The 63,095-nt window shown below is 40.4% G+C and overlaps 2 protein-coding genes across 3 annotated transcripts in view; one reads left to right on the forward strand and one right to left on the reverse strand.

Moving 5' to 3' along the window:
* DLL1 (delta like canonical Notch ligand 1) overlaps nt 1-3,910 on the reverse strand; it is a 9,015-nt gene extending 5,105 nt beyond the window's left edge. The window contains exons 1-4 of the mRNA XM_039707745.1: nt 2,934-3,910; nt 2,415-2,726; nt 2,149-2,209; nt 1,654-1,911 (exon numbers count right to left, since the gene is read on the reverse strand). Of these exons, the coding sequence (XP_039563679.1) occupies nt 1,654-1,911; nt 2,149-2,209; nt 2,415-2,726; nt 2,934-2,993 (691 nt within the window). The 5' untranslated portion in view covers nt 2,994-3,910. The remainder of the gene's footprint in view (nt 1-1,653; nt 1,912-2,148; nt 2,210-2,414; nt 2,727-2,933) is intronic.
* A 6,420-nt stretch (nt 3,911-10,330) lies between these two features.
* On the forward strand, nt 10,331-58,708 carry FAM120B (family with sequence similarity 120B). 2 transcript variants are annotated; one of them, XM_039707537.1, is made up of 10 exons: nt 10,331-10,371; nt 11,009-12,054; nt 16,429-16,609; nt 22,761-22,856; nt 28,952-29,124; nt 32,915-33,007; nt 48,112-48,318; nt 52,043-52,151; nt 53,417-53,530; nt 56,889-58,706. In XM_039707537.1, exons 2-10 carry the CDS (start codon nt 11,035-11,037, stop codon nt 56,939-56,941), a joined length of 2,046 nt encoding a protein of 681 aa, XP_039563471.1. In that variant the 5' UTR covers nt 10,331-10,371; nt 11,009-11,034; the 3' UTR covers nt 56,942-58,706. The 2 variants fall into 2 exon arrangements, with proteins under 2 accessions (XP_039563471.1, XP_039563472.1); XM_039707538.1 differs by lacking the exon at nt 53,417-53,530 and having other exon boundaries at nt 56,889-58,708.
* The last annotated feature ends 4,387 nt before the right edge of the window (nt 58,709-63,095 follow it).

The raw sequence follows: 63,095 nt of genomic DNA on the forward strand, positions 1-63,095 counted from the left end.
CAGGCGGAGACAATGGCATGCGAGGGGAAGGAGGGGGGAAGAAAAAGAAAGAAAGAATCAGTGCTGATAATCAGATCGCCTCCAAGTTGGAAAGAATGGAGCTGGGGGCAAGGCAACGGGAATCAATCTGCAACTGGCAGCTCCACTCACTAACGGCAAAACATTCTTTTTGCATGCACACATAAACACATCTCCCCTGCCTAGTAGGTTTGTGTCAGTGCTATAAGCTGGTTTTTTTCTGAGAGGGAAAACACAGCAAAGAATGTACATAATGAGTCAAGAAAGATGGACAGCCTTCTGCTTCGCTCTGGGAATAGCGGAGATGTACAGGCATTCAAAAGTGCTGACAGCCCCAAAAGAGCTCATTATCAAAATGCTTCCTTTTTCTCCACCCCTTGACACAACTGGGCTAGGCACTTTTAATCATAGGAAAGGTTGTAGCTCTCATTTAAAACACTATCAAAGAATATGTGAGCCCCTTTGCCTGCTGTTTATTGTGCAACATCTTACCATGAACTGCTAAAAGCATCCTAGCAGTCACTAACAGTGTGAATAATCAATCAGGAATGGTTTGATAGCAGCTCAGCTGACACCACAGTGTAGGTGGGTTTAAAGAGAAACAAAAACACAAGAAGAGAGCTGAGAGGCTGCTTTACAGCCAGGAACTGTTTTCTTCCTGCCTGCTCGGCCCTCTGATGACTGCAGAGGAGCACTGGCCCAGTACGTCATCTGCCAGCATATTTCAGATCCGTGTATACACACAAACAGAGAATGCCATCACAGGCTGCAGCAGGGGCTCTGTGTGCACGTTTGGGTGTACACTGCTATGGATCTACAAAGAGTGCAATCTCATACAACCGGAAAGTATCTGACATCCTGCACTATCCTGTCTGTGATCTGCTTACTGTCCCAGTTTTTCCTGCTGTATCAACACACCACATTCCTCAAAAACTTCAAGCTCTGGGGTATGTTTCATGTTGCTCACTACTTTATTGGTATTAATTATGATGGCAATGGGACAGAAGAGAACTGGGGAATAAGTTGAATGTTCTCGTGGCCCCATGTGCAGAAATTTCTGTTAGTGGCAGTATATGAGTACCCCAAATGAGAAATGTACAGTCTAGAAGCCATAGAGAATGTCACGGACTTCCTGGTATTTTTCTTAATACAAGGCCACAGAGGATCAGACCATAACAAGCCTACCCATAAGGCTATCACACGGGGATGTTGCCAAAGCCTAGCTCCCTCCCCTGAAGCTATGTGCTCTGTAGGTGATGGTATCAAAGTTGCGTGGTTGGAGGGTGTAGGTATAAAAAATAGTCCTGATATATTTTAATAAATTCTCAAGCAACTGCTGAACATTTTGCTACCAGACTAAATGGTCTAAAGCAAATGAGCAAGAGTGTAGTGTTGGCACTGACATTTTGCTGTCTTGAGAAGGGACTGTCTGCATTAACTTTCTGTGGCAATGCTGAGATCTCTCATCCCTCACACTGGTAAGGCTTGGGCATGGAACCAGAGATCCATCCACCATTGCTTGGTTCTCCCTCCCCATGGGGCCTGATGTCAGAGAAAAACCCCTCCGCCAACCCCAAGAGCTCAGGAGAGACTGCTGCAAGGGGCACCCAAGGAGACAAGGAGGTGGATACTTACGCTCAGTGCAGTACTGGCCTTTCCAGCCCGGGTTGCAGACTTTCTCGCCACGCTCCCCACAGGTGAAGTGACCAAAGGCATCGTCCCTGGGGCGGCAGAAGACAGAGCAGCCTTCTCCATAGTAGTGCTCATCACACACAAAGCGATAGGAGTACTTGAGGTCAGTGCGGCCACTGCTGTGCAGGTCCTGGGACCACTCTTCACCCACTGCCAAGTGTCTCTGGGTGGCCAGGCGGCTGATGAGGCGCTCAGGGTTTTCTGTGTGAAAGTGGAGAGGAGAGTGGTTAGAGAGTGCAAAGCAGGCAGGGCATAGGGGGGTCTCTGCTGGGAGGGGAACTGCAGAGGCAGGATGACATGGCTGCATGCCAACAGGTTGGCCTCTGTTGCCACAGGTCTACTGTAGAGGAGAATGTGCTACATACTGCAGAGAAAGGGGCCAAATAGGGCTGTGGGACTGGGATTATTACAGGGAAAAGTGTGTTTCAGGACACTTACCAGTGGTGAGGTCATCAGGTGAATCTGTATGCAGAGCCTCAATGATGAGCGAGAAGGTGCCCTGTGGAAAGAAGGAGCAGAGACAACCCACCAGGAGTTCATGAGAGCAGGTAGGCCCAAGGGACAGTGCCACCAGTCCCCAGAAGTTATAAGTCATTGTCCCCCTCCCACCTTGACACTTCAAGGGGATTGGTGGCCTCTTGGAATGGCACGGGTCGGGACGGGATGGATATGCGCCGCCCCCTCCAGCATCGCCCCCCACTTACGGGCCAGGTGAAGCCGAAGGGAAAGCGGATGGGATTGCTGAAGGCGGGGTCGGCACCGCCCGCGCCGTCGGGGACGCTGAAGGAGTTGGCGCCGAGGACGGGGGTGATGGCGCTGCCGTAGGTGCAGGGCGGCTCGGGGGACACGCTGGCTTGGTAGTGCTTGAGGCAGACGCGGAAGAAGGTCTTGCAGTCGCACTGCTGGAGCCCGCCGGCGCCGGGGCCGCCCCCGCGGCAGCAATTGCGGTTGCTGAGCAGACCCTTCTTATTGACAAACTCCTGCAGCTTCAGCTCGAAGACCCCGGAGGAGCCGACCTGCGGGGCGGGGACAGCGGCCGTCAGCCACCGAGCAGCCCGCTCCCCAGCCCGGCCCCGGCCCCGGCCCCGGCCCCGGCGGGCACCCCCTCCCCGCTCCTCACGGCTGCGACCGGCAGCGACAGTCCCCGGCATCCCCCGCGGGACTCCCCGGTGCAGGGACCCCCCGGTGCAGGCATTCCTGTCCCCCACCCCGCGGGCACTTACCTGGCAGCGGCTCAGCAGCACCGAGAGGACGGCGAGCGTCAGCAGGAACCGACCTCCCATTTTGGAGGTGCAGCTCTGGTGCCCTCGCTTTCCTCCCGCTTATCTTCTCGTCAGAGGGAAAGGGGGAAAGTGTCTTTCGGGGTAAGGGAAAAAACACAGCGGCCAAAGCCGCTCGTCCCAGCAGAGCTGGAAGAGTTAGTGTCACGGTCTCCTTCTTTCAGGAGTGTCTCTGACTTTTTTTTCCCTTTTGCCGACACGTCTAGATGTAGCCTGTCGGCAACTGACAGCTCTTTCGGATGGCAAAAGAAAAAGAGATGAAAAGAGGACGAGGGGGAAAAAATAATATTTATCTGTTAAACTCTTTTTCTTTCGCAATCCACGATGCTCCTCCTTTTCTCCAGGAAGAAAAAAATAAAAATAATAAAATAAAAGCAACTTAATTCCCAACAGAGGCAGAGAAAAGGCTTCCCAAGGAAGATTAAAAATTGGCGATCTGGAAATCCCTGCAGAGGCAGCGGCGGAGGCAGCGGCGATAATTCCCGGGGCGGTGCGTTTCGGGAGCGGCTCTGCGCGGCTGCGCTCGCCCTGCGCACGTCGGGGCTGGTGGGTGTCAAACAGCAGCGGTGGCGGGCAGGTCACGTCGGAGCCTTGATCCCCTTTTTTTTCTCTTTTCCTTTTTTTTTTTTTTTTCAAAGGAAGCGAAGCTCTCTTTCCTTGTTGTGGGTTTACTTTTGTTTTTAGAGGAATCCCAGCCAACAAAAATAAGCTCGTGTCTCAACAGCAGCGAACAGAGCGTGTCCGGGTGTGCTCCTACGGGGGAGGGGGTGCCTGCTCTGCGCTGCTCCGCTCCGCTCCGTGCCGCGGCTCGGCTCGGCTCGGCTCGGCTCGGCGGCTCTCTCCGAGGGTGAAGCGCTAAGGATCTGCCTCTCCTTGGGCGCCTGCCGCCCTTATATCCCGCCGGCCGACTGCATGCCTAATGAGATGCAAATGAGCAGCCCCCCAATCTGGCTAGAGCTGTCACAAAGGAGCCACTTTTCCAAACCCTCCTCTCAATGGATCGCCAAATGGTCAGTGAGCTGTAAAATGTGCAACCCTCCTCCCCCTCCCCTTCACACTCACAAAACGTGTTCATTTACATTCCTGCAAATTTGGTAACCGCAAGAATCCCCCTTCTGCTCCGGCGAGAGGGTAACACCCCCTCTGCACCGGGGAGAGACAGTGCAACACGCTCCGGCCGGAGAGCAGCCCCGGGGACGGCGGGCTGTAATTGCTTCTTGGAACGTGCAGAGCAGCCGCCGTGACCCCAAAAAGTGACTCGGTGATCGTGACTACTCCAAGGGGCTTCTCCGGCGTTAAAGGGACGAGGGAGGTGGGAGCCATCGAGCCACATCGAGGGGAGTCCCATCCCGTGAAATTCACACTGCATTTACCCTGGCATAACCGGGGTAACTGGGGAGGGGGACAACGAACGTGGACGAAGTGACCCGGGGTTCACTCTTCCCGTGGCTCCGCTCATGGCGCGCATCCCGCCGGCAGAGGCACCCGGGATGCCGGAGGGTCCGGCGGCGAGAGAGGACGCGGGCGGGCTCGCGGCGGGCACTCGTGGCGGGACCGGTTTGCGGGGCTCCGCGGGTCCCGTCCCCGCCACCACCGCTGCCGGAGAGAGCCACTCGCTGCGCCCGGGTCCCGCACCCCTCTTTGATTATTATCATCATCACCAGCAATCTCTCCCTCGCTCTCTGTCTCTCTCTCTCTCCCTCCCTCTTTTTTCGTCCTTCAGCTTAGTAAAAAGTGAGTTTGGTGTGTGTCGTTCGCGTGGCTGTCATTAAGGCCGTTTGTTATTGTGTGAGGGCTGAATCAGTTAGCTCTTTGTGCTCTCAGCTGTATGGTAATGTAGACAGCACCTGCTCCCTGCACAATGCGAGGGAGAGAAAGAGCTCCCCTCGGCGCACGCTACTGCCTCTACAACAATGTCCGCACATTTTTTAAAGAAATCCCTTCCAGCACTTCCCCCCTCCGCAACACACATTCACACACACTCACATACACACACATACAAGCACAAAATAAACTAGCCCAAATTTACACCAGTCGTCACCTTTACAAAAAATTTTACGTACCCATTAGACAGTACAACTTTTGTTTTGATCTTTAAAATGCAGAAAGGAGTTTACTGGTGCAGTGAAAAAGGGATAGAGACTATTACCATTTGAGCAGTTTCTTAATGATGTATGGAAGCAGGGGATAAAAGTTGGAGGGCGACTCTGGCATGTCACTCGAAGCAGGGTTTTCCACTTTGTTTAGGCCCCCTGTTTAAACACCTTTGGTAGGCGCAGGCGGATTCATTAGGATGCAAGGTGTAACTGTCTCTGTAAATGTCATTTTAATTGTAACAGATCATTTCAGCACAGATTAAGCTTGTGTGCGAAAGGAGAGGATTTGGCTACAATAACCTCACTGTAGGTATGCCGTGCTAAAAGCCTTATTATGGCGACTTTATTGGGTTGAAACGTGCATTTGCATGGCAAAATGTGGCTTCCATTGAAGCAGATGTCTTAATCACAAATTATCTTACAATGTGCTAGGAAAAAAAAAATCTTAAAGACTTCTTAAAGTAAAAGCATTGAGTAATACCAATTAAAAGAAAATCACTAATGAGTTCATTCAGCCCAGCTCTTCTTGACTGTTCCAGGACTGTAGCTGCCCACATTCATTTACGAGGGGTTTGTGGCACCTGCCCCAAACCCAGGCCACCTACTCCAACCCTTGGTACAAGCATCTTGGTGCAAGTCCAGATCTTTGCAACGTTTTGCCACTCAACGTGCGTCCTTTACATCTAATTGTAGTCGAACGAGCCATCTACATCCAGGCGCTCTTCCTCTCTCCTCTTCCTGCCCCTCGACGCATTAGCAAAAGTTTAAAATGTACAGGAATGTTTGTGTTTGGTTTTTTGTTGTTGTTGTTTTTAGGTTTTGGTTTTTGTGGGGTTTTTTTTGTTTGTTTGTTTGTTTGTTTTTTACCCGGGAGCTGTGTCTGGGCAGAGAAGGGACCAGCAATCCCGCAGGCATAGTGCGAGGACGTAGGGAAGGCGGCCCAGGAGGGAGCGAGCGGCGGATCCCCGGAGGCCCGGCCGCCCGCCCCCGCCGTGCCCAGCCTCAGCACGGGGAGCGGGGGCGCGCATCCCGCACCAGCGCCGGTTTTCACTGCACATTACTTTTGCCACCTAGCGTCAACATCTTTTCAAGTGGCTTGTCGCTGCTTCGCAAACTTTGCTGCGGCGTTATCCCCGGGAAAAAGAGAGAGAGGGGGAAAACATCACTTCGTATGAGGTTTACTAAGCGAGTGGGGCGGGGGGGGGGGCGGGGGGGAGCGGCAATATCTTTCTTGAAATTGGGGTGGTGGCCCGTCGGTGGAGGCGAGAAGTGATATATCAACGCGGATCTTTTAATCTACGAGAGATAGAAAGTTGGTCCATTAGCATCTCCTTGCTTAAAAAACTGGAAATAAAAAGTTACACGCGCGAGGGCTTTAACCTAGCGATAGAAAAAAAAAAAAAAAAAAAAAAAAAAAACCGAAAAAACTTGCCCCCAGATCCTTAACAACCCCCCTTCGGTACCGGGTATTTGTTAAATTGACGTGGCACAGATTTCTCGATTACCGCTGCTGAGCGTGACTGAAAGGCGCCGTGAGAGCCGGCAGGATCCTGCCCACGGCGCTCATTCTTCTCTGGCTTAATTTATGCCACGCGATTCTGTATTGGGGAAATCAAGCAGAAAGCTCCTTTTTCTGCTTTTTTCCCCCCGCTCCCTCTCTCTTTCAGATGCTGGACTAACGGGGAGACTGTTTAACTTAAGTGTTTCTATAGGAGGCTGTTGTAGTTTAACTCCTGCCCACCAGTAGCTGAGGCGAACAAAGGAGGGACTCGAGGTCTAACTATTCATCCATTCTCTGCACTTTAATTTTCATTGATTTCGAAGACAAGGGGAGCCCTTAGGGATTCTCGCTGAAGGGGGATGACACGCCTTTAGACGCGATCAGCCCCCCAGCCAGCCATCTGCTCCCAACCAAATGGCGCTTTTTCGCTCCCAACCGCGTGTCTCCGCACCGCGCTCGCCCGCCGCCCCCCGCCGCCCCCGCGCTGTTCGCCGTGCCCGCGCACCGCTGCGGGCCCCCGCTGCCGGGCACGGCCGCCCGCCCGGTCCCTTCCCGTCTCGTCCCGTCCCGCCCGACGTCCTGCGTGGCCGCACCCGCCCCGCCGAGTGAGCTGGCGGCGGGACCCCCGGGGGCGGGCGCGGGAAGCGGGGCCCCGCCAGGGCGCGGTGACCCCGCACGGCCGGGACGCGGCGGGCCCGGCCCCGCCTGCCAGCGGCTCGCTGGGGCCGGTGGGGTATTGTGCTCTCCCTCCCTGCCCCTAATTGATACCCTTCCCGCAACGCCGACCCCCCTCTTCTGCTCCGGCCAGTATTTACGGTCGCGCCGCGGACGAGCGCGGCCAAGAACTCCCCACATCAGCCGCAGCTTTTATTTCTAAGCGAGCCAGATTATGGGAAAAGTCACTTAAAAAGGGGGGTGGGTGGGATATGTGCGTGTATTAATTAGGGCGACGCGCTGCCATCGCTGGCGTGCAACACTGATTTTTCCCGGGACGGAGGGCTCCGGGCATATGGCGAACGGTGCGTCGGCGGAGGGACGTGAACGTGTGGAGCTATGTGTAGCCGACTGTGCATAATATTTTAATTAGATCTATAGTCCCTACGGAGGTATGTGTGCACGGCTGCCCCACCGCCGCACGCCCCCTTCACCTGTTCCTCCGGGCCGGGCCGGGCCGGGCCGGGCCAGGAGGGGCGGGAGGGGATGGGCAGCGGGGGGAGGGCAGGCAGGGTGTCGCTGGGCCGGGGCTCTGGCTCCCCCGCTTGCCCCAGGCTCGGCGACGTGACCGGGGGTGCTGGCGCTGCCCCGGGCCCCGCCGCCGTGCGCCCCGACCCGAGGCGGGTGCGTGACGAGCGCCGAGGGCCCGCGGTGCCGCAGGGGCGCTCCGCCGCCCTTGCCGTGTGCGGGGAGGAGCATTAAGAAGTTTAGCGTGTAGGTTAGCCCAAAGTTGCAAAGGCATGTGCTGATTAGAATAAGAAAGGGCAGTCGCGTGGCTCAGCTGGCACACAGCGAGGCCAGATGATAGATAAGCAGCTCCGGGTCCTCCCTTCCCCCCAGCCCCCTTTTTGAAATCGCAAATCATCTGCTCCGGCCCTATCCTAGCCCCTCATTTTCATTACAATGGTTGTGTGTTTACCTGTGATCCTGGGACGGGGCATTCCTTTGTCTCCCGAGGAGATTACCGCAGCCAGCTGCTCTCCAACCCTTCCCTGGGCAAATCCCGAAGTGGCCCCTATATGTGTTTTACTGATTGCACACGAGGAGAAAGCCAGATACCCCCTCCCCCCGCCCCGGCCCCGTTTCTCTGCGCTACTTGTTTGTTTGGGTTTGCTCCCTGGCTTGCTTCCGACGGGATTTAGCTTGTGGGAAACTAAGAGGGATAAAATTAATCACTCGTGTGCGTGAGCTGTCATTGCTCCCAAAGTCGGAAGGATGAAGGGCTGCTTACCTCCGCCCAGAGGGCCAGAACCACGGGACCCCCCAGGAAACAACAGGAGAAAAGGGGTTCGGGGAAATAAGGTTTCCCCCCACCTTGCCCTCCCTTAGCCCTCGGGTTCCCCCCACCCCGGTCTGGATCATAACTTTTCCAGAAACCTCCTGTGGGTGCCCTGAGCTGGGCAGGTCCCATTCCTTCCCCTGCCCCTGCTCTGGAACACGCAGTTTCAAATGCTCTTCCTGCCCGTACCCCCTTGGGAGCACCTCGGTCTTGCATTTGGAGTCCTGGCATCTTTGCCAGTAGGATATTCGAGGTCTTCACCACACCAGAAGCTACAGAACACATTTGAACTAGAAAACCTTAAGTGCCTTACCACATTAAATATCCCTTGATCCTGATATTTATCCTGCGCCCCAGCACCCCATTTGTCCTGTCAAGCAAGGCCATGCAGCGCTGAGGCCTGGCTTGTCTTGGCAGCAGTGTCACAAAGGGAGGGTGAGCACTAGGACTCAGATCATGTACAGGTGATAAAAAATGTGATGGCACACCCCAAAAAACATTCTGCATTGCAGCTGCAAGATTCTGCTGGATGGCTGGAAAGATGCTGTTCTGCTACTAACTTCAGTAGCAATATTCACCGTCTCTGCCAGTTCTTGCAGGAAAACTCCCTCTTTTGTCCAGCATTATTAATCATCATCTCAAGCCATAACTATAAATAGTAGCTGCAAACCACCACTCCAGCACATGTCACTCTCTAGAGCCCTGTGACAGCACAGAGTGCTGCTGTACTATGTTGCATTTCATGCTTGAAGGGTTTTTGCGTTCCCCCCCTCTGCACAGTGTGTGCATCTTGTGCACTGTATGCTGGCTGCAGCACAAAACTTGTTGCTACTAAACTCTGGGGGAGGAGAGGGGGCAGCAGTTTGATTACATGCTTCCAGAGCTTTCCAAGCCACTTCCAATTTGTGCAGGTTTTATTTCTTTCTTCATTTCTCTGCGTTCAGGGTAGGCAGGGGGTAAGAGAAGGTGCAGGCAAAAACTACTCTGCAGAAGGTGATTAGAGAAAGAGGATGGGTATGGATGGGGCGGGCCTGAGCTTTTGGAAATGCTCCCCCCTTTTCTGAGAGCATCTGCCTGGAGACGAACAGATGTGGGCACCTGCGGTGACAGGCCACATATGCTCCATCCTATTCACAGGCATTCAGACACAGCCACAATGGTGAGGCTTTGTGCACTCGGAGTCACCAAATATATTAATCTGCACTCCCCAGAGCACCGCTCTCTTTAATTTTTCACCGGCAATAACATCTGATCTAATCTTCCCATGGGCTCTCCCGTGTCCCTCTTCCCCCTCCGGGAAAGGGAGTGAAGTTATTCAGGTCCCACCTGTTGCCGGCGGGCTGCGAGCGGGTCTCGCTCCCGGCCCGCACCCAGGGCGTTATCCCAGGATGTGCGGCCCGGGGACAACGGGGGTTCTCCTCCGCTGGCAAGCGTCGGGCACGACAAAGCGAACCCGCCCCCTGCCAAAGGTCGCGCTGCCCGGGGGAACATAAATCTCTCAAGGGCGACTCGGGGGGGTTTGAAGCGATTTCGGTGCGCGACGCTTTCGTGTCCCCCGAAACCCCGTCCCTCCGTGCCGGCCGGGTTTGTTCGGGGGCACAATGGCCCCTCCGGCCCCGTTGCGGCCGTACAAAGCCGAGCGAGCGCAGCCCGCGGGCGGAGACAGCCGCCGCTGCCAGCGGCCCCAGCGCTCCCTCACGGGCCCGGCCCGGGCTCGGGAGCCGCACGGATCCCGGGGCTCGGGGCTCGGCCCTGCCGGGGCTGCGCGCAGCGCCCGCCGCATCCTGAGAGGTCCTAAAGACCCCTTCGGAACCAAACTGTGGTTAAAGAGGGTGGTATTCAGAACTGTCTTTAACTGATAGATTTCGGGAATGCTTTTAAAATTCACAATACTCTGTAAACTCACCGTCCTTTCTTTACCTTTTGAATACCATCAGCATGTATATTTCTTAATAAAAAAACAAAATCTATCCTTTATTTTCTAGTATTGTGTATTTCAATACATGCTATTAACCTGAAATCTCCCTCACTGGAGATACTCAAGAGCTGTCTAAACTCAATCATGTGCTGTGTGCTCTAGGATGGTCCTGCTGGAGCAGAGAGGTTGGACTTGTGGCTCCTTCCAGCCTTACTCATTAATGATTTCTGTGAATTTTGTTCCGTCATACTTACGAGAATCTCTTGATACTTTTATTTTTCACTGATACGAAAACCAGAGGTAGAAGGGAAAATGAATGAGTACTTATGTTCGGTTTGCAGAGGGGAAGCAAACTGTTTCAAATTGTTAAAAGTGGGATACGGCAATGAACTATCAGCAAAAGCAGAAAAATAAGTTTGTTTCCAAGCAGCTTTAAAAAATGTCATTGTAGAATTTCACTGTTTTCCAGTATTGCATCTTAGAACGTTGTTTTTATTTTTCTTCTTTCAGACTGCTGTGAGTTTTGGACATCAGCCATGGGTGTTAGAGGCTTGCAGGGATTTGTGGCAAGAGTTTGCCCTGAGGCATGCCAAACAGTAGATCTGAGAGAAATGGCAGAAAAGCATCGCATTGATCATCCTGGTTGCCCACCTGTTATCGTGGTAGATGCCATGAGTTGCGTTAGACGCTGGTACACACCAGAATCCTGGGTGTGCGGTGGCCAGTGGCGGGAGTACCTTGCCATTTTAGAGGATTTTATCAGTGCTTTTATGGCAGCTGGTATCAAGTTGGTGTTTTACTTCGACGGGGTGGTAGAAGAGAAAAAGAGAGATGAGTGGATCAAACGGAGGATGAAGAATACTGAGGAAATAGCCAGATTATTTCAGTTTATCAAGACTCACAGGAAACAGCCAGGGAGAGAAATGTTTGTTCTTCCTTCAGCTCTGCCTACTTTTACACGTTATGCCCTGAAATCACTCGGACAAAAAACAGTTTGCACATTACAAGAGGCAGACTTTGAGGTGGCTGCATATGGTTTGCAGCACAACTGTATAGGAATTCTGGGGCAAGATAGTGACTATCTCATCTATAACACATGTCCCTACTTTTCCATTGAGAACCTCTGTTTGGACAGACTGGTCACTGTTATGTACTCTCGAGAAGTTCTTTGCCATGTGCTGGGTATTAGTTTGGCACACCTTCCTCTCTTTGCGTGCTTGCTTGGAAATGATGTTGTTCCAGAAAGCATGTTGGAAGGCTTTTGGCACAAATGTTTAACCACCAGTCCCCACAGGAATAATAGCTACAACAGAAGAACAAACATACTGCTGTCTGTAGCAAATTACATCTCAAAAATTCCATGCTCGTACAGCAGCCTGAAACACTTGGAAGAGATTCTACCTCTGGGATCAGACAAGACATTGCTTTGCAGAGGAGTGAACTCCTATCTTTTGCCTGGGCAGCAGTCTCCATGGGTTCCTCCCAATGAAACAAATTGTCAAATGTTGTCCCTTCAACAACAATCAGCTCTCTGTCAAGATAAAGAAGTCTTTCAGGTAACTTGTTTTTTAAAGCTTAATGATCACTTTATGGTCATGACTAGTTAGTGGAAGTTACATCAATCCTATTGATTTAAATTTGCTTGTGCAAAAATCTTTTGTCTGTTAAGTAGAGCCCCAGTTACGACTATTGCATGCATTAATATGAACACAGATGCAGCATATTTAATGAAAAGAGGTTTCTCTCTTTTTGTAATGTCAGGTAGATCATATAATAGGGAGCAGCTCCTGTATAGGCCAGCAGCTGGGCACAGAATTGTACTTCCCATGTACTATATGATTTCCCATGTTAATATGATTTGTGTATTGACTTGGTTTTTACTTTGAGAACCCACAGGTCAACCATAAGCTGGTCAGTGATCTGCTTGACTGTGGTTTGCAATGGAGGTATCAAAGGTAGCTGTGCTAAGAATGCAGAAGTTGAAATTGCTTGTGGTGGAGACGTGGAAACTCCTACAGAATCATGTCATAGAGTCATAGAATAGTTGGGCTTGGGACTAAAGATAACCTAGTTCCAAACTCCTGCCCTGAGCAGGGAGACTTCCACTAGACCAGGTTACTTAGAGCCCTATCCAACCTGGCCTTGAATACTTCCAGGGATGATCCAACTTCTCTCTTGTCAACCTAAGCCAGTGCCTCACCACCTTCACTGCAAAGGGCTTCTTCCTATACCTAATCTAAACCTACTTTGTGTTGGTTTAAATCCATTTCCCCTCATCCTGTCACTGCACACCCTTTTGAAAAGTCCCTCTCCAGCTCTTTTGCAGCCCCCTTTAGGTGTTTGAAGGCTGCTCTAAGGTGTCTCCAGAGCCTTCTCTTCTCCAGTTACACAATCCCAGCTCTCTCAGCCTGTCTTCATAGCAGAGGTGATCATAGCCCTCTGATCATCTTTGCAGTCCTCTGGACTCACTCCAACAGGTCAAAGTCCTTCCTGTGCTGGGGATGTCAGAGCTGGACACAACACTCCAGGTAGGGTGTCACCAGAGCAGAGTAGACAGGAAGAATCCCCTTCCTTGCCCTGCTGGGCACACTGTCTTGCATGCAGCCCAGAGTTCAGCTGGCTTTCTGGGTTGGGAGCGCACATTGCTGGTCAAGCTCATAGGTCAAGCAGCTTATTCAGCAACACCCTAAAGCCCTTCTTAGAGCTGCTCTCAATCCATTCTCCATCCAGCCTGTATTTGTGGTCAGGATTGCTGCAACCCAAGTGCAGGACCTTGTACTCAGTCCTGTTGAAATTGATGAGGTTTGCACAGGCCCACCTGTCTGCATTCCTCTGGATGGATCCTTTTCCCTCCATGCTGATGGCACCACATAGCCTGGTGTCACCAGCAGCCTTGCCGAGGGAGCACTCGATCCCGCTGTCCATGTTCCTGACACAGATGTTGAACTCTGCTGGTCCCAGTACTGACTCCCGAGGACCCCTCTTTCACTGGCCTTCCCTTGCACATCGAGCCATTGATCACAGCTCTTTCAGTGCAACCATCTGTGAAATCCATGCTTCTCCAGTTCAGGGACAAGGATATTATACAGGACAGTGTCAAATGCAATACGTCTGTATTTTGTCTTTTTGGTTCAGGATAAATTACCCTTATTTTCATTCTCCCTGAATGACCCAAAAAAAACTTCAATGGGTTTAGTAATTCCCAAAGGGCAGGGCTGCAGTAGCAAGTTTTAGTTATGGCATCCCACATGGACAGGGATGCACTGGTGTTGGGGTGAGATATGGTATGTCAGATTGAGTCACTCTGGGAAATTGGATATATTAGCTTAGGGTGGTGTACCTGGCTAATAGAAAATGTGCTACCTTGCATCAGAGTTTATGGTATAGTAGTAAGTCTAGAGTACAATTCTGTCAATTCGTGGCAATTAAGATAACATATTGAGATTTTTTTAAAAAATCTATACAAGGAAGTGTATTTTAGACCCTATATTAGCCATCTGTTACTCCCTATTTTATTAGGTCCTTATAGACTTCAAACACCGAAGTTTTTTTTTTTCTTTCTCTTGCTTATCTTGAGCATTTTTTTAAAACTATTTTTCTGTTTCCTCATATTACTCTAAAGTAACAATATAATTTACATTTTTCTTTCTAAAAATACTATAAAACATTTCATAACTGCATTGTAACCTATGCAATGCTCATTTCAGCTAAACTGTAGATGTATTTTGGTTTTTATATTCACCACACATAGATACAGTACATATCACTTTTGACTGTTGTAGTTAAATAGAAGGTATTTTTAAAAATCAGCAGTCGTACATCATAATAAGGTGTTGAAAAATCTCTTTCTGCTTGAAGTGCAAGGGAAAAACAGCCAGAATGCAATTATCTAGGTTGGATTATGGCCAGGACAATAGTGGCAATATCCTTATTCCTTAAGAGAATGTACTATGTGGTCTTTATGACAAATGGTCATTATTTCTTGGCTTGGTCTTTAATTTGAAGGACTGAAGTTCTGAAGCATCATGCTGAGCTACTGCTCTAATAAAATAATAATGTTTAGAAACTCCATTGAAGAACGCTTCCCTGTTGCTGCAAGAATCCTACATGAAGCCAGTCCCTGGGCCAAGGAAATTACAGTCAAAATGTTAGACATGTTAATTTCTCTTTTGTTTTTGTTACAAGTGTTCAAATATTTGTATATGTAATGTGTGTGCTTTGCTTCATATTTGAAATCCATATGTATTTCTGCTTACCTTGCACATTGTCTGAACTTCATGTAAATGGCACACAAAGCTCAATTCCCACCATGAGGGCATAGTTTCATGTTACTGTTTCTCTCAGAAGAGCATAACTTTCTAGCTGATTGTAGGTATGAATCAGAAATATTTTTCAAGATACAGACATTGAATACATTGAATACAGTGAATACATTGAATGCAGCAACACTTTTGAAATCAGCTTATAGTTTTTTCAGTACATAAGGGAGTGTAGATTATTGACAAATTGCAATAAACTAGCATTGTTGATGGTCTCATCTGTGGCTGGTTTCTGTGCAATAGTTCAGGGCTTCATTAAAATCATTCTTAGAAATACTTGATGCTCTCTTTTTATTTTATACAAAAGTATACTTGGGGGATTACATTGTTTACACATATTAGGAATATTGAAGTATTTCTTGCAGGGAAACCTTTAATATATTGTATAAGTGCTCTGTTGATTTGCACTGTGCATAGAAAGTATGACATTTTAGTAGAATTAGTTTTGATCACTAATTACCTAGTGAATGACTACAGCTTTGACATGCTGCTGAGTTCCCGGGTTTGCATATACTGGAATGCTGCAGAAATAGTGAATTTGTTTCTGGCCAGTGGTCCAGTAACTCCTGGTGAAAGAATCTGTGGTAGCTGCAGGTGGATGGCACAACCCAAACAGTACAACTAGCATGACACATGCAGGGAATGCAGAGCAGAGAAACGTCAGTGCCTACTCACCATATAGCGCAGGTTCTGGAGAATTTGTTAGTGGCACCCCATGGAAGTGTTCACTCTGCTCAGCTGTTTGAACACCCTGAGTTTTGGTCTGGGGTTGTGAAGTAGAAAGTCTGTCTGTCTGTGCACTTGGCCAATACAGATGGCCAGTGTTACTGGTGGGAATTCTGGGCTGATGAGCACAGAATGATGCTGAGAGCATCCTTGTTGCTTTCTCATCTAGGCTGTTCCAGACCAGCAGACCCTGCTGGTACTGAGGTTGCTTGTAGCCAGCTGCTGTAGCCAGATGTGTCTGCATCCAGTGCATGATTAATGTCCAGCCTGGGTGATGCTGTTAATTCTGCTTTTCAGCAACATGCCTGCAGGCCTGGTTTTCCTCACTAGAGTAGATGGCATTTCTTTTCATGGTGGAGAACTATTGCAAAGTAAAAGTGTGGTGAAATTAAGTATTCTAATTTTACCAGAATGTAAGCTTACACCAAGTCAGGTCAGGAAAGAAATACAGCTGTCTTATATAGTTCATCTTGCAATAGAATTGAAAGTTTGCATTTTGTTTTGCCTTCACTCACTGTGTAAAGAAAGAAGATGCTTTTTCAGGTGACCAAAGGAGGGCAGCTATGCTGGAATTCAGAATTAATTTTGAGAATAATTACTTTCTAGAAAAATTTTGTTGTTCAAGGTCTTAAATTTTAAGAATTGAAGGAGGGACTAAGAAAGGTAATGATGATTTTCCAGTGGATTCCTGTCCACAGAAAGATGGATGTCTGAAAACATACTATACTGGTGTTATTTGAAAAAGCACTTGTTCCCTCCCTGGATATTCCCTCCATTTCTACTGATGGAGAAATATCTATTTCCTCAAACAGTAAATACATTTTGTTACTTTTTGATTCTTCTTAATTTTGGAGATAATGCCTTCTTCCTTCTTTGAACGAACAGCTAGCTAAAGAACAGCATATCCAATCTGAAAATTATTCGATCTTCAATATCCTAAGTCATGGAGAGATTGAGTGCAGCAACTCCTTGGAAGATGACTATGATACAGAGATTCCTGGACAAGCACTTATCTACCGCCCTGCTCGTCAGCATATTTATTCTATCTTGTTGGAATCTGGAAAAGGTAAGGATTAAACTACTTACACCATTATACTTTCAGTTTTGAAATATGAAATCTTGAATTCATTGCTTCAGTGGCTCTATCATAATTTAGGATATAAAATGCGTTTAGGATAAAAACTCTGAGCAGCTGAAATGTAATTCTTATGGTAGTAAGAGAAAATGTGTGAGTGAAATTGTGGGGCTTTTTCTACATGCTGTTCCATGTCAGTGCTTTTAAAGTGATTTTTAAAAATTTGAGTTTTTTTCCTTGCTAAATGGGAAGTTGTGAAAGTTGTTAATGATCAAAAGATTGAGCAATCTCTTTACGAGATTCTTGAAAGTTTGAAGGTATATGAAACCTAATGTTGCTTGGACAAGCGTGGCTCTGGATGAATTAGTGAGTTGTAATACACTTTTACAGAACAATAATGCACTGTTAAAGTTTTACCTTCTGTTGATTTTAAGTCTGCAATTTTCAGAGCAGTCAAATACAATTACTGTAATAATACAAATGCAAGTAGTCCTGCCAGCTATTATTAGTTCTTTCATCCAAGTGCTAGAAAATATGATTGCCTTATCCAGCGGTATAAACAGATTCGGTAGCAGGTACTTATATCTGTGCTTGCATTCATCTCCTTGAAGACAGAGAGTTCTTTATTCACATCATTGGACCAATTTCATGTTCTTCAGACTTCCATTAGTTAAGTGTTATCTTTACAGTGTCTTTCAGCCAGTGAGTTGAAAATTAAAAGTGTACTGAACTTTATTCTTTTGAATGTGTTGATTTCTCCATGGTAATTGCTTTAAATTTTATTGATGAAAGTCCACCGCCATCAAACCTAATATTCAAACTATTTGCTTAGAAAGGCGCAAAAAGGTAATTAAGTACATGACTTCCCTCGGCAGCCAGAGGCTGAAGTTGTGCCATAATAGGAAAACTGAATCAGAGTTTACATAGCGATTTGGAGAGACTAACAAAAATCTCAGCAGTAATCATGCACATCTGTCATTTTTCATTTTTTGGTGTACTGCCTCCAAATTTTGTAGATGATTATAACTTGGTTGGGTTTTACTTATTCATCTAAACAGCAGGATATTCATTGATGTTTTCAGAAACACCCAGAACAAAATTCCTAATTAACAGCTGTTGCTGCAAGATGGCAGGGTAGTAGGCAGGTTAACATTTGTGTTACATTGGGTTTAGTACTCAGAGAAGATTAGAACTGAAATACAGAAACGTTTATTTAGAGTCATATTGAAAATGAAATTTTAACGTGAAAGTTGTCTTCTTTTAAGGAAGTGATTTTAGAATAAAACCACAGATAGCATGGGTTATTTATTCTCAGTTCAGGCTTCCAATTCTAAAGATAATTTTCTAAACTAAGTCATAGTTTAGAAAACCAGTCCTTAACCCCCCCAGAAAGGTAGGTAGATTGTGTCTGCATGGGTGCCTCTATTAAATCTGCATTTTCAATGCATGTGTCTGCCTCTAACTGCTTTAACCATGTCACTTCCTAGTAGTTCATGAGTTATTTTTTTATTCCAGTGTATAGTTGCTTCTAAGTCAAGAGTGTAGATCATTAGTCACAGTCTGTATTGGAATGCATAGGTATGTGTAAGCATTAGTTTTTATGGATTCACTGCTAGAACTACAAAGAAGCTTTGTTCTTTACAAAGTAGAATTTGCCAGTTTCCCTCAAGATGAGGTCAAGTTGACTGCTTTTTGTAATTTGATAAGGGATAGGATGGGAAGAAGTCTACACTGTCTGTAGGTTGTAGTATAATGTAGAATGACATTGGAGTAGCACTATAAAAGAGTTTACTGGAACAAGACAACAAATTAAATTAGTCCATGTGGAGTCTGCCACCATTATATAGCTGCTGATGTAGCACATTTGAAGCTAACTCGACTAACTCTACACAATGTTTGTTCCAGTTTGCAGTGGTCGTGCATGTGTTTGTGATCCTCTTTTTTACTCCTTAATATCGTCAATTAAAATATGCTGGAAACTGACCTCTTTGCAGTTTGCAGGTCTGCTTACTTACTGTTAATTGGCAATGCAGGCAAAATTTAGTAAAAGCAGTGGTTACGGTTTTAGTAAGAACAGGTTAAAGCTTAAATGTAAAGTTAAAGGTTAAATGTAAACTGGTTGCCCTCCTCTGAAACAAGAGAGTGTTAGTTCTGAATGTCTAGATTGTGATTTCCAAGGGTGCTTAAGAGACCAACAAATCTATATGAGCAGAATGTCATATCCTTTGAAGCTATCGGCCCATACCATGCCACTTTGCCTGTAGCCATAGTGGGATGCGTTGCTTTTGCTATCAGTGCCACTTTAAATCGTTTTCTTGCACAGCCACTCATTTCAATCCTTGCACATCGTCTCAGTTGTGCTGTTGCAGCTGTTTGTGCAGCTGTGTGGTGGCCTAGTTTGAGAAACTGAAAATAGCCTCTGTCTCTTTTCCCTGCCTTTTTTGTAGTCAGGTTACTAACCTGGTCTGTTTTCCTATCTGGCTCCGTGTAGCCACAAGCAGCTGTGCTGAAACACCCCGAGGGAATGGCAGGCAGTGGGAATGAGCAAATCAGTGCCTGCCTGTAAAAGGTAGCAGAGCTGCTGAAAGAATTGCTTATATAACACTGCCTTTGGTATAGTTTGGTGTGTGGTGTGTGTACCTTTACTCATGGAAATGCTGGAGAATCACAGCCTTATTTTGGACCCTACAGAAATAAATAGGGGGCTGATGGTGATTCTGACAACACGGCATTTGTTGTCTCTGTATTTCAAAAGTGCATTTATAGTTAATTGAGCCATTCTGATCAATATGTGAAATTTTGCATACAGTGATAGAAATTGTCAACACTTTAGCATCTTTCTGAGAAAAAGTACTTCTGGAAAAATTCAAGTGGGAGGGGAGAATAACAGTAAATAATACACCCTGATAGGCTAGCCAAGCTTGCTTATGTGTGCAAAGGGTTCAGAACAAAGCCAGAAGGTTTTGGCACTAACACAGTCCATGAAAATACCTGCACCTGCATGTCCACTGCCAATTAGGAGGTTATGTAATGTAGCCTGAACCCATGGCCAGCTCCTCGAAGTCCTGGCATCACTCCCAGTTCTAACATTAGCAGGCCAGACTGATCATTGCTTTGACACTGTCAAAAACAGTCCCTTAGCAGAACTTTTGCCAGTTATCACCAGTGACCACTCTGGGGAGTTGGGGTTGTTGCAGCTATAGAGGAACAGACATAGCAACATTTTCCAACTCTCTTGTGGTTTGCACATAGTTGAAGCTTTCCTTATGCTGCCTAAGCAGTGCTTTCACAGGTCATTCAGAATTTATTTAAACAAAGGAACTGCTATTTTTTTTTCATTTCATTGGTGATATTCTTTATGTGCATTGTGGGGAAAAAAGTTTAAAAACTTAGTGTGTTTTTTTCCCCAAGACATTTCCATGGAGAGAGGGTTGACTTTTAGAAATCATATCTCCACTTTGTTCTTTGTATGTTAATGGGCTGTCAGTTTGCAGGACCTTGCTTTCAGCTATATTTATTTGGTTGTTTATGTGAACAGTGATATATGTCTGTTACTAATGGGCTATAGTAATGAAAAGCACTCAGTTGATGTGGTGCTATGTCCTATACCTACATTCACAAACATTAAAAGAATGAAACTGTAGAGTTCCTGTCAAATTCCCTTTTTACTGTGCATGAATTCAATGGTTGATGTCAAAAATAATCTCTCACTGGTATTTAGAATCAAGACATATTTTGATATGTTTTTCTGTGAGTTGTGGAACTCATAAAGAGCAATGCTCCTCACCAGCAAAGTTTTTCTATTTCCACGCTTTTTTATTCCATCTTCACTTCTCCTCATGTCCTTGACAACTCCCTCCTGCAGTATATGGTGTTCCTAAGCACATTCCCTATTGCTTCCTGCCCTTCCCAAATGCCATCTACCTTTTCTCTCATCTCTAGCTCTTCTATGGCTATTTGTGTATTGATTTGCCATTCAGTCTGTTTGGATACAAGAGGTAAGTTGACTTTCCTGCCTTTCTTTCAGTTGGTGCCCTAATAGGATCCCTCTGTCAGCTGAGTCTTCAGTTTCACAAAATGTTTTGGACTTTAATCTATTTGAAATCACTTCTCCTTTGGCAGATTTAGTTGAAGCAGAGCAGTGCATCCATGAATTAATTACAAGACAGATGTCCTAATTGTATTAGGTTTGCCTCCTTAAGAAACCAGGCTAAAATTTAGGAGTCTGAGTGAGCTGAATAAATTGAATAAAGCAGAGTAATCCACACACTAAATCTTAAAACTGAATGTTAAAACTTCGGAATGTTTCTGAAAGTGACTTTGGGTTATTTGATGGAAGGGTTTTGTTCATGAAATAACATTATCATAGACAATCATTTGTAATCAAGATGTGAGATTATTCAGCTATTGGAATGTACAGTTTGTCTTTCCCCGCCTCTAGTGTAAGCATTTAAAATTTTGTTTTTAATGTCATTGGTTTTTGAACATATAAGCATGGCAAGTCATGTGTAACACGGTCCCTCATACTCCATGTGTTGTTTCTTCAGTCCCTCACCTTTATTGGGAGTTTGTGCTGCAGACCCATTGGGAAGGAAGGAAGGGAAGGAAGGAGAGGAAGAAAGCGGCGGAAGGAAGGAAGTGGTGGAAGGAAGGAAGGAAGGAAGGAAGGAAGGAAGGAAGGAAGGAAGGAAGGAAGGAAGGAAGGAAGGAAGGAAATTGTAAAACAGATTTTGTAGTGTTCTTTTTCCCTTCTCTTACCCCTGACTTTAGAAATACATCTGAGGAATTTCTGCCCTTTCACCATAGCACACTTCTTTTTCATTCGTGTCAACAGTTGTTTCCAGCACGGAGCTATGAGTGAGATCAGGAAATTATGTGACAAAACCTTTTTGCCTGGACAAGGAAAGGACAGTGTTGGAAAGACTTGTTTGGTTTGTTTTAATCTAGGGCAAGTTTTTGATTTGGGTTCACAACATGGCATCAAAAATACTTGTGCAGTAAATTTCAGGGAGATTGGAATTGGTGATAAAAGGCAGGAATTTTTAAGGATAGTGGCTTCAGTATTGGTTGAGAGCTGGAAGAAATTAGAGATGCAATCCTGTAAATCCTGAAAGGGACAAGGAAAGGAAAAAAAAATTGAAAACACTATTCCAAGTGCTCAGGACTAGCTAAACCTTTTTAATTCACACTGTTTAACAAACTATGGAGAGGAAATTTAGAGCACTATGACATGGGTACCATAAGCAAAAATCTGGATAGAATGCAAAGCCCCATCAATAGTAGCGCTGATTCTATGTTTGTTTGTTTTTCTTTTTAATGAAGACTTGCATTGGAAGGATTTTGAGCTGACTATTGTGAATTGTATAGTCTGCATTTCAGAAATTCTTAAATGCGTGATTTGTTTTCTGAGGATTGGTTTGTTTAGGTTTTTTTTTAAGCATCAAGTAGTTAGATACACAATTCCTGTAGTGAAATTTTTAATTTAAGGGCATCTTTAGGGGAACTGAGCAGGGTTGAGGTTAGGGACTAGGAAAGCCACTTGAAGTATTATGTATAAACAATTCCTTTATGCTTGATAAAACGTCTGGAACAATGGGCTGTAAAAGTTCTGCATCTGATGGTGGGATGACTCCATTGCTGTCAGCTTTTACATAGCCATCAAGGCCTCCCTATTAAGATTTTGGCTCAAACCCTGACACAGGAAATGTCAGGGCAAGTTGGGAGGTGAATCATATTAAGCTCTGCCTGGATATGTGGCAGCATGACAGTGCTGAGAGACTTGAGGTAGCTCATGCAGGTCCCTGAGCTATGCCACATGCCTCCAGAGCTTCCTGAGCTGCCTTGGGGTGGGAAGGCCTAAGCCTGTTTCAGAACGTTTTCCACAGACTCTTGTATTTACAGTTTTGGTTGCAGTTCCCCAGTCCAAACTCATGTTTATAGTACATAATTGAAACTCTTTTTATTTGTTCTGATGATTTGTCATAAAGATACTGAAACAATTTTTCCTGTTTTTTTCTAAAGCTGAGCAAACAAATCATCAAGAAGTACCTTCTATTTAGAATCCTGATCGCAGCTTATTCCAGCTGTTACAGTAGTGTCAATACTTGCATTTGACTTACTGCTCCAATTCTGTCTTTTTTAGGTGGAACCTGTCCTTTGGTAAAAGAGTGGTTTGTCTATTTTGGAAATCCTCTCAAGCAGCCGGACCTGATACAACCTGTACAACCTTCTGTTACAGGTAGAATAAAAATGTGTATTAATTTAAGCTGAAAGAACCACTTCACTGAAATGAGGTCGGACAATCCATCATATGTTTGATATAGAATTCCAGGATGACTTTGGAGAACAAGGAGCTAAAGAGCTGCATGCTTGTAGTTGTTTTTAATTGCCCTTTGTAATTATAATAGGATTCAACTTTGAGATACATGTTTTTGCTGCGTCTTGTTAAACCCAGTGCTAATTCAAACATCAGTTCTAAAATGCAGGCAATTTCTTAGAAGTTCTAAATACTGCTCTGAGGCCAGGATAAGTGGTGTGTGGGTCTGTATTAAAACTTGTCCTTTAAGCTGTTTGACAGATTGTGTTAATGAGAACAGTGGAGAATGTAAAAGGAGTAATTTTTATATAATCTCTGACAACCCTGAGAGAGATTCCAGCTTTTAATTTAAAAAAAAGGCTATTTCTGTGAAGCTGTTTCTGCTCTCTTAAGCCTTAAGTATATTGTGTGGTTTTATCTTCTTCCCTTTACTAAAAAAAAAACATTAATGAGCACTCTTAGTGAAACTGGAGTTATGAAAAATGTGCTACATTTATGAGGAAGTATCATACATTTCAGTGAAAAGATTGAACACTGTGTATATATAATTATGTGTATGTATATATATACACAATTGTATTATGCAGTATAAGTTTAGGATGGGGAGTAAACAATTTTATTATGTCAAGGGGAAAATCATTCTAAGTGTTCATTTGTCCATTCAGTTGTAGTTATCCTTGATCTCACAGCTCTCTCTCTCTCTCTGTCATCTGTTAGCAAATAGATCAGCAGCTCAGTGATTTTTCTAGTCTTTGACATAAAATGTATTTGTTCCACTGATATACAATAGCATTGATATCTTGTTAAGAAAATTTACTATCTATCCAGCTTTTGGAGAGTAATTACCAGTGCATCTTCCCTCAGCATCCAGAGCCTTCTGTAGCAGTCCTTGTGCTGATCTGGTCTAAATCCAAATTCAGAAGCTGAAATGCAGACACTTCTTTGTAAATACATAGTAAACTTTTTTTTTTTTTGATATCCAAAGATTACACGTATATCTTCATATTTGAAACTCATATATTTAATGAGAGTCTTTGAAATCAAAGATGAAGGAACACCAGTTGCTTTTTAGATATCAGCCTTTTCAAAATCCTTTTTAAAGGATTGTTCAGAAAGAAATAGTTTATATAGACAAAGAGTTTTTATTTTATATACAGTACTTTCACTGCCCAGTACCCCTGACACAATATTAGGAGAGTGTTTATCTCCTAATAAATTTGCTTTATGATGGCAAGAAATTGCTGTGAAATTTTCCAAATGGAATATGAATAAGAAGAGTGAAAATTGATCAATCTGTCCTGTGCAACTGTTTTATTTCGGCGTACAGTGGTCTGGGAACATGGTGCAAAACAAGGAAACAAAACTCAACAAAGCACAAACTGTACCTATGTTGTTACATTTCAAATTGTCTGACAAATATACTGTATTTATTGTTGTGAAATTTTCCATCCCAGATGGTAAACTTCCTTCCTCCCTTCCTGGAGAACCCACTTAATCTCATGTACTCTGGTTCTATAGCTCTGCAGACATACAACACAGAGAACGCACCTTCATGTTGACAATAAACAGGATTTTAAGTGTGTTTGTTTATAGCAACCACATAAGTGGAGTTTATAAAAACAGAATCTTCTCAGATACGATCTTTACTAACTCAGTAATGAAAGGCTGTTCAAGCAGACTATTAAAAACCGGGAGGAGGACTTTTAGTGTTTATTTTTAGTGCTCTGTTGTCATTCCTTCAGCAGACAAATATTTTTCTAAAATTTTTGCAGTCCATATTTGTATGCCTTACATTCGCTCATGCATCTTTGATTTTCCACAGCATGACTTTCTAATTCACCAAATAAGGTTCTCAACAGCACATCACATTTTTCAGACAGGGATCATATTTAGAGCTAAATTTAAAGTTGTTTTAGGAAGTTAGAGTTCAAGGCTGCCAATCAAGATCAGGTTACTCAAAAAGACAAAAAAGAATTTTACCAAAAACCTGTTTGAAACACTGAAAGTGCAAAAGTGCAATTAATTTGGGAAGGCTCTATTTTTTTTTTTTTTTTTTGGAAAAAGATGATAACCTGATCATCAAAACTACCTTAGAACTGTACTGAGAATATATGGAAAATCCTGTCTCTCTTCCAGTTTGATTTAGATCAAAAAGTCTAAAGAAACTGTGAACTTTAAACTATAGTGTACATAATGATAAATACTTTAAATTTTGCATTGATCATTAAAAAAAAGTATAATTCCTACTAACTTTGTGTGTGTATAAAACAGCAGAAGTATCTTGCATCTGGAAAGGTTATAGATTGAATGTTAGCTTTTTTAAAAAATGAAATATTGAATCCTAAAGGCAGGATGGTAAGTAAGATGATAAAATATATTTATAATATAGTATGTATTAACTATATTTTTTATTTTTGAGAAACAGTCTTCTGAATTAGCATCTGTGCTTGCATGCATTGTCTGTGTCTCTTTCTTCCTTCTAGAATGTTTCTTTTCACTTAAATGAATATGATCATGATTTCCACACATTGACAGAGCAGCACTTATATTGATAAAAAATGTCACTGGCAAATCAATTTTCTTAGAAGATCCATGATCTAGGAAAATACTGTTTGACATCCATATCTTGTGAACATAGCAGCTATATTTGATATGTCTGCAGTTTATGTGGAACGGAAAAAGTTCTAAAGTCTTTGCTGAAAATGTATAGATTCTGCTGTTCATTTTATTTCTGACAATGCATAGGATATTGTAGCTTCATACCAGAGTTTGGATGTACTTTCGGTATTCTAATCATTGCATCCTTCATTAATGTGTCATGAATATGTTTAAGTTCAAAATGCTGTCTCTGTCTTTAATGGTCAGATTTAATTGGCATTTGAGTTTTTTGGCCACAGTTGTTCAGACGTTACTGTTGAATGTTCCTAGCAAGTACATTTTTATAAACTTATTTATATTGCTTGGCATTGCTTGGTATTTTACATGAGCATGTCAAAATGAAGAAGTATTGAAGTTCTATTACTGGTGTTATAAAATAAAATTTCAATAGTCATTACTTCAAATATACATTAACATTTACTATTATACATCTATATACACAGTAATTGTGTGTTTAAAGTTGCTACAAATGTGAGAATCATCTTTGTTTAAGTGTTGAGTTAGATGATATAATAGAATTAATGTATTCCACAACTTTTGCATGTATTACATATCTATAAATCGATTATTGAAATTCAGACAGATGAAGTAAATGTTTACGTAGTCCCTTGAAGTGCTTTTGTTTTTCATGCTGCTTTCTATATGATAATGGTATTAAATGTGTGAGTATAAAGAAAAAAGGTAAAAAGTGATTTGTCCATGCTTTTTTTTTTAACTTGTGTGTTGTCTGGTTTTGTGTTTAGGCAAGTAATATCTCACTTCCATGGAGGTCTTTTTAAAGCTCCTCTTCTTGAGGTACCTGAGGACTGCAGTTGACATAGTGCTGAATATGGTTTTCACACAATTTTGTGCGTGTTGAGAGTAATTATGCTTGCATATGTTTGTGTAATTCATGGGAGATTGTGGTTCCTACAACCCCAACAGATAGTTTTATCATTACTAATCTTTATAGTAAAGATGTTTCAATTAGGTACATATAAATATGTTTTGGTGTGTTTTCCTTTTGTTATTCAGTTTTCGTTTTCAGATTAATTTAGTAAATGTATAGACATGTTCAGAAAATATAATATTTCTCCTGCCTATCCAAGTAAATTTCTATTTCAGAAATGTTTTCTAATTACTGTAAATAATGTAGTGAGGATGTATGTAAAGCAGAGAACATTTTGCGGGTCTACCGTAGATGAATCTTAGATCTGCTGTGGACTACATGTATGATGGGACAGTCATTAAACTTTAGGATATTTGTTTCTTTGTTTTACTTATCTTTCATTTGATTTAATAGATTAGTCTTAGGTATTACATGGAATTTTATTACTTGAAGAAGAGAACCCTTCAGAAAAAAGTGCCTTTTGTTGGTGTGTTCCAAAAGGAGAGAGCATCAGGTTTTTTTTCCCAGAGTAAATAACTCATAATTTATCTGTACCTTTTTATTCCCAGGCACAAGTAGATGTTTCTGAAAGTATAAGAAACTGTTTATGGAAGAGATGTCTTGAATTTTTTGTTGAGTTCTCTCAATATAGATCTGTAATCTTGAATATCGACAAAGTTAATGGTTTTACTTTGAAGAAAGAAGGATTTCTGTTATTAAGTATGCCCCTGGATGCAAAACAGAACTTTTCTTTTGACTCATTCTTGGCATATCTCTTCTTTTCATCTCTTCATTGTATCATCTCTTTTGATGGTGCAGAAACCATCAAAACTATTTCAGTTTACCATGGGTACATGGGTAAACTCAAATAGTTTAAACTCAAGTTTACCCATGTACAGCAGTCAGGGTTGCTTAGGCTTGGTAGCAAAAGTTGTCTTTTTTTTTGTTTTGTTTTGTGTGTGTTATATTTCATTTTCTTCCTAGAAGTCAGTCTCTACTGTTCTTTTTTTTACTTAAGGCAGCAATTTCCAATATCAAAATCAGTAATGTGAGTCTTGCTGTGCTGTCTGTACTACCCCACTCACTGCCACTATTTATTTTATCTCTTTTCTGCATTTCTACCTTCAAGCAAGCAACTGGGTTTGTTTTTTTGGTTTTTTTTTTTCTTAATAATACATTTAACTTAGAAATAAGGTTAGAAACTTAGGGATTTTATGATAGTAGTTCTTTTTATGGTTAAAACTTCTGTCAGGAGAGTTAGCTTTGAAAACAGCAAAGGAAACATCCATCAGGGAGATAAGGAAAGAAAATACTAACTTTTCTTCTAGTTTCCCCCTCTCCAAAGGATTAGTACCATTTGGTTAATGGGCTTTCCTGGCTAAATAAACATCATCTATGTAGATTTCAGCACCTTGTCACTTTAACCATTTATTATCACCAAGTGTTCCTAACTGGTCTGCAGCTGCTGTGTGTCACATAATAAAGGAAGAGGTGTTACCAAATGTAGCTTAATTAGTCCACATTTAAAATTCACACCTCATTTTATTTAACTACAGAAGCAGCCGTACTTTATGGTACGATTCTGTCTTTTATTGACATTCTCAGGCATAACCAGTTCTCTGTTCTGTTATTTCACATGCCTTACAGTTTATTTTGATAACAGATTAAATGTAATTTAAATGAGGAGCAAATTTTGCATTAGCCCACATGTGTCACAAGCTGGGAGATGGCAGCATGGGGTAAATATTAAGGATTTAGAGACAAGTATAAATGATACTAGAGAGAGTCTGGAAAGATCCATTATTCATAACTGATGACAGTTCTTTTGTGTGTGTTTGTAACAGTGTTTCATACAGTAGCCTAGGAAATGAAAAATACCAGATCGCCTTGGTTTTTGTTCCCAAACTGGAACATGCTGCAGAGGAGCCAAACCCACACAAGGCGTAGTGGAGAATGCCTGCTCTCCACCGAGTGGCTTAGGTGTTCATTGAAACAGGTGATCATGAGGGAGACAGTGTGAGCATCCTTTGGGGACCCCGGTACGTTAACTCCAGCAGAGAAAGAGAAAACCAGAGCTGGTGGTTCTCTGCTGAATCACTGTTTTACGATGAAGTGAGCCTCATTTAATGCTGTGCATTCCCAAGGGAAAGAACACACTTGCAGGCAAACTTCGCCCTTGCGTAGGTTAAATGCTTGCTGTCTCAAGGTTGAGTCTGTTATTGTAAGTGCTGAATTCAGTCCACTCTGCTTTAACATGCCTGTATTCAATAAATTTGGTTTAAATTACAGGCCTTTTTTTTTGTTGTTGGTTTTTTTTTTTCAATCACAAGTTTTGTCAAATACATTTTATTTTTGACTCTGTGGTCCTGGCAAGTGCCAAGAGCATTTCATTTCCTTTCCTGCCAGAGCAGTCATTTCCTTTCAGATTGTAATGAGGTAGACATGTTTCATCTTGTTGCTGCCAAAATAAAATAATGGATTTCTTTTGTAGGTGGAACACCTAATTTGAAAACACTGTGGCTTGCCAAAGGGCCTGACGTGGAGAAGCAGCGCTATAGTACATTTCTGGCATGCTTTCACCTTCAAGATGGGATGGAAGAACTCCAGGCTCTGGAAGCACCTGTTGCAGGATTCTGCTGCTTGCTGGCCTATCTTATGATGCAGGTAAGAGGGACAGTTGCTTTTTCCTCAGTCAGGGCTGTCAGTCCTGGTAAGTGTGAAGGAAAGTGGTTTTTGCTAGCCTGTGCTGGGCATTCCTCTTAATCCTTACTGTAGGCATAGCTGATCAAATATAATAGTACTGCATTACAGTATTTTTAATTATTCCACTTAGCGTGCACCATCCTGTTCAAGAAATACTTGGGGTTTTTAGGAGCTAATCATAACTCTCACGTGCCCATGACACAGCCCCTTGGGCAGTCTAGCAGAGAGAGTATAAACTGAGGGATTTCCCCTGCTCTTTGGGACCTGTTTGCAAATTAAAGTAGCTCCTTTTGTCTTTCCTTTGTGTCATCAAAAGGAGACATTCTCTCAGGTGACTAGGCAGACTGTGCAAACAGACAATATAAATATTTAGTCAGCTCTCACTACTTTTTCATGCCTTCTTGTCAGTCTACTAATTTTCAAGCCAGAATTGAGGATATGGCTCTTCTCATTAAATTCTAAATAATAGGGGATCATTAGGTAGCACTTCTGTTATAATTCCAAATACTTGGCATTCTGCAGACTACCTTAATTGCAATAAAAAGGGACACAAGATTAAATACAACATTGCTTCATTATTTACTTTTCTCTTAGGTATTTAATATATTGTCTGTACTTGCCACATTTCAGTGGTGATCTCAGAAGCAGATTTTCCTCTCTGAGGATGAGCAAATGATGCATTTATCTAATCTGATAAGCTAGGTTTCACTTGTGCTTAAACTGAACTGCATTTTGTCTTTTGTTTTGCTTTTTTAGACTTCAATTTCCTCAGTAACAGATTTGTACTGGTGTGTGATACATGAAAACAAGTTCTCCCTGAATTTTCCTTTAATTTCCCTTCATATGTTTACTCAAACTTAGATGACATATTGAGGAAGTACATATGGGAATTACACAAATCTGTATGGGTCTTTTTTATTTCTTTAATATTTGTATAACAGAATACAAATTGATTTTTTTTTTGCAGATAATACTTATTAAACATCATTTCATGCTTTGCAGTTTCAAGTCAGCAATACCTTTTAACATACTTGAAGTGTTTTTCCTATTAGAATATAAAAATGCAGTTTAATTTATCAATATTTCACTTATTTATTGACTTATTCTGTGCATCCTTTCATAGCACAATAACTGAATTATTTGAGAAGGGTTTCTTTAATGGGATTAAGAAGAGGACTAACAGGATGAAACACCTACAGAGATGTGGATTTACTGAACCTTGATCACAGGATACTAATAAAATAGAAAAAAAATACTTGTCAGAAAAATGGTTTTCAGAACTTATTATCCAATGGCCACTTGTAAACAGAGACAAAATCAGATTTACAGCTCTTGCTTTCAACAGGAGTAAGAGCAGAGAGATCACACAAAGGGCTCAGTTTGATGGAAGGTTTTTCATGGCAGTGCCAGTTTCTCAAGAACTGCCCCATTTTCCTGATTCTCTTCTGTCCTCGGAGTTGCAGTGATACAGTCTACCCTGGGAACCACACTGGGGAATTGATTTGGGGTAAAATGTTTTTCATTGCTGAGTTATTTTAAACTTTGGTTATTTCTCTGATATTGTCTGATTGTTCTCTTGGGATGTTTGAGAGGAAAACATGAGGGCAAGAGTGTCAGTAGCCATGCTTTGAGCTGGCCATATTGCTTCCATTTGTTTTATAGCTGAGAAAACAAGGCTTGTCTAGCTGTGTTCTGACTCGTGTCTTTACACTTTGGTCTTAAACTTTTATTAGAGAAGGAAGGTGAATTGTTTCCTCAGAAATTATTTAAGCTGAGAAAATTATAGGTTGCCTTGAAGCAGGCCTGAAGTCCTTCAGCTCATATGAGGGAAAATAAAATTCTTAAAAATTTCATTACTTAGAACTGAATCTAAGCTAAAAATGAGGGTGTTGCAGGAACCAGCATACTAACCAACCCATCTGGCTTCCTCAGAATGTATGTGCAAGTATGTAATGAAAACTTTAGATGCATTTTTTTAAAGTAAGAAAAAAATTCCAATTAATAAACGTTAACTATGTAAAAAAAGTGTTGATATGTAAAATGTTTTTTTCAAGGGTACCTTTTAAATGTTCTCTTAAATTAAGAACAAAAATAGTGAAAAAATTACAAAATATTAGATCTGTCTTTAAAGTTGGCAAAACAGTGAATGAGTTCAAATCAAACAGACAAAGGGGAATTTTCTCTTTCAATCTCCAGCAGTTTTGGATTTAATGTGACAGTGGAACTGTGATAACTCACCAAGTTTGATCACTGAATAAAATATTTCTCTGAAGAAGTGTTTTGACATTCATAAGCATTTTTGGGTGATCTGCTCTGTTAGGGAAATTTTCTTGCTGTTGTCCTTGCAAGCAATCTTTGATTTCCTTTTCTTAGGACAAAATTGTGCAGGTATTAAGAACTGTTTATAGATAAAAGTAACTTTTTCTGTTACTTCAATGTATGAAATGTACAGGTTTAGTAAACCCCTCCTGTTGCCATCTACACAAAGGTGACACCTGACTTGAATTACAGGGTAAAGTAGGGCCATTATCAGATCTTGGCAGACAGGTGGAGATAATGAATACCAAGGAGCATTTTGAAAGCTTAAAATGTTTCTGATATCTCCCACATTCTTGCACCTTATGCAAGATTTAACGGTATCATAGAGGAGAAAGTATTTTACAGTGGGACAAGCAGTGAGGCTTGATTTACCAAAAGAAAAAAAAAATCTGAATCGTCATTGAATGATTTTTATCCTATGAAAAGAAAGGCAATGCAGAGTTTTTGGCAGCCTCTTAAGTGTTCTGTACACCCACAATGCACATTTCCACATTTTGCAAGAGAAACCTTCCTCAAGTTCCAATTGATAAGGAATTGTAATGCTCTGTGGATCTCACCTTGGAGCTCTCTGTATATCTTCGAGTGCTGTTACAGATGTGGTCTTGGTGCCCTTGTGTAATATACAGTGTTTTCTAAGAGGAAGGAAAGGAGTAGAACTCGACTGGTACTGTCACGGAGTCATGCCAGCTGCTCTCAAGGTGCTGTTTTTCTTCTAAGCTGATCATGTGCCTCTGCAACATCTCAACACTTTTTCACAGCAGAAGTGTCCATTCCCCCTTTACTGATAGAAGTGAACTGTTACGTCAATATAGACTTGTCATTTCCTTTTCCCCACTTGAACATTTTAGGTTTTAGTTTTCCCTGCTTCCATATGTAGCCTTAAAAGTGGAAAGAAATTAAATATGTTTTGATAAATCCTGAAATTTAGGTTAAAATAGGTAACTGAAATATTTTAGAATATTTTGACATTTCTAACAGAAAAATGTGTAAGCAATTCTTAAAATTCCTGATGGTCATCATATGTGTGGCTCATTGAGGTGGTTTTTGTCCTATGTCTTGATTATAAAGAAATTTTTTTTAAAGTCTTCTTTTTTTTTAAACTATGCTTGATGTAACAGAGAAGGAGAAATTTCCTGTTATTAATAAACTCCGAGGGAAGTGGAGAAAGGAAAAATGAAGGGTGGGCATTTTGTTTGGTGTGTGGAAATCCACGTGTATACACTATACACAAGCATTGGGGTATGTATGTCATTCAAGCTGTGAAAGAAAGTATTTTGTTCCCTGTGAGCTTTCCTACGTGATGCATTCATTGTGGTGATCATTATGTGAGGTCACTGTTCCAAGTTTGATGTGCTTGAGCAAGACGATTCAATTTTCAGAAAGGTCCTCTTCAGAGCCTTCAGATAATGTGTCATTTTTTCATCTGTTTTAGGTCAGTAGCCTCTCTCTGGAGGACTTAAATGCATTTCTGGCACTCATTCTCTGCCTCAAAGGGAAATCAGCAGCTCAACTGACAGGCCTGCAGGTATGGACTGGAATAATTGTGTAGCGTGAAATACTCATGGAAACATTGTGATGAATGTTTTGGGGGTAAATCATTCTACATTAGGTTTTTTACAGATATAGGAGCTAAGGGTCAAGGTAAATATGTAGGCTTTTCATGTGCTGCATTTTGTGTGAATACTTATATTTGTTAATCATACAAAAAATTAAAATGGAAGGGACATTTTGTAGTGGTTGCAGTCCTAGAGTGAGGAAATTATTCTCAGATTTCTTCATTCCTTAGCTTCCAGACTTCCATGTGATGAAAAATCGGTAACGTGAATCCTGGCATACAACATTGCTTCATTTTTTTTAACTGAGGAGGATTTTGGTTTTGGACGTGAGTTGTATGAAAATCTCTAGATTAAATGAAATTTTGGTATTACTGCTTGAGGGAGAATATAAACAATATAAACCTAACCAGAAAAAAGTTACCTAATGTGACTCACTTCAGTGAAAACCATTTGAATCGCACTGTTCTGTAACTATTTGGAAGATCTTTTAAATATTTTATATATACTCCACGCAAATCTGGTTTTTTCCTTTCTCATCTTCTGCCTTTCCATGTGCGGATTGAAGGTTCCTAGATGGTTGTTGCAGAAGAACCATTTAAAAAGTTCTCCCTGCATATGAAATTATGCCAGAGTATTTTTGATTTCATAGCCTGAAATTACAATCAAAGTATTAGCAATGTCTGTGTAGCACAGACTCCACATGTCAATTCCTATTTGAGTTGTGGGTTTACATAAAAGTAAGTAGGAAAGGGTTAGAAATGGTTAGAACCTTAACATATCTTTATTCTGTAAATCTTGCTTGTATTTCCAATAAATTCCCTATGTTTCTTTGTACAGTCCATGAGAGAATTTTGAAGGTACTTTTTTGTTGATCTCAAGGTAATGCTCCTATTACTAACCACTTGTTTCTAGTGCACAAGTACCAAAATAACAAAACCAGTGTTATTCCAGTTCCATTATTTGATTCCTTATAACAGATGAAGTCCAGGCTCCTACAGGTTTCTTCAAGGTTATCACAAATTTGATTTGTAGCTGACTGTGTAACAAAAAAGAAGCAATGAAATGAAGGCAAATGGAACACAGCAGAAATGTAGGATTTATTTCTGTCAGATACATTACTGCACATGGTGTTGCACTCAGCATTGGGAGGATAAGTACTCAAGTCTGCATGGCAGTCATTCAGCAACAGCATAAAAGAAATCAAGCCCAAGCAGGAAGTGTTGAAACAACTTGTTTATAGATGCATTTACAGGGATTGTTCATAAGTTTCTAAAATGCTTCAGAGTTTATTCAGCTTGAATTAGAGGTCTTTGTTTGATTCATTTGTGTTGTGGCTCTTTGGAAATACAAATCTGCATCCAAACGCATAACATTTATCAACATATGCTACTTATCAGCATTGTGCTGATTGAAAGTTGTTCATAAGATTTTGTAATTTACTCACAAAGCTTATGGCAGATCAGCTGTGCACACAGAAGTGCAGGAAGTGTGAAGCTGGTCGTACACAGTCATGTATCACTTTATGAAATGGACAGAATGTTGTTGGAATTGACTTCTGCCGTTGGCAACTCCTTTCCAAAGTTATGTCATTCTGCTGCTTATATAAGCACTTCATGCACTGTCCCAAAATGCCTTCTGCTGTGCTAGAAACCAACACAATGGTTGGTTTCTATCCATGTAACACAGCTGAAATTTTTTGTATCAGGCCACTTTGTGGATCATCTCCTTGTCTTATTCTATCAAAATTCATGGTGGTGCCTTTGGTAATAGTTTGAGCCAGAATAAATCCTTCTGAAGGGAATAGCAAGGAAAGATTTTGGTCTCTTCCTCTTCTGAGGTTGTGAATACGTAAATAAGAGTTTAAAAACTCTTTCCCTCATTGCCTTCAAATGAACCTCTTTTCCTGTGTTTTCATGACCTGAATTTCCCTGTGGAAAAAAAGTTGCTGTTTCTCAGTGGTATGTGTATCTGTGTCCTGTCAAGCTGTATCAAGAATAGAGAACTTAATGATGTCCTGGGAATTCTCTCTTGAAAGGGCAGGGGACTAAATAAATAGAATATATTATCCAAATATTATAAGAATAATGATCAGTAAAGCAAGATTTCTGAGAATTACCATTCATGCATCTAATTTTCAAGATCCTTTCTCAGAATAGCTTAAACAGTTTTTATTCATTACTGTGTTTATTTAGGCATTTTACAAACTTGAGTTATGCTCAATAGTTATTGAGTTATTGTAATAGTTAGTGAATAAGGTATCAATAGGTATTTAACAGCTTAATTTTCTATATATTTGTGTTTAAAATCAAAGGATCCAAGTGCAATGACTTACACTAACATGTTGTTGAATAATAAATGGAGTTTACAGTAAGAAATCAGGAATAGAGTTTAATCTGTTTACCATAGTTTTTGTTCTCCATTGAAAAGTTAAAAGCAATCCCTAGAAACAGCTAAATCACAGAGCTTCCAAAGAAAATGGAAAATTAGTCAGCATCTGCAAAATTTTATGAAGATATTTTCTTATTTGCAATATTGGACTTACCTTTATAGTATTATTTAAATGTAGAAAAAAAATGTTTATTTATTGTAAATATTTCTTTGAAGAACACTAATTTGTTTTAAAAAAAAGTCAATTAGCAAATATGTTCTAGCAGAATACTTAACTTCCACTATGAAATATGAGAGGAAATATAAATAGAGCCCATTCTGATGGAATTAAGAGAGCGCTTCAGCCTTCCCTTTCAAATCTACTTTCTAATATGCTGTCCATATTTCAGAGTTAATAAGATCCATAAACCCACAAGTCTGTGAAACAGAAAAATCTACTTTGAATAAAGTGGGTTAAAGCCATAAAAAATATAGTTTATCTCATGCTGAAAGAAAGTGGGCTGTGAACATGTAACAACACTGTACATTAAATATTACTTTCTGAGAATAACATAATGTTTATACATGAAGATTTGATTATTTTTCAGGATCAATGGTTTCAAAATGCCAAAATGTGCACACGATAAAAAATACATTTTTCTGGTTAGATTTTTTTCTAGTTTTCTTGTGGTGCCCCCCCTTATATGGTAGATTAGCATTTGACTTTGCCCAAGCCTCCCATAGAGCTTAGACATAAGGTCAGAATTAAATTTTGGACCCCAGGTTGTCTAGTTCCCTTCTTTCTATTTTAATCTGGTGTGTGGTGTTGGCAAAAAGCCCAGAGAGTCATCAGTCTAACTTTTGGCCATTGCAGAGAAAAAGAGGCACCAGCAGTTGTGCTTCCAGACTTGTTTCTTATATTGTGCTGGGCCTGGTTTACAAGTGCAATTACAATAATGCATGTCAAATATAGCCCAAACAGGAAAAACCATAATGACTTATAAACACAATTACATTTTTCTAAGATTTCTCTAAATATGTGACAATATTAAAAAGGTGTAAAGCTGTGAATCACATCTTTTCTGAAAGTCGTGACCAAAGATGAAATGGAAAAATTTGGTTAAAAAGGAACCAAAAACTGGAAATCAGTAGATTAGTTTTGGGTCCTGATAAATTATTTTAGAAGTGAAATGTATGTCAGCAAATGGGAAATCAAAGTTAATAGCAGGTGTGTGGGTGGACATACACATCACGGCTGGAATTTAGGGCATTTGCAAACCCTTGATAGCTTGCTTTAAAATGTCCCATTTTGCCAGAATATCTGCTTAAGAGTAATAACATCTTTTGTCCTGCTTGTAAAAGGAGCAGTTTGGCTGCGTATGTATGAGATATAAGACAGTCTAGCACGGAAATATATTCCTTCAATTTTTAAAGAGCTATTTGGTATTTAAAATTTTTATTGATGTGAAATTAGTACAATCATTTTAGATGAAATTATAAGATTCAGAGACTCTTCACAGCTTGGTTGCAAATGAACTTTCACACAATATGTATTAGGTATTATTTAATTAGCTTTTGGAATAATAATAATAAGAAGTACTCAGCAAACTCAGCAAACTAGCTTGAAAGCTGGAAATAGCTTTAGAAAGAATTTTAGTTGCACAGAATTTTTGACTATTTTTCATTGTGCAGTGTCATGGAAGCAAAATTACTTTGGTTTACCTTGGTATTCTACCAATATTACACAAGGAACTTTTCTCTGAATATTTTCCTGAGGGGTACTTGGCCACATCCATGTAAAATATCACTATGTTTTAGAGTCATAAGTAGTAGTGTAGATGTCTTGGTTGGGATCCCTCAGATTTAAAAGATCTTGCTACCTCTGTTCTGTGTTTTTTCTTCTGTGCCATGCCGACAGAAAGGCATAAATAATACCCATATTCTGAAGACTCAATAATTTCAGTCTCCTGATGTGTTGGCAAGCCAAGCTATGTTTGTCAACACCATTATGTGTGATATTTTCCAAACAGACCCCAAACAGCCTTTGTGAGCTATCTGCATTTTTCAAAATATGATTATTGAAAAAAATCCTTTTTTCCTCCAGGGAGTGTATGTTTGTGTCTGTGTGACTGTTTTCTAATTAATATTTGCTTGAAGTCTAATAGAATTGAGTGAAACATAAAATGCAAGTAAGAATATTGTAAAGGTCTTAGGGATAAACCCTTCTTATATACAAAGGACCCACTTCTGTAATGTACATTAGTATTAACTAAAATGGAATTCGAGTGCATTCCCAGATGCTTTACTGAATCAGGGTTCGTATTCCCTCAAAATTTGCATCTGTCAAAAGTGTTTTAAAAATTATAGGCGGGATTGTAACTGGCAGGTGGTGTAGAGCAGGGGGAATTGAGGTGATTTGCTGATCTTGGCATTGCTTCCCAGCCCATTTTCTCATCTGCAGTCTTTAGGTTTCCTCAGTGTTCTGGGCTAATCTGGAACTAAAGTGCAGCAGTATGGAATGTGATTTCAAGTTGGAATTGGTTCAGTCCCTGTTCAAAATTAGAAATATTCTTCTCATATACTCAAGATCTTAAATGAACCAGTCAAAATAGAGCAATTCCACTGCACTTACATGGGTCAAGCATTAGTGCAAATACAATTATGTTTCAGGAGCTGTAGTTATGCTCTGCTTATAGCACTTTTCAAAGGCCCATCTCTAAATTTGTGGCTATTTTCATAAGCATCTTTTGAAGTTCTGAATAAAGTTTTCTTAGTCTATTGACAACTAGCTCTACCTTTTTTGCTGCTGTTGGTTCATAACCGTATTAAAAAGAAATCTTGGGCATAACTAACCCATTGAACTTGCTGACATGGTTGGTGTTCTGCCTCACTCTTCCCATTTTCTTCTTGACAAAATTTGTGATATTTATTAGTATTATTAGAGTCTATTTTCCCGAACATTTTTTGCAGTTGATGTGAGCCCCAATGCCAGAATTCACATAGCTGTGTAAATTTTATTATATGAAACTGGCACAAATACAAACCACAGCATAACTAGATCACAGAACTGTCAAGGTTGGAAAAGGCCTCCAAGATCATGTAGCCCAACCAGCACCACCATATTTACCCCTAAATAACGTCCCCAAGTGCCATCTTCAGATGCTTCTTGAACACTTCCAGAGGTGGCGACTTCACCACCTTCCTGGGCAAATTACTCCAGTGTCTAACCACTCTTACAGTGAAAAAAAATTTCCTATTATCTAGCCTGTATCTCTACTAGTGCAGCTTAGGGCCATTTGCCTTTCATCCTTTCACTTTGAAGCATGGCAGAAGTGACCAATCCCCACCTCACTACAGACTCTTTTCAGGTAGCCGTAGAGAGCTGAGTTGTAGGTCATCTCTTCTACTTTGTGAAAAAAATTAATTTGTTTAGATGGATTCAGTTTGTCCAGGGAGAAAATCTTGCTCAAGGTTTTGAGCAAGGGTCTTAAAAAGAGGATTTTTATGATTTTTATTCCTTTGCGGAAGATAGTCTTGCATTTTTCTGCATAATTGTGTAAAGTTTCTGTGAGTTTTCCCCTTTACTGTCCTGTAGCTCATAATTAGCAGTTTCAGCAACATGGAAAGAGCAGCAATGTTTCAGTTATAAATTGCTTTTAGACTGTATATAGGGTAAAGAATATTTCAGGATGCTTGAGGTAAAAGACACTCTGGAATTTCAGATAACAAAATTGCTGTTAATTTTTAATCCATGGCAAATAATGTTGCAGGAAGTGAAACATGTTTGTCAGTAGTGAGGGTAATAAAGCTCTCCCAAAATATCAAGCAAACTGACAGCTTTGAAAAAGTCAGAGATAACTTATTATAGAGAGGGGAAAATAAATATTTCTGGTATCAATTGGCATTTTCCTGCCAAGTTTGTGTTGGTCAAAGTGTACGTTTACTTCTGAGTTCAATAGTTAGCACTTGCTTGCATATTGTATGCTGGAAGGAGCCAGCAGCCCATGAAGGCTGGAGGTGGTGTTTGCATGGCGTAGGTGGGGTTGCTTCCCGCTGCCTTTGAGGGTGACCTGTGTCCCCCAGGGCAGGTGACATCCAGGGGCTGGAGCAGGGAGGGAATGGAGCTGTCGGGAAGCGGTGGCACACGCGCACCTGCCCATCATCTGTTTGGGGCCGCCTGCACCTGCCCAAACCAGAGGCACCTGCCTCTGTCACGCCCAAACAGGAATGCGAGCTGCACATCTGTCCGGGCTTTCCCTGGAAACAGAAGCAGATGGCTGTGTGCAGCTTCAGAGAAGCCAAGTGTGAGCTGAAATGAGCTGCTTGGAGGTGGATGCATTTATAGGCGTGTGGTTGCAGTGCTTTGCTGGACGTACTGGAGGTTTTCAAATTACTGTAGTAGAAATGTTTATCTGGAAGGTATCAGAAACAGCAAGAACTGATTTGTTCCCTTTCTTTTCAAGTGTATTCTTGATTGACAGTGGCCACTGTCCAGGGGTTAAAAGTCAAGACAGTGTCCAGTTCCTATCTGTTGCTTCTTTTATGACTTTGGTCAAATTGTTCAGTTCTTTCTTGTATTTTAGTTCTTGCTTGTAACAATAGTCTCAGGAATATAAGTTTTTTAGCCAAAATTGCTGTGTGAAAGTGAACTTTTAATATGTTAACATTAATACTGATGCATGCATATATTCTCCCCTTCATCTTTGTTTTGGGGTTATTTCACTTGATGTTCACTGAGAAACAGCTGAGATGTGGTTGAAGGAACTTTTTATAAAGAAATGGAGCTGTGTTAAGAGAAAAGTGATAAAAATACATTATAATATCCCTTACCAGCATTATTTTTTAGCATCCAAAGACATCACCACTTGTTAAGACATTCTAATCCCAGTGTTACGTGTGAGGCAGGAACAAACAGGGACGATAAACACCAAATGTGTAAAGGTAGTTGTGTTTTACCTCCAAAGAAAATTAGTGATGTATGCAGAGATTTAGTTAATTGCTTATAATCTCATCAGCATGTTTAACTTTCTAGCAAAATCATAAATTTTATGTTGTATTTGTACCCTGAGGCTCCAGTACAATAGAGGAATAGTTCAGGCTAGGAGCAATGGTTAGTAGTATTTTTCAATTACAAGAGGCTGAAAGCATAGTGGTGTTCTGCAGGAAGTTTATTTTGGCACAGCACCTTCTGCATTAAAAAAAAAAGGTACCCTTTGTTTTAAAATGGCTGCAGATCAGTTCCTGAGGCTGAAATGTTATCAGCAAAGTGCCTGCAGAGTCCAGTGCTGGCTGAAGGGCTGCAATGCCAAAGTTTGGCTTATTACAGAGCATGCATTTTCTTTAAAACAGCATTCTTCTCTGTATTCAATAAGTCTTTAAAAATGGCCAAGTTACTCTCACATAAACTCTTTCTCTGTTTGTTTTTAATTTGCTCTGACATAGTGCTAATACAAGAAAATGTAGAATACTACCTGTAAATTATTTTATTTTCTTTAAAACCTATATTTTAAAGAAAATTTAGTAGTCAGTTTTTCAATAGCTCAGAACACCATCTTTATGCAACAGGTGTGTGCACCAAACAAGGATTCTTTAATTTCTCTGTATGTATTAATCTAAACCACAGCACAGGGCTGGCATTCTTGTTCCAAATGCAGCAGCTTTCAAGCTGTGTATGGCAATATTCCATTTTGAAATGAATAGGTGTTCTGGAAGTGGATGTTCTACTGTAGCTTAGTTTCAAATGAAATCCTGATCTCTTGAAACATCCCTGATCACAAGTTACAGTTTGTCAGTTTCCTTCACAGGTCATCTGAAATGCTGCTGCGTGACTCATTTGATTTGTCTTGGAGCTCAGGATTGTCATGAAATAGAAGTAGACAAGTTCTTCTTTTCCTCCTCAACCTATGGACTTAACACCTAGAAAATTCCTTAGCCAGAACTGTTTGCTGTGACCCATATCACTTCAAAGGGTGAACCGCAGTATCAACAATCTTACTGCGCAGCTGCTTTGCAATACAAAGAAAGTCAAGGGGAAAAAAAAAACAACCTACAAAACGTATATTGCACTGGCAAACAATATTGCTCTACTGGAATTCTCTACACAAGGTATCTTGGTTTAATGACAGTTTTATTTGAAGAGCTTATGCACATTATATGGCATGAATAACAGCTGTGATAATGTTTCTGGAAGCTGCAGTGCTGCAGACGTGCTAAATTTTGCCAGATCTAATTCTTCTGAAATTCACTGATCTTTCTGTTGGTTGCAGTGCGAAATAAAACAGACCCTTAAGAAACATAATCTCAAACATCTTAAGAGAGGGGATGGTCCTACGTTAGGACAATTGAATAAATCTTGAACTTCCACTCTGAATCTTGGGATAAAATAAAGAATATGATTTTTAAGATTGGCTAATTAAGCCTGGGACAATTGTAGCAGCGAACTGAGCAGTTGCAGGCCTAAGCAGCTGTCATTTGCCAATGGAGTCTGAGGCTGTGGAAGGACAGCCTAGATCAGCACAGGCAACCAAGCACACTGCCCAGTAGTTCTGTTGGTGGCAGAATTATTACACCTAAAACTATGTTCCATTGACTAGTCCTATGATTAAACAAAGGGATAGTGCTGGATTAAGGTGTGGATAAGGACTTCAGATCAGGAGTATGATCAGGATGAGACAGCAGCAAATGAAGACCCTCATTTTGAAGATTTTGGTAATGGAGCTAGACAGTGTAGAGTAGAATACAGAAATACATAGTGAGTGTCAGAAAGTAAAAAAGTGGAAAAACTTTGGTGTTTGAAGGCTTACAATGGAAAGTTACTGGGAGAGAAGGGACCTTTTGCATGCTTTCTAAATGTTTTCTCTGTGTCCCCTAATAACGTTTGAATGTGTTGGCCAATATCAGCTGCATTTGACAGAAATGTAGGAGTCTGGGAGAGCAATACTTACTGCTGGCTTTTTTAAATAGGCAGCAGGGAAGATGGAGAAGGCACTCTAAGTTGCACAACAGGATGAAACTTTATTATGGCATCACTTTTATTAGGGCATCCATGCAAGAGGGAGACATCATTACAAAGGGCTACAAGAATTTTCAGAGTCCCTAAGAATTAAATTGTGTTTCCCTACCAACTAAATTCAACACTGTCCATGTGATGGAAAGGTGAGGAGGTTCGAAGATAAGTATGTATCCAAAAACATGAACAAATATTTAAGACACTAAAAATTCAAATCTGTTCACATTTGTAGAAGGGATATGGCTGCTGGCTGGAGATAGTCAGATGGTTAGCTTAGTGACTATAATTCAAAATTGATATCAACATTCTGTAGATGTCACAGGCATTGTGGACTGTCACTAGCACTTTAGATCAGAGTGAGCAGTTGTGACTAAAATACGGGAAGTAATGTTTCAGTCATCTCAAGAAATGATATGTAATCTTTTGGGAACTGAAGGAAATTTTTTTCTAGTTGTAAATTGGTTAGCAGTAGTATTTTTGTGTTATTATTTGTAGAGTGCTTAATGGTAAAAGCAATTTTTAAATTTTGTTTCTAAGTTTACTTCAGTGGTGGTTTTGGCTTAATGTAAATATGAGTGTTGATCCACAGAGAGGTATCATTTTACATCAAAGTCCTGATAAAATCCAGTAAATAAACTTTCCTGAACATATAAATACTAAACAATTGGGTTGTTTACAGCTAAATATTTACTTCAAAGTCTTAAAAGTGTTTCAAAACTGGTTTTTCTAGTTTCTGTTGCAACCAATGCCCTCATAGGATCTCTTTTCAATCCCCTTTTTCCTTTGCACACACCTTGTTTAAGCAGGAAGAGCTTAATTTAAGCTGTAATCTTTCATCAGAATAAACCTTAGACTGTTTTCAAAACACTGGTGCTCCTCTCCCTCCTCAGTTTGACAGGGCCTAGCAGCTTATTGCTTAAAGCTGACTGATGCCTAGTAAATGTGCTATTTCACCAGCCCACCTCAGCAGGGTGACACTCCTGTAATTTCCCAACATTGCACCAGTTTAGGTCACCTTTTTCTCAAGAACAGAGAGTAGAGCTCCCATGTGCAGGGGCTTTAGCATCCTTTGCCAACTCCCACTGGGAACTTATAGTAATGGCTGAAGGCAGGACAGTCTGGGCTCTGCCTTTGGGTTGAGGTTGTTTAGTGATGCTTTCTATTGCAAAGGCTTGCCGTCAGCTGAGCGTTCATCTCTCTGTATTTAGAACACGGTGTGCCTTAGAGTTCTCAGGCAAAGCTAAGCCTTACTGCTCTAGTGACAAGTTCCTGAGATAGGATCTACCTGCTGCCTTTATTGCCCAAGCACAAATTGCCTGTGGTTAAATATTTGATAATTTAAGATGCAGGTGGCTGCTAGGGGAGTTAATGTAAGAAGCAGCAATACTGATGATATACCAACTGAGTTCAAAGGGATCTAAAAGGAGCTGGTTAAACTAGACAAGTACACAGATTTTGATCGCTACCACTTGAATTCCAGCAGTTTATTTTGTGGGACAAATTACATTGATTTGTATCTATTGTTGTTGAATTGATTAATTTTAAGTAGGAATCACCAAATACTAACCTGTCCTTGAGTGTTATATTTTCCCTTTTATCACAAAAACAGGTATGTTCTTTTGTAGGTGGGTGGGGAAGGTGGGGAAGGGAGGAGTGGAGAAATGCATTATGTAATTTTGAAGCTTTTTCTTTTTAAATTTCTATGCCAAAAGGTTAGCCATAGTCATGTCTTCTGTATTCAACTTCACCACAGGAAGAAGGCAACAGAAAGGAAAAAAGTAAACTCTAACCTAAGTCACAATTATTAATACAGATTTTTTACATTGAAAAAGACCATGCCCAGAATGTTGTTAAAAATCCTACTAAAGGAACACATTTTTAAACGAAATGTTGTATTTAGTATATTGAGATACAGAGGACATGTAAAGCAGCACAAGTAAAGAACTGTGAAATTGACATGATATATTTTCTCCTTGGTTTCAAGAAATTCTGCTAGTGAGATGGCTTTGCTGTATCTGCAGATCTCCGGCATGCTCAGATACTCACCCTCACACTTCAACTGTCATAGAACCTATTTATCATTTCGACAGAATTTGAAGCTTTTAAACTCCAATCAGTTGAGGGGCAAATGATTTTTTTAGTATGCTCCTGGAAATAGTTTGTGTGGCTTTCAAAATGCACAGAATAAGGTTTACACCTCTATCAAAAAATCCCTTCTGAGTCTACAAAGAAGAGTCAGAGGACTACTAGTATTTCCTTAAAACATAAAGGTATTTTTACATCCTGATTATTTTTTTAAATTATTATTTTATTAGATAAAATTTGAACTGGGAAATTTGCATTTCATGTACAAGATCCATGTATTTTCTCTTCCTGTAAGTTAAAACTATTCAGCAGGATGTGCAGTCTCCGTCTAGTCTTGCAAAGTGCTGCTGTGAGCAAACACTTTCCACCCTGCCAAGCCTTTCTGTCACCAATGCACGTGCACACAGCCACAGAGATTGGCCTGAACTCAGTGATATAAGTCTTCTAGCAAAGAGATTTCTGAAATTGTTAGGAAAAAACTTCATGCATAGTGTTGTGGATGCTGTAGCACTTCTCTTGCTCTTTTGAAGCAGCTTACCCCGTTCAGATCAAGCCTCAGATATCAGTAACCTCTGCTGCAGTGATGCTAGAGGACTGGGAACTTTTGAGTTCTGAGTCTTCAAATAGGAAAAAGTTCTCTTTTTCCCCAAGTGCTGGGAGGGTGGGGAGCTGCCATTGGTAGGCTCAGCAGCAGGGCCGCAGCAGAGGCAGCTGGTGCAGGAGGAGCAGTTCTCACACATTTCCTGTGTCCCTCACACAAATGTCGTCAGCCTGTGGTAGGAGAAGCAGCAGTGAGATCACAGGGCTGCATCTCACGTGGTTCACGGGGGTCCTGAGTTTATAGAAATGGTAAAAAGAGCAGACACAATTTACAAAAGGAAGTAATCTCTAGGGTGTAATGCCCTGCAAGACAAGATTTCTTTTCTTTTGGAATTTTCCACTTCTCATCATGATGTCTTAACACTCCAGACACCAAGCAGTTGTGAGCATTCCCATGGCAAGGCCACTCTGTGGTTTGCCATGTGTCCAGCCTCATTGTTACAAACTCACTGTGTTTTCATTTTCTTTAGTTTTCATTGCCAGACATGGAAAATAGAAACTACCCTTTAGTCAATGTATTTCCTATCCTATTAAAATAAAGAAATCACTGTTGATAGCTCTTGCATTGGTCTTGCTCATACTAATTTCCATTAAAACACCAAGCCTTACCTGATCTCCCTCACACACATGCACAAACCCTCCACCTCCCAATATTAACGTGCTTTAGGAAAGTCCTGGACTGATATCCCAAGACAATGAAGTCTTCTAACCATAGAGCTTGTCACCAGCAACATCATTTTATCTTTTTGGTCACTGTGTCTCAAGTTTAACTGAAAAGAGCACAGATAGGGTTGTAAATGATGTGGACACACTTCCTTAGTGGATCTTGAAGTTTGATCTGGTGATCAGAAATCTAGTAAATACAAAGTAAGAATCTCAGCTGCAACATGATAAGTGACTGTGTGCACTCTAGCTTAGTACAAATACTGGTTCACTTAAACCACATTCCTCTTTCAAGTACCCTTCAGCATCGTTAAACAGTTTGCAAACCCCTGCTTTACTTGCCAGAGCAAGAGAATTATGAGTGTGCATGTAGTTAGTAGTCTCAGCTGGCAAAATGGTAGCTAACATCTGGAGGCAATAAATTCCTGAAACTCAGTGGCCTGATCCCCTACTGGAAATACATTTGTTTTACAGGGAGGGCAGGAGAGAGTCTCCTTACTCTAATATGAAGTGTCACGATCAGAAAAATATGGACCTTTCATTTTCTAAATGACTGCTCAAATTCTAGTGGGAGGTGCCCCTGCCTATGGCAGGAGCCTCGAAACTTTAAAGGTTAACTTTAAAGTTAGATGAACTTTAAGGTCCCTTTCAACCCGAACCATCGTACAGTTCTGTAAAATTAGCTTGTGTTGTCTGCGTTTGTCTGGATGTCAGTGGTTGTCTCCAGCTGTCTGCACTGGATGAATTTCAGCTACTGACTGTCATGTTGGGTCAGTGCCCTGGTGGCCAGCTTGATGCCTTTCCAGGAATCACTAGAGACAGAAGAATTCTTCCCAGAGGGCTCTGAACCTCCCTGCCTGGCATCTCCCTGACTGTATCTTCATATCTGAGTCCTCTTTTGCTTTTACATTTTACAGAAAGCAGCCCATGGAGATGCACCTCATATCTTCAACCCTACTGCCCCTTGTCTGTGGTCAGGGAGAACCCCATCACAGAAGTCAGCTCACCTAGTCAAATTTTGCAACAGAATTCAGCTTATTGCATAATAGTGCAGAAAACCTAATTTCTTCACCAAGCTCTGGCTCTATTCTCCAAATGATTTATGATTTTCATTTTTGTAAGAAGTTTTGTAGCCCTTTATTGCTAGCAAAGGTTTCCTTATTTTGTTATGTGGACCTTAGAAAGGAAAAATTCTGATTCATTAGTACTACATTTCACATATTTTGCTACTACTTGTCATTTTTTAAAACATAAGGCACTGATGCTGTACATTCATACCTTTAAGACTTCTGGAGATCTTTCAAGGTGCAAGATGCAGTAATAATGGCCAACCCTTTCCATTGCATTTCAGACAAATAGTTCACAGCTCTGCAGGAGCTAGAGCTAAGACAATTTGAGTCACTTTTTGCCCTTTCTGTTCTGGACTGTTTTAGATATTATTCTATTTCTGGTATAATTTATACCCTAAGGGTACACCAGCTACAAGGGATTACAGTATTGATGGCCACACTGTTATGAATCTCTCCCGATCCTAATGGACTGCTGTGGAACAGACTGGAAAAGGCATTGCCCACTGAGAGCTTTGTACTGTTTAAACAATACTTAAAATCAGAGTTTTCCCCATACTGGATTCAAGATTTTTATCTTTTACTGTCCTCTGCCACAACAGGATGTTAAATTCATGCATGGAGTTTATCTTGGCTGTGAATTTTAATTGTCTTGTTGAGTTTCTCATTTTTCATTTTCAAAATGTTGTCACACGATTCCAGTATTTCTTCTGGAGACATCCAGGTTGAAGTGAAATAATTTGACTTTCAGATTACAGTCAAAGGAAATTCTGGAGTGCTTAATATAAAAGCTAGGATTTTGTTCTGTCAAATGCTGCAATTTAAATGATCTCTAAATGCTGTGACATTTCCGGGGTAAGCAAACTCTGGAAGGTCAGTGGATCACTGTACACATCAATTTGTACTCCCAGTTCATGTTTTTCATTCCACTAACAGAACTTTTTTCCTGCAGAGCTGCTAATGCTTGAAAAATACTATGGAGCCATTTATTTTGTCTTTCCACTTACATTTTGAATGTATTTGTCTTAAAAACTTTAATGAGATGCTGTGTTTGTTAAACTTCACTTCTTCCACTTTATTGAATAAAATTAGATACAGAACCCTCAGATGAATTCTGTGGAGTAGAGGGTCGTCATTGTCACAACATCAGGACAGCTGACAATTTTCTTTGCTGCTTGTGTGTTTATATGTGATGGTAAGATGGCTTATATTTACTGACTTGTGAGACCTGCCTTTTTATGTGTGTTTGCGTGTGTGTCTGTGTGTGTGTGTGTGTTCACAGCTCACACAGGTAGACTCCAGGGCTGTACATCTGGGTGCTGTCCTTATCCGTGGCCTTACGACTTTGCTCATGGCCAACAGTGCCTGTGGCTTTCCATTCAGGATGGATGATCTGATGCCTTGGGCAGTGTTTGATGGAAAACTTTTTCAAGAAAAATACCAGAAGGCACACCGAGGTTGCTCTGTGGAAGAACTTTTGGAAGGCAATGTAAGTGATCACTTCTTTTTAGTTCTGCATTCTTTGTAAAAATGTACCTGTCCACTTTGTTGTTTTTGTATTCGTGTTTACACTTTTCCCCTTTCTATTTTTCTTCTCTTTCTTATTCCTTTTTCATTCTCTCCACAAAAAAAAAAAAAATTAAAAAGAGTAGAAAAACAGCTTATAAAGGAAGCTGCAATTTTACCTTTATTTTTGTTCCCACTCCTCAGAAAATAATAGAAGGAAAATAGTTGTCAGTTTCAAAAATGAAAATGCCCACAATAGTTTTCTAGTACTGAGATATTAATGAAACCTTTCTCCCATAAGATTTTAAGCAACATATTAAGAACACCTTTAAAAAAAGGTGTTTAAGACTGATATTTTTAAAGGAACCTAAATTTTGAGATGAAGGTTTGGCAAATTTGAAGAGGAGCTGCAAATCAGAAGAAGGTATATTCTTTTAGAATAGGTAAATATGGGTATTTATTTTAGAATCTCACCAAGTACCTTCCTGTGACTCTAGTTACTTATTTAGTTCTCAGTCCCACTTCATCTTACAAATCTGGGGATTTATAAGCTGTGCATGTGTTACCAAAAGAGCAGTGAGATTTCGGACATGTCTGGGCAGGGAGGTCCTGCTGGGCACTCTGCATTGCTCAGGGCAGCGTGTCCAGGCTCAGAGGTCTGCTGGACTTGGTGCCGGACTGTGCTGATGCGCTGCTGAAGCCTCAAACCTGCCTCGTGCCCCACCAGAGAGATTGGGTAGATCTGTATCCATCTGGGAAGGTAGTTCTAAAGACCTTCAATTAATGTGTCTTTCTCAATTAATGTATCTGAAAAGCCTGTATCATTTAATTACTTTTGAAAATCTTACCTTTGAAATGCCTTTACCTGCTACTGAATGTATCACTTGAGGTTAAAGTAATTACAGAGCAAAAAGGTTTCAGTTTTGATTTATGTTAATCTTATGCATCAATGCCAGTTGTTTTTGTATAACTGGTTTTCTTTTGTGATTTTGTGTCCAGCTGCATACCATGCTGGTCTGAAGTGAGGAGTGCAGCTCTTGTGGGTGGGTGGAATGAGCATGTTTTTAGCATGAAGGAGGAGAATAATCCTTTCCATATGCATTCAATCCTATGATTAGGACCATAACCTCTATCCAAATCTTGTGGTTCCTATTAATTGGTCTGTTGATTTCAGTAGATTTTGGATTGGGCTAATGGTTCATTCAGGAATTTCATGCAGGACTTTTACAAAACAATAGAGGGTTTAAAGAATAAATGGGAAAATGTTAAAGTATCCAAAATGAAAATGATACTTGTTTTCCTCTTGGGTAGAATTCAGGTTAGTGGGTAACTTTAACAATAAAAATTTAAATCTGTACAACTTTTATATTAATCTATAGGTATTTTAAAATTTATTGTGTAGTATGTTTTAGCTCACATTTTAAAATCTTGTGTTAGTGTTGGAGTTCTATTTTATTCTGTTTTATAATGAAGATGAAGAAAGATCTTACTTTCTTAGAACAGAGTTAGAAATATGCTTGATCAACTGAAATATCTGGCTAGGGTTTTTAAAAGCCTGATGCTCTGTTTTAAACAAACCCCAGATAAACTGTTCTGTTGTGAGGAAAAATGCTCTGGCTATGTGAACTTTCTGAGTAGTTTAAATACCTTTTACTTTTTTAGGTACAATTTTATGGTACATATATGGCAGAGATATGTACCCAGACTAATAAAATAGCTTTCCAGCTTATCAGTTTGAGGCAAGAATCTGTTTTGGGGAGAATTGCCAAGAGATGCCAGTTTAGTTGGGAACACTGGCAAGGCAACAAGTATATGTGATTGGTTTTTCTTCTTATTATAAGTTCAACTTTAATAAATAAAAATGGTACTTAGTTCCTGGCAGAGCTTAATATTCTGCTGGAAGCCAATATCTTTCAGCACTCATTTGTTAACAATCTAAACTTGAGCACCACAAATCTAATGTGGTGATAGTGACAGTATTGTAGTCAGAAAAGAAGTTATTCTACTTTGTATGTTTTGTTATGGAAAAGAAAAATAATAGGAAAAAGTAATTCCTTTGGTTGTTCAGTGCTTGTTTCCTAACTTCTGGGGTAATTTCTCTATTATCTGGACAGTTACATTACTTCAGGGACTTGAGGCAATCTCAGAATCAGTATTGTTTTGAATATGATAGGCTTAAATACAGTTAATAGGTTTCTGACAATTACAGTGGAAATACAATCCTGGTTAAATATTTACATGTATATAAAAAATTTTGAACTTCTTAGGGTTTGCTTCCTACAGATTCTTATACCAAAAGAAGAAAATGTGTACATTAAATACAATTGATATTTTTGTGGGCAAGTTTTTGTGTAGCTCAGCTCTTTGTAGCCTAGCAGCTGTTAAAGATAAAAAAATGGACAGCTTCTGATAAGAATAAAAATAGAGCCATCTTGGTTTTTTACAAAATTATACTAAGCTCTTATTATGCTAGTTCTATTTTTCAAAACTGTAATCATATTAGTTTGTTTATCCACACAGAAAATTGGCTATAATAGTCTCATAAAGAAGTGAGGCAATGATATTATCACTTTATTAGCCTTTTTATTGTGCTTCTCACTAATGAGTATGTTCATGGTCAATTTTTTTAAATTAAAACCAAATTACATCATGGGTTCAGCATAATTGATATGTTTTGTTCTTTTCTGATCTCACTTTTCATCCATCCTCCACACATTCTGAATTTATTCTCCCAGGAATAAAATGAAAGGTTTTTCTCTGTGTTCTTCATGGGCTGGACCCAGTTTGTGTGGTAAAACAAAATTTTAAAAAAATCTGTGTGTTTTAGTTAAGTCTCTCTGAAGATGTTTGTTAACTTAAGAAATGTATTAGGGAAATTCTCAGCAGGATTCATTCAGGGAGTCAGACTCTACCTTTAATTTAAGAAACCTCTCTAGTTACTGCAGTCTTGCTGCCTATTAGATCTTTTTAGCTTATCCTGTCATCTTCAAAAGGAAATGTCATCCTGTAAAAATCAGTTCAATTTTATGAAAATAACAAATTGTGCTATTGTTCTAAAATCTCTCTTCTCCTGATTCTCTTAATTGTGTAGTAAATCCCACATGCCCAGTACCAGTCAGGAAAAAAAGAAATACATTCTAAGATCTGTCACTTTTTCAAAGCTCACAGAAATCAGAGAAAGTTAAAGGATGTATCATCATCACATCTCTCAGTATTGCATCCTTAACTAGCTTCAGCTTGTCCTTTTGACAAGTAGATTTTTTCATCACACCACAAGGTAAACATTTGAATTTAATTCCCCCATTTCTTTTTAGAGTTAGTTATGCTTTATCAGTCAGGAGTTGGGCAAGTTCTGTTTGTAATGTTTGAGATTAAGAGACTGATTCTAACTGGTGTATTTTCCATGAGTTCATCAGTCCTTATCTGGAGGTTTTAACCATCTCTGCCTGTGGTATTGCAGATGGAAGTCTAGTTAAGTGAGAAAGGGGAAAGCATTTCTTCTGCACCCCTGCTCATCTCTCCAGGTATCCGCATTCAATATTAAATGTTCAAACTTTATTTCATGTAAAAGCGTGAACCAGCTATCAGCTTCATGCATGCACAAGTGTGGCTAAGACAAGTCTTATAGTTGTGTATGTGTTTAATTTGTGCTGCACCTGAAGAAAGAAGAGCAGAAGAGTAATTGATTTTAACTGTGTTTTCTGCAGGAGTCTTTGTACACACCCTTCCAGAATCTGAAATCTCTCATTTGCAAGTTTTGCATGGCAAAGAACAGAACAATACAGAGCAGACCAAGAGGAAATGGATTTAACACAGGTTGGCATTGTGTGAATTTTATCAATAAAGTTCATATATAGATGAGCTAAATTATCCTTCAACAGCAGCAGCAATTACATAGGCAGCCCATCAAGCTAAGTAAATTTTAAGTTCTTTCTCCAAGAAGCAATTAATAGATCTAAGAAAATATTAGATCTATTGCTCTTTTTAGCGATTTATGTGAATTTGATTACCCAAGTTTATATAGAATAATATTTCCATCTAGGTACATAGCTAGTGAGGTATATGCAATAAGTATCATTAATTGACAGAAACACCACTATTTATTCAGTGACTAAAGATATTTTTGTAGGAGAAATTAAATGGCCCAGCTTTTTCTTTCAATCCCTCAGGGGAGCTATTTAACATTGATAGTTAAAGGTTGGAATGAGGCATTGAAGATTAAATACTTCTTATTTCATTTGCTGATATATTTCAAAATAGAAGAGAGCTTTTGGGCAATTTGAAAAACTTGCTTAAGATCTTGCTCTTTCCTCCCAACTTTATGGCTCAGTTTGCAAAATTGTTTTCCCTACCTGAGCTGCCTGACTTTTGGGGTAAAAAACATCTAAACATATAAAAAACATCTAAAAGGTTTTTAACATCAAGATCAGCTTGAATGTTGAGGCTTTGAGACTTTGAAATAATTTACACTGAATCTCAGTGTTTATGCTCATATTATATTTATTATCTGCTTAATACGTGATCAGTTATAATGTCTGTGAGGATAAAAAATTACCCCTTTGGAATTCCTTGAGCAAATTACAACAGACAGAATGATTTTCTGCTGGTTCAGTACGTTGCATTATGTGGCAGCAATACTTCTGATGTGGGTCTACAACAAACTCATGCTGGACACTCAAAATTGAGGATATCTGTTGGTGATTTATAATACCAGACCTTGGTAGCATCTGCTTTTCCTTGAGAGCTATATTTAACCATTTTAATTATGATTTGTGATTCCAATTTGGAGAGAGAATTCTGTTTGTTTTAATGACTGCAGTCTCCAAATCTGTGTCATAAAATTTTGATCTGGTTTCTAAATGCACTTGTTAGCAGCTTGTAATCATGATGTGCATAGATGGAAATGAGGACAAGAACCATTCTTGTTAGGCTGACTTTAACTTGGAAAGATCGTAATTGTGCTTGAGTATTTTGGCACAAAACTAAGAAATACTGTTTCCTGAAAAAGAATACACTGTCTCTCTTTTTCTCCATTTAAACTTGCATATTGTCAGAGTTGCTTAGTGAATACTGTTTTTCAGGAAGAGAACAAAGAGATTTTAATCCCAGGTTACAACAGCCACACAGAAGTCATTTTGTTTCTCCATATCATAACCAGATGAGGGAGTTCACACAAAGACATCTGCAATCCCAAGGTAAAAAATGGGTTTGGAATTGTCCCTATCACCAGTATAACAGCTCTGTGTCTACCTGCAGTTCATGTTTATGTGTGCAGTAACCCTGCAGCAGTCAGCAATAAAACTTGCACTGATGCTTTAAGTTTTAGCTTTTATATTTTTCAGATTCTGTGCTGCTTTAGTGTGCTGCTTTAGTCCTGAGCTTCATCTTAAGACTTGATAAGCTCTCTTCACAGAATAGGTAGACAGAACAAGTCCTTTTCTAGCTTGGGACCAAGGACAATCCATACTAGTTTTGGGCCCAAGACCATAAACAATGGTGGACTGAAGAGAGAAAACAAGAAGGATGGGACTTCATAACCTAAAGCTGTTAACTAAATTGTCCTAAAGCTGGGCAATTAACTCCAATATGCTAACGGATCAAAACTTAAAAAAGTGTGAGACCCTGTGACTGGTCATCCATTTTGGGTTCATCTTGGGTGTAGCCCTTGGGCTCTTGTGCTTCCCAAGGTGTATCTATTGAGACTTTTTAATAAATACCTACTTCATTCTTTAACTCTGTCTAGCCTCTGTTCTAGGTCAGCCTTCACAAGGCATCAGTATCAGTTACACAGTTGTGTATTGTCCCTTGCGAAAACCAACCCTGCAGGGTGAGGTGGAGTGTAGTATTGTAATCTGCAGTCATCTTCTACTCACAGTGTTCTGGGAAATAAGCTTTCATGTGGTATTTGTAATTTTCATGCTTGGTCTCAGCTGAACTGTGTTTAAAATTGTAACAGTTCTAAAACAAATTGGCACAGCTGCACAGAACTGTGTCTGAAGTCTTTAGCTGCAGATCTTCATTCATACTTCAACAAAACCCTAAAGCATATGAATAAAGTTAAACACATTCTTAGGTGGTTTTCTAGATCAGCGTCCCTGCTTCCAGGTCACTGCCTAAGTGATACAAATGCAAGTTTTGTCTTGCCTTGGCATTTATCTTAAGTCATTCACCAGCCTCACTTCTTGAAAAGAACAGACATTTCAGTGAAACACCACAGTGGATAGCACTGTTGAGCTGACTTAATTTCAGTTTTACTCATTACTGTGAGTTGAAGCATATACACATAGATTAAAGAAAATAAGCAAAGGAAGAGAGGTGTCTAAGAAACATAAATTATTTTATTAAGTCTGCAGAGCCTGAATTACTTTTATGTTTCCAGGTGAGGTTTTCAAATAAGATCGCTGATATGATTAGGAAAGATAAATAATAAATAGATACAGTGAATATTTTAATGTGTTTCAGCTGCCACTGTTGAATGCTTCAGACTAAGATAATATCATTTGATTCACAAATAATATTCTTTGATCCTCTATGTAAAATATAAAGCTAAAATATAGAGTATGTAGGCTGACCATAAGCAAAACCCAAACTGGTCATTGTTACCAGTTCTTGACCATGGGAAGAAACCTGATTATTCAGGGGTCAGAAAATCTCTGACCAGCTCCAGAGATCTTATGGCTAGGTGTATTCCACAAAGTATGTTCCACAGTAACTGTGCTGCTGTGTTATAAATGTCTTTCAGTAGCGTTAATTAAACATCTTGGCTTCTTTTACACTATCCCTATTTTTTACCCTCAGGACACTCTTAAAACATGATCCCATAACTGCTGTTAAATTGCCTGTGTTATAAGTAAAACAGGTTTATTGGAAAAATACATCTGTCCTTATAAAAGAACCCTGCAATGTTTTAGAGCTCCTTTTAAAGTGATCTGCCAACATGACTCATTTTGGCAAAATTATTTTCCTAAGTTTGCTAATATTAGCACAGTTATTTGGGTTACTTCTCTACGTAGCTGTTGTCTGTTATATGTGTGTCTCAGCAAAGAGAAAGAAAAAAAAGAACAAAAAAAGTAGTCATTTTCTGTTCATGGTAGCTTATGTGATAAAACTCCCTAGTAATAATACTCATATCTGTCTATCCCATCTTCTATGTACCTACCCACTGTTATGGCTCCTGCTGTTGCATATCATACATAAATCATTGGATTAAATGCAGTAAAAAGTAATGGAACAGTAACCATAGGATCCATATCTTCTGTATCAGGAGTGTATATAATGATTAGGCAGCCTTTGCTGTCTCTTATCAGTTAATGTTTAAGAATTCTGTGACAATGTCTCAGCTTCACCAGTGGAGGAAAGAGTGCCTCCACCAAAAAGCATCAGCCTGAGAAGCAGTGGCATTTCTCTGAGAGGATGACTTGAATCCCCTCAGGCAGAACAAGAACTGGACCCAGGCATCCTTCATGATATGGTCAATAGTAGCTACCCAGCTGCTGTAATAAGCAGCTCATCGTCTAACTGTATTTTGAGTGCAGGGAATTCAACTGTGGCTTTTTTTGGTGTTTTGGGAAGGTTGTGGGATTTTTTGTTTGATTTTATTCATTTAACTTCGCTCCATAAATTTCTTGGCTGTGTGTTACAAATGGATAAAAGCACATCTGTGTTACTCAGAGCTGGACATCTAAGCCTCAGGAAGGTAGATTTTCCCTTAATATTTCTTGTTTGATAATTTATGGATTTTAGGTTTGTGGCTGCAACACCACACCACAGCCCATGTACCCTATTGGTAGACAAACTTCATTAATTAGAAGTTAAGACCACTAATACATTGCTTTGCATCACAATGTTAACTCATTCTATAAGAACCTAAAAGTAAACTGAGCATTTAGAACTCTGGAAATCACTGTTATTGTCCATTTCTTCACAGAATATAATTGCATCAAAAGGGTACATTCACTTCAGTCTTAGCACACAGTAAAACACATAATTGCTGATAATACAAGCAGCCCCTCCTTTGCAAGATATTTAGTCAAGTCTTCCACACTGGTGTTGCTTTAAAGCATGCTTCTGATTGATAGGATTTTGGTAGAACTGTTATGCAGATGGGACCTGAGAAAACATTTAATTTACATTGTGAGTACTGCTTTGCTAATAGGGCTCTCTAACTAAGCAGCATAGTGCACAGGCACACTTAAACCAGGATGAAAATATTTGTAAATATAACTTATGTCTGCTTCTAAACAGCATATTATCTTTACCTGAATTCATACAGTCAGATCTACCAGGCACAGATGAGATTCACTATCCCAGCCCATTAACTGGACTAAGTTTAAAAGTTACTGTCACCCAAGAGTTTTAAAAAGAGCCACTATGCACTTTATCCTCCAAGATCTCAGAATACTAGATATAATTATACACCAACTGGACAGGGACATGTATTTTTTTTAAGATATGTATAATTGTCACTTTTCTTGCATGCTATCTTAATAAGCCCTTGTTTTTCCTCCTTTAATGTTCACTGAATGTATTTAATTCCTCTCTTACTCTCTCCAGGTAGAGGATCAGGACATCCACATGGAAGGAGATATCACCTTCCTCCTCGGTAAAGAATTCATGTCTACAAGTGGCAAATGGGATGGTGGAATAATTGCCACTGGAATAATTTTTGTTTATTCAGGCTTTCACCTGTTTTTATGAACTGTGCAGAGTAACTGGGCAGTGTGACTGTGGAGGAAATCACACAAAGCTGAGGCTGTTCAGCAAGTTAATCACTTACCATGTTAGGCCTAAGCTCGTTATGAGACTAGAATCACCAAAACTTAAGGTACAGCTACCTGAGGCACAGTAGCATCCCAGTATAGCTACACTGTTTTGTCCATTTAACAAGGGAAAGTCTGAATTGTTTTTTATAATATTGTGAGATATTACTGAGTGTGAATTTAAGATTTAAACTGTAATTTTTGCATATTTTTGTAATAGTTGTTTATATTACAATACTTTCCTCACTATGAATAATGTGTCATGTCTATGCTGTATTGTGGTTTGTATCTTGATTGTGGATTATATCTGTGTTTTAAGGGTTATATCATTGTTTCTAAAAAAGTTTGAAACATGACATCACTGATGTAAGCATCATCTGCCAGTGAAACAATGTCACTTTCTTGTAAAATGTAACACTTTTTTACAAAGGAAAAAATTGCTTGTACATTTGATACTTTTAGTTAAGCAATTTTTTGTAATTTTTTCAACTGAGGAAAGAATCTATCATGCTCTACTTCTATAATGAATAATACATATAAGAACTCAATATTTCTTTTCTGCCCAGAAGTCTAGAACACTGACCTTCAAAATGAAAAATTGCTGTGTTTCACTCTGTGATTCAGTTTTAGTAATATATGTATTTGTTTAGTTCTAAAATCAAGGGGATGTCAAGAGAGGCTCTTCTTAGTGGTGCCAAGCAATAGGACAAGAGGCAATGGGCAGAAACTGATGCACAGGAAGTTCTACTTGAATATGAGGAAGAAATTCTTCACTGTGAGGGTGACTGAGCATAGGAACTGATTGTCCTGAGAGGTTGTGACGTTCAAGAACCACCTGGCCTCAATCCTCTTCCCCGTGCTCTGGGACCTCTCTGTGACTGAACAGGGAGGTTGGACCAGATAACCCCCTGTGGTTCCTTCCAGTCTGACCCATTCTGTGATTCTGTGATTTTTCAGTTAATGGTGTTCTTAGACCTTATTTCACACAACACAGTGTCTTGATTTGCATTTCAGAAAATGCACTGTCATCATAGGGGTATTCCTGCTTCCTTTTTTAATCAATTTTCCACTGACTGTAATTGTACTATCATTTTTTTATTATCATTTTTATTCTTCCCCTCCAAACCTTTTGAAATAATGTGGTCTGATTTTTATGAAAACTTCTCTGGTTTCAGGGATCTCATGAGGTATAATCGTGTATTTTGAAAGAATGTGATCATGTGCCAGAATCTGTTGGTAATTCCCTCTTCAGGCTTTGGTATGAGAAAAAATATCTGTTGTCCTCAATAAAAAAAGTTAAATACAGTCAGAGTGGGAGTTTTGCTGTGCTAGCTGTGGTATGAATTGTTGGTAATAATTACCCTGATTACTGAAGAATTGATGGCATATCTGTGAGGTTGTTTTTCTTCCTAATGTTAGACCATAAGCAGAAGCTACTTATTATTATTCTTTCCAAGCCAAAAGATTTTTTTTTCCCACCAGGAATAGTAGAGGGAAAGCAGAAGCATGAAGCTGAAACATAGAGGTGCTACTTTCCTGTCTCACTGGACTTAGAATTGTTCACAATTCACAATGCCACAAAGCTTATGGACTCTAGAAATAAATAATATCAGAGAACATGACTGTAAAGGTTCCAGTTTAATAGGGTTCCCTTAATTTGTGGACCACAGGGTTGTTTTGAATGGTTACAGAACAGAGGACAAACAGACGTGGATTTGAAGTGAAGGAATGTATGTTTGTGAAGAAAGCATTCTTGTTCAGCTGTACTGCTTAGTCTTCTCTAGCCTGGATGCTGGGTAGCTGCCTTTCATCAAATATTCACTGAAACTGTGGATTGATTTATTAGCTTTATGTGTTCCCCTTCTGGAAGGGGATCCAGAGGACATTCTATTACATCCATAACTTAGTCAACAGTGACTCAGCAGAAATTGTGACATAGTAATTGTGAGAGCGTGACTGACAGGAGCACATCTATCAGCTTTCCTCTATATGTATCCTTCCTCTCAAATTACTTTGCTCATTTGTGACACCATCACACTGGGAATCTGAATCTGGACTGAAAAAAAACCCCGAAACAATGAGTTAATCATATGATACTGTGGCGCTGCAATTATCAAAACATATAATTTGTGCCTCTTTTATAAAACAGGAGACTACAATTTTAATTGCTCTGCTATCTTAGCAAGTGCTGTGCTGAGATGGAGGGGAAAAGCAGTCCTAAAACTCTACAGAATTTTTTGTGCCATGCTGTCTGAGGAAAATTATAAGGATACCATATTATATTGCAAAAGTGATCTTTAAGTGCTGGGGAGGAAAATCAAAAGTTTACATGTTCACATTTAAACAGTGGCTCCCCATTGGCAGCTAAACTGGGAGACAGGCTAGTATATGCTCCTTCACTTGGAAGTTTGATAGGACATTCCTCTGTAGTGCAGAGCCTCTTTCTCTTAGAGGGCGTCTTCTGATTCTATGGAAGCATGGCCAGCCCAGTAAATACTCAGAAACCTTGGCATGTTTCTGCCATAAAGGCACATGGTCCTTGGGGGCATGGGAATGCATGAGGTTCTGTGAGGCTGCCCTCTTGGGGACACGCTGCTGGCCTGGCAAACTCCTCAGTGCAGCTCATTCAGGGTGGCTGAGGTTGCTCAGGACGGGGCTCAGTGATGGTGACTATTACAAGCACCAGAGTTTCCTGGTGTTCCTGGTGCAGAGGTGACTGACAGCACCATGCCTGCATCCTGGAGGTACTGCCAGGCTCTTCTCGTGGTCCTCAAAGGGGTTTGACTGCACTGCTGGGTGACCTTGGATCCAGCTGGTCAGTGAGGAAGATCTGTGTGAGAGAGCTGTGGGAAGCCTCCTGGGAATCTCACGACATTCTTGACTCAAAAGCAGTGTTTAAACCCAGGTCCTTGCCCTTGGTGCTTGCCTAATCTGCTTTGTAGGAATTCAGTCCCATGCCTGTCTGATTCTGCCTTTGCCTTGATGATTTGACTTCCTTGTGTGACATGGACATCCCTCATCCCCATGGACTTGTCCAGTGATCACAGGACTGTTGTGTGATGCTGGTTACCACCATCAAATCTACTCTGCTGTTCTTCAGGTACTGTGGGACTGCACTCTCAGCACTGAGGTCACTGCCCTACATTGCCCCTCCACTGCTGGCTTGCCTTCCCTTGTGGAGCCAGCCCCCCTTGCTGCTCCATGACAGCTTTAAGACCCTGACAGCACAGGGGGTCAGGCAGTCAGGCTGAAACTACCATAGTACTTGGATAATGTCAAAACAATAGATATGGTGGGCTGAAAACAGCTGGAAAAACTGAAAATGCCTACAAAATAGCCAAGTGTCTTTGTGTATCCCTGCAGAATTAGGACCTTGCTTTCATTGCTTTCCAAAACCTTACAGCTGACAGCCAGACCTTTCTCACCCATAGCCAGGCAGATGGGTACACTGTGTTTCAGCTGTGCCCACCACAAATGTGAAGCTGGTTCAGAACAGAAGCTCATTTGATAAAGAGTATGTTCTTGAAGCTGATTCTTGTAGAGCTTTCTGGCTTGTTCTGTTTTTGGAGCCCTAGGCTGGTTATCAGGCATTAAGTTTAGCCTACAGTTTTACCTAGAAGTATGGCATTGAGAAAACACATGATGAGTTGAAAAGTTGTCTGTAACAGACAAGGGCAGCTGGCAGAGCATTCTGTCTGAGTACTCGCCAGCCTAAATTTATTTAGTGTTACTACAAAATTGGTTTTGCTTGTGCCAGCTGGGAAAATACATCTTTTTTGTATTAAAACCCTTTGACCTTAGAGTCTGGAATTTTTGTTCAGATAAGGAATCCAAACCAGTTACTGACTGTGATGCTGTCCTGGGTGCTGCTCATTGTCTCGGTAGCAGCTATGGTAGTGCACAGCTTAAAACTCACTAACACACCTGAAATCAGAGTGCAGGCAGAACATCAGCTATAGCAATTGCAACCGCGATCTCCTACACCTCTAAAAACTACAAATGCAAATATACAGCACCAAGCCTGGCAGAGTTCAAGGAGAATTTGGACAATGCTCTCAGGCATGTGGTGTGACTTGGGGATGATGCTGGGCAGGGCTAGGGGTTGGACTCGATGATCCAACTGGACATATTCTGTGATTCTGTGAAATACAGAGAGAGGCATTTCTTCAGGGCAAAGAACTGTTCTGAGTGCAGTATTTCAGTCACACAGTGTTGTATTCTGCACTGAGTGTTCATGCTCAACATCAAAATGTATCTTGCCAATAAGCATCACCAAAAGACTCTCTTCTCCTCCGTGATGACATTTGTGATGACTGTTTAGCATTCCTTTGGAGAAGGACTTGATTTGGTGATCAGCACTAACCTGAAAGTTACACAGGCTGGGGAAGCAAGGACAAGACAGAATGCAAGGTATGAGTGCAAACAACCCATCAATTTAGTATTTTGAGGCTTTGCAGTATTTTGAGTCTTTTTGAGTATTTGTCTTTGCATTGATTCTTATTTTCCCAGTTACACATTAGGTCACTTATCAAATGACCTTTTATTATTAGTGGTCCCATAGATAAACAGGGATATATTAAATGCTAATATAGTTAATCTAGGCATGATTTTTTTTATATTAATACATTGATATTTCAAATGTATTAAGCTTCTGTTTTTCACACCAGAAGATACAAGAAATACTAGTCACAGAAACCAATCCTGGATATAAGCTTTCTGAAAGTGCTTGATATCTGCAAGCTTTCTTAATAGAAAACAGTGTGCCCTGTCTCAAAAATTAGATAGCCAAGTCTGTAGCTGGTTTTTGGACTCATATTAAAGAGCAAAACTGTACTGTAAGAGATGTTCTGACATCAGATGTGTTTCCTAAATATGCTTTAGGTGGCTTAAAAACTCTTTAATCAGTGAAGGCAATCACAGTTTTTAGAAAAGTGATGAGAAATTTACATGTCATTTATGGCATTTGAAAAATGTAGGTCAAGGCAACCATTCAGGAGTTACCTTCATCACATTCAGCTTTATTTTAGGTGAGAGGTTGTTTGTTAATAGCAGCAGACCACCAGGCTCTGTATCTACTTCCTGATAACACTTGAATTTTCACTTGTGATCATTATGCAGCTCATCTAAAAGGGATGTAAGTGCATAATGTGCTGCCTTTTGATAATCATCTTTGTCCCCTAGTTTAATTACCCATCAGGTCCTTCAGTCCTTCTGATCTAAATTCTGCTGGAGGGTTTTCAATTCCAGTGATGTCTGAGGCAGGGTGCTGGTGACAAGGCTGAACCTCTGGTAACATAATACACATATAAAAGATCACCACATTTAAACAGGATGATAAGGCTGCTCCCAAACATTTGAACAACTTGCAATACTCCTCTCTTTAACAAAGCCTTCATTTTGTAGGTGTGATCTATTTTCTACTCCACCTTCCCTATGCAGAGGAGGGATTTCATAAAGGAGCAAATAACAGAATTTCAAACAAATCCACTATGAAATTGCATTTCCAAACAGAAGAGGCAGAGCAGCTATACAGCTGATGTACAGAAACACAGAGTATTCAGAAGCTGGCCAGTGCATCTAGACCAAAACTTCTGGGTTTTAAAAACAAATCAGAAACCTTGAGCATATACTGGTTTGGAATACACTTAATGCAGATTTGTTTGTGGTTTCTATTGACTACCTGCCTATCTAGGCTCATCTGTTAACTGTGTGACACCAGTGCAAGTTTAGGCATTGGTTGTGGTTTATGCTTTAAATAAAGATTAGATTTTAATGATTTCCTGAAGTTTTTTTTGAACAAAAGAAATACTAACCTGCAAATTCTGCCTTCTTTTTATTTTGAGGAGGGAATTATTTTACTTATTTGCATTGCTGGTTACTATATTAATTCTTGGCAACAAATAGTGCTGTAAGAAACTTTTGCTCCAAGCAAGGTAAAAAATAGCATCAAAGAAAAAATATTAAGTGCTAACAAGAGCCAGTTTGTATGTCTTAACACTTC

Source organism: Passer montanus, unplaced genomic scaffold (genome assembly GCF_014805655.1).
Source record: "Passer montanus isolate IOZ18808 unplaced genomic scaffold, ASM1480565v1 scaffold2, whole genome shotgun sequence".
NCBI lineage: Eukaryota > Metazoa > Chordata > Aves > Passeriformes > Passeridae > Passer > Passer montanus.

Coding starts and splice junctions, on each gene's coding strand:
- FAM120B (XM_039707537.1), top strand. CDS start 11,035: ATGGGTGTTAGAGGCTTGCAGGGATTTGTGGCAAGAGTTTGCCCTGAG. Junction 16,610..22,760: donor CTTGTTGGAATCTGGAAAAG/GTAAGGATTAAA, acceptor TGTCTTTTTTAG/GTGGAACCTGTCCTTTGGTA. Junction 48,319..52,042: donor AAGAACTTTTGGAAGGCAAT/GTAAGTGATCAC, acceptor TGTTTTCTGCAG/GAGTCTTTGTACACACCCTT.